General features: G+C 36.0%; 1 protein-coding gene across 1 annotated transcript; it reads right to left on the reverse strand.

The window, feature by feature from the left end:
* Window positions 1-13,936: 13,936 nt before the first annotated feature.
* Window positions 13,937-58,707, reverse strand: DICER1 (dicer 1, ribonuclease type III). The gene is given in 29 exon segments (XM_010003737.1): window positions 13,937-14,758; window positions 15,053-15,128; window positions 15,232-15,394; window positions 17,979-18,247; window positions 20,291-21,173; window positions 26,069-26,194; window positions 26,196-26,225; window positions 27,678-28,461; window positions 28,736-28,911; window positions 29,009-29,114; window positions 29,439-29,621; window positions 31,627-31,780; window positions 32,143-32,356; window positions 33,139-33,318; window positions 35,370-35,509; window positions 36,602-36,677; window positions 37,163-37,295; window positions 38,226-38,380; window positions 38,475-38,717; window positions 39,679-39,811; window positions 43,279-43,751; window positions 44,599-44,767; window positions 46,077-46,237; window positions 47,060-47,194; window positions 47,299-47,429; window positions 47,830-47,992; window positions 48,884-49,073; window positions 58,105-58,205; window positions 58,635-58,707. Coding segments are annotated over 27 exon segments (5,766 nt in total). The 5' UTR covers window positions 49,028-49,073; window positions 58,105-58,205; window positions 58,635-58,707; the 3' UTR covers window positions 13,937-14,592.
* Between the last annotated feature and the right edge of the window lie 9,381 nt (window positions 58,708-68,088).

Below are 68,088 nucleotides of genomic sequence, written 5' to 3' on the forward strand. Positions count from 1 at the left end.
ACACTGACACCCCAGTTAGCTAGCTCGGTCAGCTCCAAAGTGACAGCTCTCATTTTCATGAGGTTTCATTTATAGTTATGTAGTAACTCTTCTGTGACTTGGGCACCTGCATACTCTCCTCATGCAAAGTGAAAACATGCCAGTGAGCTCCTGACAACATTGAAGCCAATAAGACTCTCACCATCAGCATCAGAGGATCAGGATTTCAATCCATGCTCTAGCTCAGTCTGTATCCTTGGCTAGCCAAATCATGTAAGGAATAATTTAACAACTCTTTTTTTTTTTTTTTTTTTTTTTTTAAATTGGGAGAGTTACTTATTTCCTTCTGTCTTTGTTTCGTTCTCTGACAGGGCCATCGCTCAGAGCTTTATAAATCATAATTAGCAAGTTTCAAGGGCACTATGAGATCTTGAGATAACAACACACTACAGGTGCACAGTGTAGTTACTCTTAACACTTCAGGCCAGTGGTCCCTGACCTGGGAGCTGCAAAGCCATGGTTTACAGAGATGGGTCGCAATTCCAGTGGAAGCACAAATGGCAGTTAGTGCTGACAAGTAGAAATCATGACATGAACCCAGCAGTGCTATTGGGAGTGAGGTCATGAACCTGATAGTGAAACCAGAAGACAGGTCCATCAGTTTTGCTAGTTCCAGAATGGCTTAAAAAAGCATGCTTTGTACTGATAAATATGTTTCCACTCAAGACAAAAATGTAAGTCTCACAGACCTACTTTTTCTCTTGAGCTCTCCCTTAAGAACAACAACAGAAAGGTCTGCCTATGCCAGTGATCTACTCAATTAGATTTTACTTCAATATGTGTTAAGAGATTGGAACAAGATTTAAAATAAATATTTACTCCCCAAAAAGCCTTAACAGACTCAAACCTATATTCACCATAGGTATACATAATCTGAATAATAATAATAATAATAATACTAAAAAACCTCTGGGACATACTGTGAATATCAGATTGGCTACAAGCTTTACTGCATGGAAAACTTCCCAGCAGGTGGTTGTAATCCTTCTAGAAAGGATCAGGGCTGAATCAGCAGTGCCTCAGGGAGCTAGGTGCCCATCTCTTATTAGCTTTACACTGCAATAATCTGAGTACAAAACTGATGCTTCTTGGGTTACTTCATTAAAAAGCTGAACATTTTGTTCCTGATGCCATGTCTAATCTAAGCACTTGGCTTGCAGTTAGTTTATCTTCTGTGTTTATCAATGCTAAATTACCATTTTCTTCAACTGTTACAAAACTTGCTGGTTCTTCTTGGGCATCAGACTCTCTCTTCATCCTAAAAAAGCATATTTAATTTTTTAGAAACATTATGTTCTGGAAAATGTTTTTCATGGGGCAGTAAAGAAAAAAAACCTCCCCACCCCCCCAAAGGGTTTTTCATTTGTCAAATATAACTTATGCCCACATAAGATTAATTTCTTAAAATAAACACTGGAACCTCAGTGAGAACCCTTGTGTAGAGCTTGGAGAGAAAAAAGTACAGCGTAAATGGGAGCCGTGGTTCACTGCTGCCTGAGCACTGCTGGTACCCTTGGTGAGCAGAGCAGAGCAGAGCAGCAGACCGGGGTTTTTACTGGCCTCTGTTGTGTCTGTTGAACTGTTGCTCCGTCTTTAGTGAAATCTCAAGCAACAGAAATCCTCTATTAAAACCACCTGCGCGGCTTTGTCAGCCGAGCTCCATGCTGTCAAGTAACTTAGCTTCTTAAGCCAATACAAGTCATTAAGAAGAAGGTGAATTAGAGATTTAGACGTTGCCGATAGTAACTATCTCTGATCAATTGATATCTTCCTCTGATAAAGCGGCGCTCCTCGGCCAGCCCCCTCCCCTGCCTCATCCACACAGACCCTGACCACTGGATCTAATTACGGGTGAGGAACACCAGGCCCTCGTCAGCGCTGAAAGGCCATCAGTAGGCCTATCCATTAATAACTCTCCTGTGCGCTGTACATTGTAATTGTCAGACTGCAATTTACAGTAATCCTCCAATGCAAAAACTTAAATAGCTGCAGCTGATTTGAAATTCATACAACCAGTTGAAAGAGAGAAAAACAAGATGCACGGGTTAAAAGGCCAAATTGTGCAAGTGTGTGCGCTGAGTGACAGACATTTTAGTACTAGCCTGGGACCATATTTTAAAAGGTCACTGAAAACTTTTGGCTTGGGCCCTCTGACAAACAATGAACTTTCCATATATTTATTTGCCATCTCTTTGTTTTTACAGCAAGCAGAATAAATGAGTTAAATGACGTTGTGCGGGTCTGCACATTGTCAGCACAGGTTATAAGTCATTATTAAACTCCATCAAATCAGACCAAACCCAGTCTAGGCAATGAGACTAAAAGTTATTTGCATTCCTTCTGTCATAAAAAATCATATCCCCTTACCCAAGACTTTCGTTTCTTTATTAAATGCAGCCACAAGAGTATTTCAGGTCTGGCAATGTGAGCTCAGGAAAACCTACTCTGTATAACTCAGTGTAACAGCTTAGAACCGATTCCACTAAAATGTCCCAGTTGAGTGTATCTGGGCACTCAATCAAGACACACATATTACTTTTAAATAAGATTAGCCTTTATATTTTGCTGCTTAAGTTAAAACTTTTCATGTCATTCTCTCATTTTATGTAAACTCCAACATAATTCTGTTTTAGAGAATACTTCAAACAAATTAAAACCCTCAACTTGAATGTGTCTAGCAAAACTTGCCTAATGGCATAGCAAGCTGTTTGGTGACACTAAAACACTTTTAAATAAGATGAATTTTCCCTGCGTTGCCCTGGCTTTGTAATTACTGCTGCTGAGCAGCACACGCCTTTGGTCACAATGGCAAAAGCAGCGGCTTGTGCTCTGAAAATTATTTGACAAATAACTTACAAGTGACCTGCAACATCTGTTTAAAAAATCGTCCTTTGGTATCTGCCTCACGTCGAGTTCAGCATTAATTATGAAATGCAAACATATCATCTGGGGCCAAGGGCAGCTTTTACACATAGACAAAGCACGGCATGGGGAGGGGGGGCAGGCTGCAAACGCCTTCCTTACACCAGTCACGTGGAAAGAAAATGTTTAAGTAAACCTTCATCTGAGCTACCAGCTTGTAATGTTGCACTGGTGAGATCCAGCTACGCTCAACCATGGGCCTGATCCTAGCAGTGTTGAGCTCCAGGGTGCTCAGAGAGAACAGGATGGGGCTTGGAGAGGTGGGAGGTGATGCCCAGCATCTTCAGCCACAGCGGACATTGGCTGGAGCAGTGGAAATGCAGCACCTCCAAAACCTGTTCCTGAGCTTCACTTGTCTGGAAGGTGCCACCAACTGCTATGGGAGTGTGTAAGTCACAGCAAACCCCAGGAGCTGCACACACCTACATGAAAAGGAAAGGGCTCTGTGCCCCAAAGAATGCCATTGATATGTAATAATAAAAGTAATGACAGCCAAATTAACACTCACAAAATCCTGTAATGGTGGAGAAGACAGATTCTTCTGTTACTCAGTTTTAAAACCTATACCCAGCCCTGCCAGCCCTGCTTCTAGATAGGTTCCTGCTGTGCTGCTTGGTTTAACATCAGCTCAGGATGAAACTGAGCTTGTAGCATAAAAGCAGATGGAGGAGTGAAATAGAGCACTCCTCTCTTCTTCAGAGAAGGGAAATATTTTTTCAAGGTCTTATAAGTCTTTTTTATGTGGAAGTCAGTAAAAAATAAAAATTAGAAATTCCAACCCTATGTAATCCTGAATTATATTATTTTGGATCTGATTTTAAAACTATCCAGCAAGGTTTGATTCAAATAACATGTGCAGTACAGGTATCCCTTCACATCAATAAATATTAAAAGTATAATGTCGGATATAAACTTTTAGAGAACTATTTCATTGTTGCAGTCAAAACAAACTACTTCTAACATGTATGGAAGCGCATGTAAAATACAGTCAAACACTACCAAAACTATTGATTTCTTTGTCTTTGAAAGATATATGCTTCTAAGAGATCAAAGACAGATCTTAAAGCTTGCTTCTGTAGATCTCTTTTCTCCACACTGCTTTTTTCCTTTGCCTTCTTACATGTGAACTCAATCAGCAACCAAGCTCAGCCATCAGGCAATAGCATTTCTGCAGCTAATTGTGGCATATTGGATTCTAGTAAGGAATATTATTAAACTGTCCTATAATTCACGTTTTGTGTGAAAAACTGGGCCTTGAAAAACACCTGCCCAAACAATTCATAAACACACTGCACAGCAAATATCTATGGTAATTCACTGGATTTACAACCGTCATATTATATTAAACATATAGTATCAGAATTTATCACCCATTACACAGATTCCTGTTTTAATAGTATCTTGTATTTGTACAATAGCACCTTCTCTCCCAAAGGGTCCCGAAGCACTTTAAAATCATACATACAGGAATTGCTTCATTCACTGTAGAAATACAGCTGCCTCTGGGGTGTAGTGAGGGCTAGGGGAGGAAAGAAATTGTGCACAGTGGTTATAAACACTGACAGTCGAGAGAGATGGCTAGGGACAGGGAGAGTCTACCTAAGTCTCAGGAGCATCATATGAAAGGCATAACCTGTTGCAGGTGAGGGAGGTACACAGGCAGCTGTGGCAAAACATGTGATTCAGGGTATTCTTGCAGAGACCATCACTGGTGAGCAGTCCTAACAGTAGGGCCAAGCTGCTGCCTTCAGCTCCACCCCTTAGGCAGTGGGTCAGGGAAAGGGACGAGCCTCCCCATGGTGTTGCTGAGCAAATCAAGCAAAAGGCTTGAAGGCTCCATCTCCAGTATTGCCACACTACATTGCCCAGATTCCCAAAAGATAATCCAAGCTGCACTTCCAGGAAACCATGGGACAATGGGAATCCACTGCCCAGAGACCTCTGCAGGGGGCAACTGGCTAAAATTGTCCAAAAAAACCCCAGTATTAACAAAAAAATCTGGCAGATGCTTTATGGCTAGGGCATTGACCCAGTTAGAACTTGTCTACCAAGGACTGCTGTTACCTAATACCAATGAAAAATGTTTGTGTTCCTCAATTGTCTGCAATCACAGCTTTGTCTGCTTCTTCATACTTGTCGTAATTGCCAAAGTAGTCTTCTGTGGCTTGAAGTTAGCCCGAAATCTCTCCAGCCTGGTCTCACTCAGGACCTTCACTGAACCTCTTTGATTAGGGTGAGGAATCAGCTTCTGGACATTAGGTTAGATTTAACTTTACAAGGAAATTATTTAAAAGCTTGACACTGGCCTCTGATCATCACCACCAATGGGCTTACTCCTGGCCTAACAGACTTCAACCAGACAACCAAAACCTTAAGTTGCAATTGCTTCTCTTTAGTTTGAGACCTGCTACCCTGGTGAAGGCTCAGGGCTGAGGTGCTTTTTCAAAAAAACAGATCTTGTTAATGTGGGGGATGAGCAAAAGTAGCTCTCAGTGTAAGCAATCACAGCAAGGTGACAATCAGCAGGGGATTTTAACCCAAGTGATTCTAGAAGGACACAATTACAGTCTTATGTCTAACCTACCCAAACACAACCCTGCTGTGTCTGTCTTGTGCAGGGTGGCTGGCACAGAAACTGAACCTTTACTGTTGGCATAGTGGACAGACCAGAGATCCTCTCACCGTAAGCCTGCTTTGGATGCAAGGTGGACTTTTCACTATCGCAGTTAAGACATGGAGTGCTCACTGGGGTCACATTCAAAGAGTCAAAAAAACCACAGGACTTGTTTTAGACCTTAGAGGACTATGTTTAAGGATACTTGAGGCTTAAAGTTTGTTGGAAGGGGCAAAAACTGGTGACTTCTGCAGTAACCAGTGGCCAATTTCAACCTTTGTTTACTGCAAGGCTCTATTTCAGTTGGCTTCATCTTCCCATTCCTTCCAGCATGTCCCATTGTCACCCTAAAACTTGATGCTGGAGTAAATGAGCTTTGGCTTTTCCAGTTGCCACCACTGCTCAGACTACCTCCATGATGCTCATCCCTTTCTGGGAAACTGATTTATGAGCTGAGTTGCCCAGACCTGTTCCCTTTACTTTCCATGTTTGAGGTATCTCTGAATCTTGGCATTGATTTTCAAATATTTCCAACCTACCAATTTCTCTATTTGTTGATATGACTCAGGTGTTTATGCAGGTCCCCCATCACTCCTTGTCTCAGTCACTGCTGTTTCTGGGATTTTCTGACACCATATCCTATACACAAAGCAGCTGCTATGCATCTAGCATAGATTATATACTCATGTTTAGTTTATTTGCTACAGCCTATGTTGCAATTTATGTAGCTGTTGCATCAAGTAAGCCTTCAGCTGCCAATAAAGCAGCATTACTTTATAAGAAATCTTCCACAGAGGTTACTGAATGGTTATTTTACAATAATTTAGTCACTTGCAACTAAATGTTATACAAAATAAGGAATACTCTTGCAATGCACATGCACAAGGATTTGAGTCTGATTCAGCTCCACAGGGTGGGTCAGGAAGGTGTGAAGCACCCTTCCTTGCTGTACCTGTTGGGGCCACCAGCACTCTCAGAGAATTCAGCTCCCCACAGCAGGTAGGGCTGGGTTTTGATGCTGATGGATTCCACAAAAAGAGCAACTTTTGAAAGCCCAGCAAAGGCACTAGTACAGCCCTGCACAGCAGTCAGTTGGCCAGACAAGGAGTACAGCTGCCTGTGCCATGTTTGTTTGTGTAATGAGATCTCATTTGCCTGGAGCATATGTACTATGTAAAGCTGGGAGGAAGGTGGTGAGTGTTGCTGGCAGGAGCATAATGCCCTGCTATTCCAGCTAGAATCACCCTGAAAGCAATAATTTCTTAACTTAAAATTGGTGCTGCAAAACACTATTAATTGCTGTAGAAGTGTGAGAATAAGGTAGATCTTGGCTATCAAGACACTGAGGCTCAACTGAATGCAGGGAGGCTTTTGTTCTGACACTAAGGTCTTGCCTAAATTCAAGCAACTGGAGAGTACACATGAAGGCCAAGATGGCTGGTGTAGAGAGCTGTGGTATAAGAACAAGGAAGCTGATGTCTATGCTTAATGACATCTGTGTTCACAGGCACTCGTGCTAATGCTAGTTGTGCAACAGTTTACTTTGTACAACTATAGTGCTGCACCTCTATGTCACTTAAATTCTCATGTAAAAAACAGTTAAAAACCTTACCCTAAAACTGATGGCAAAGTGCCACTCAAGTACCTCTGTGAAAACTACTTTCTTGAAGGAATATATAGTTGAAGACTAGACTGGTGATCCTGCAGTCCTCTCGCATAGCTCCGTGCTTTAGTTGGGTAAGTTAAGTCTGCAAACTTTGCATAACTTTGCTACAAATGATGAAACAGCTGCAACAGTTCATAGTTACTGCCTTGCTCCTGGCCAAGTGGCACTACAGAGGGGATCATCCTCCCCGTGGCAAGAGGTGAGCGAGACTCTGCAGTAATTAGTGTTCCCTGTCTATGCTACAGCTGGATGAAATCTCCTGTTCTCCTTGTCCCAGCACTTTCCCTGAACGAACATTTTCAGCTTCAAGCAGTGTGGGATCCATCTCATCAGCTGAGTGCCAGCCCTGGGCAGGGAGGAAGAGGCCTCTCATTCAGCTCACCTCATGTTGAAAGGATGATCTAAGGGTAGAAAAATCCAACAGTGCTGTCACTGCTGATGCAGCTCCACTAACAGAAGAAATGGGTAGGAATTACAGCCCAGATGCAGCTGCCTGCAGAGCACACACCTGAAGTCAGCTGAAGCTTCCTAGATGTTAATAAAAGCAAAGAAAATTGCCTTGTTTCTTCCCTCTAAATTTCACTCACCTGGCGAAATGAGCAATAAGTTGGATATTCAAAGATAGGTGGGCTATCCCAACAGTAGGTAGCTGGCAAACATGCCAAGCTTAAGAGCCTCAAAAATAGAAGCAGAACAAATAGGCTACCTTTGTACATCATTAAATTTTTCAACTTTTACTTGACATCTGGAATTTACAATTATTGTACTTGAAGGACTTCTGTGTCAAGTTCAAATGCACACAAATTACAGTGCCCAACTGGATGTCTTCTCAGCAACTTCAGTCAGAGCTGGACAGGAATCCAAAACTACAGGAAATTTTCAAGTTAACTGAAGAAAATTACATCAATTTAAGAGTTAGCACAAGCCTATAAAAAAACACACCATATAATGTAAAAAAAACCGCAACACAAAACCAACAAGCCAGGCAAATGGAGGTGCTTAAGCTGCAAAGTTAATGATATGTTTTCATAACATATGTAAGGTCCTTGCTTATTTTACTCATCACCATGAAAGTATTTTTCACATTCTACAATAACGAAGGACCTAATCACAACTGTAAGAAAAATAAAACCCACTTATATGTCAGTACTTCCTGTGTCCACTGATGTGGAGATTTCCTCTAAGGAACAGATCCTGCAGCTCAACTCTAGCAGAAGTGTTAAGGGAAGCCCAGGCAAGCACCGAATCTTCTCCTCTGTTTCTGGACTTTAGAGTTATGATTAACATTGTTACTACCTCTACTCAGGACAAGCATATTTGAAAACCTTACTTCTGTTTTCACACAAATTCCTTGTTCTGTATGGTTTTACTTAATACTAGCAGCTAACCAAATACATATCAGGTCTATTGATGCAAGTATGAAACATTTATTATTCTTATGAGAAACTAGTACCTGTAAACTCTTCACCAGACAGACAGAGGAATTCTCTTTTCAGTTCCTACAGTGGTCACTAAGGTTTGTCAGGATGACAAAAGACAACTATCCTGAAAATTTGTGTCTTGTTGTTACAGCTTCACATTACTACTCAGCAAGAGATGGACAACTTCCTTTGAGACTCAAGTTTAGATAAGTTTTTTTTGTATTCTTATTTTTAGACCCATTTCCTCTAGAAAACTTGGGGAAGTAAGTTTTTCCAATATGACTCACTAGAACTTGGGGGGTGAAAGCTGTGTTATCCCCTGCTACAGCTGACTGGTCTACATGTTGGAGCTTAAATGGCTTTACCTATCAGCATTATCAGTGTCAGGTGGAACACATTCAGGGACAAAAACAGCTAGAAATTCATGGAGGAACCATAACTTTCCCTGGATTCTCAGTTGAAATACTTGCTTCATTACCACAGAGACAAGAAATAAACTGAGACCATTGAAAGTTTTCGGTGATTCAATCTTCCTCAAAGCCCCAGAAGTAGTTACCACCATGCCTACCAGCAGTTCAGCAAGCTTTTCTCTATAACCTAAGACAAAACATGTAGTAGAAGTTGCTCACAGGAGATGCCAATAAATCATCTGCTACATTGGGAAGTTTTCAAAAGGAAAACTCCTGATCTTTGACTAGCAGGTCTGTCTCATCTCTGTAAAACAGAGACATGACACTAGTGTGCCAGACAGAACACTCTACAAACATGCTTTCAATATGCAGGATAAATGAAATACTAACAGAAAACAAAATAATTAAAATCAATGTTACTAACGTTGAGACCATTAGCAAATATTAACTAGTTATACTTAAAACATGGCTGAACTGTGCAAACTTTTGTTACTGAACCTTTGTGCCCTGGGGCCTCCCAGCTCCAACAGAAATTTTGCAGGTATAATGGTCAACACAGAGATCAAATTGTAGCATGTACATCATCATTTTTAACTTGAGTGTCCCTTAAGAGTCTTCACATAGCTATGAAGACAGTTCATTCATCAGAGAAACGAGACAGGCAGACTTGTCTTTAAACGAGGTCAAGAAATAATGTCTTCCCAAAATATTTTTTCTTATTTAGACTGTGTAGTAATTTCTTGCAAACTCCTATAAGATTTATGGACAGATGAAGATGGACTGAAAACAAAAGCAAAAAGACAACGCAAGGTGAACAGACCATAACTTTATTGGAGATATACTTAGCTACAATTATTACAAAAAACTATTAAAGGTAATTGTGATCCATAAGGTGCAGATTGCAAACTTCTGCAGCATGATTACAGTATGAATGAATTACATTTTATGTCCCTTAAAGACAGCTGCAGCATGTGATGGTAAGTATTTTATTGTCCATCAAATTATATGTTATTCATTCTACTAGATTTCAACCATCTTTTCAGTCAAACTATTTACAATAAAAATGCCTGCAACTTCCAATTCTTGTTCACAAACATTTTTCTCTCCAACTTGCTGCTGCAGTAAATTCTGAGTGCATCTACAAAGCAATTAAAGTAGTCTGTGGTTGCCATTCAAATAAAAGAGGGGAAAAAACCCAAGGATTTAACTGGATAAAATTTACTCTTAAGAAATGTAGTTAGCTTTGACAGAAGTTATTTTTAACTGCTAGTGGAGTATACTACAATGACCTCTAGATACTTGCTAGCATAATTCAGATTGAGTTACAAATGATATTTAGATTACATTTCATGATCATGAAGTTTTAAACCTAATACGAAAGTAATGAAATTAAATTATTGAAAAATAGAGTAATTGGAAAAGGATCAATGTCAGTAATTAAGTACCAAAAATCAAACTCTTTGCTTCACTGATGTAATAAATACAGATATTTTCATGGAAACTTTTTTGTAGGGAATCCCACCTAAAATACACATATCCAGAATACTGTCTGTCAGACATAGGCAAGTGCAGTATCACAGCAGACCATGGTACTATTTGTCATTTTTGGATTATGTGTGCTGCTGTGACTGGGATATAAAGATTTCACTTTCTATATAGATAAATGCATGTAACAGCATTATGTCATATGCAGCAAGACAGTTTTCAGTTTATGGTTTTGTACTTGCTTGCGAGGAGGAAAACCTGAACTCTGTAACATACATATAAGCACAAGATCTTCAGGTATGTAAAAGAATGCAGTTCCATTGATTAAAATGATACCACATTAATTTGCACCTGCTGAGGATCTGGCACCTCATCCCTGCACCACCGCTACATTCCTCCCCACCAAGGAAATTGATTCCTGTCCAAGTTCTGTACTCTGCAGTCACAACATAGTATTGTGCAATGACATTTCAGAAGAGTAGGCTTTTTTTCTATATGCACCTTAGCAGCATCAAGCTAAACAAACACTTCGGAAGTCACTTCTGAGCACTCAATACTCACATTGAGCAGAGACTGAGTTTCAGGTGACCAAATTATGAGGGGCTGTCTTCTCGCAAAAACTACAATATATGCATAATATGATGGTTTGTTCAGAGATAATTATTGGAGTGTCAGAGGTCATTCTAATGTGAACTACTTCACATAACAGTAAAACGATGTACAAAAACAATAGCTTTAAAATGCAATCAAGAGTTGTTACACATCTTTGTTGTATTTTTCCACATACAGTAAAAATGCCACAGACATTACAAATGACCTATTTAAGTTGTGCAAGTAAATGACACATTGCAGGCATTATAATTATCTTTTTCAAATTCAGTAAATCAGAACAGCAGCAAGGCCAAACCACATTTTTCTCTCTGTTAAGCATTTTTTCCTTGAAATGAGGTAAAGCATGGTACCAAGTGCAATGCTTATTTGTGCTACATGAACAGAACAGCGCAAAAAAAAAGCCATAAAAATAAAAACGCAGCATAGTTAGGAGGACTGTTTAAAGTACAGTATAACAGGACTTAGATTAAAAAAAACCCCAAAAAACAAAAAAACAAGGTTCATGCCAACTAACCCCCACAAACCCAAAAAACAAAAAACAAAAACAAGGTTCATGCCAACTAACCCCCACACTATTTATGATGAGCCTGTGTGGTTGCTTTTGAAGATGGGTTGCAACAGTCCACTTCCACTTGTGCTTATAGCACGTCAAGTGATTTCTATCCCAACCTTCAAATGATCAGATTTAGGTCTTTAATAGCATACACTGTCCAATATCAAAATCGTATCAGCTGTAGGGTAAAACACACAGATGTAATAACATGGGAACTAACATGAATTTTCTATCTCAAAGGATAAAAAAATATTTTAATGAGGTCACACTGGAAAAAATTACGGTATTTAAAACACATTTAAAAACGCTTCAGCAGCAGAAACTACTTTATAGTCAGCCACTACACATTTCAGATCTCCAATTCATAGGCTTTAACTAGTAACAAAGTGATCATTAAACCATTCTGAAACACAGAGCAAGTTCAGTTCATTTTCTTTGCATCAAAACACTCTGTAGCACTTTACTGCTAACAGTCAGCTGAAACCCCTGAGAATCTATTATCTCATAAAAACAGTATAAAATTTTAGGCATTCTAAGACCAACACATTTTAATTTTTCATAATGCAGTTAAAACTACTTAAGACTTTAAAGATCGTCTGACTTTTATCTGCTGATTGGTGTTTGGCCAGAAACACGGAACTGCCAACATTAGGGACCATGTATTTTCTCTAAGAAACTTCACTCCTACAACAAACAAAAAGCTATAATTTAAATTGGTGACTTTTTTTTTTTCCCAAACAGTTAACTCAAAAAAATTTACCTTTGAAAATCTAGACTGCATGATTTTACTGTTCCATCTCATTTACATTTTATTTTATACACATCAAGACTTGCAGGTCTTCTACCTACTTCCCTGCAACACTTCCGTGTCTGAAGTACCAAACAAATGCTAGAATTTTGTGTAAGCTGGTACTTAAATTCTCTGTCTGACCACTATAACAATGCTGCTTTCAAATGCAAGAATGGTCCTTTTTGCAGAATGAAAAATGGCTGAGATAGAAAATATATGAACTTTTGAAAACTGTATTTCAGAAAAGCTTAATGTCTACCCCTTGTCACTAAGGCATTTCTTTTATTTTTTTGTTAAGAAAGCAAGAGCTGACAGTTTCATTTTGTTTTAGTGTGCATTTATGAGGAAAGAAATAGGGTATAAAAGCAGGAAATACAGTATTTATTTGTAATTTAATTCATAAGACACAGCATCAAGTTTAAACTATTGTGCTGGAAAACGTTAAAACAACTTGCTCTGCTTTCTCAAACTTCAAGCATAATTAACAGGGCAAAATTGCAGCAAACCTCTACTGATATTGGTGGGAATACGAGACCCACAGCTTTTTTTAAAGGTAAATTAAGAGGTATTATAGTTACAGTGCAAAAAAATTAAAATTTCAAGCATAATATATAAACATAGCACCAAAACAGAAAAAACAATGCATGCAAAAAATAAAAAGGAAAAAGAAAAAAAAGAACTGAGGTATTTAAGTGAAGAGTGCCTACAAAAATCTAATTAAAGAAGTATAGGCAAAGCCTAAAAAATAAAAGTATTATTTCCCCCCCCACCCCCAGTAGACCAAAACACCAATGAGCTAGTTTCTCTAAATTAAGGACCTAAATCACAGATGTATCAAAAGTACGGCAGTTATATCTCAAACATCATCTTTCATGTTATTTAACAGCACAGCTTTGGTAGGTGAAATATGCATGCAACTCTGAAAAGTACAGTAAGAAATTCATGTGGAAATATTTCTAAGTGTAAAGGTGCTCTGTTTGTTAAATATGTAACCAATTGACTATAAAATCTGCAGCATATTTTAGGTGTGATATGTCTAAGGTTATTTTGTTAGAGTGACAGTTTGCACTGTGCAATTATTACTGTTTCCAGTATTGGAACTATCTAGCTTGCAGGTTTGTGTAAAATCGGAATTTTAGCCAAGGACCATATTTTGTTTATGGTATAAAAAAAACTGTAGACTAACCACCTTCTCAGAATTGTTAAAAATAACCTAATTACATATATATGAATACAATTTCTATTATAATCATGTAATAAGTCACAGCTATAGTAATGAGTTGTACTGCAAATATAGAGCTGTATCATTGTAAAATGCATAACAAAATGAAGGGAATGTAAAACAGTTTGTTCCAAAAGAGATCAGAAATTAAAAACTATTAATGAGGGTTTATTTATTTTTAAGGCAAGAACCTTTTTTTATGCAAGACTGTGGCATAAAGAAACTGAAGTTTCATTCTACGAGTATGCCAGCCATTTCAATTAAAATCTGTCCCTAACAAATAAGTGCAATAATGATTGGGAATGTCATCTTAATGTAAAAAGATGACATGGAGAAGAAAAAAAAAAAAAAAAAGAAAAAAAAGGAGAATACTGGCACACTTATTCTTTCTTATACCAAATCATCCAGTACAGTTTATCAACTGCTTTATGACTGGCACTAGTGCACAGATTGAAGAATTTCAAGATTACTATATATAAATCTAGCAACTGCATTAGGCATAAGCTCCCTGGCCTTCTAACACTAAGCAAAGCTGTACTGACAATAAAAGTAAACCAAAAAGACCTGACAACAATTATTCTGAACACTTGCTAAACGTCATCATTAAAGCACTCTTGTGATTAAACAAAGCAGAAGTGAGGAAAGAAGACAAGATTGTGTTTGCGCAAAAACCTATAACTACAATTAGTTCCAAAATTTTATACATGTTAAATGTTTTGTTACCTACACTGTTATCAAACAAACTTTAAATTCTGTCTTCCAATTTGTTCCTCTCAACATCAACGTTTTTAAAAATGTACTTTATTTGTATGTGGTTTTGTTTCCCCCCCCCTATTTCATTTATTTTTAAGAGGAGTCTCAGCTGTTTGGGACCTGAGGTTGATTTGCTTTGAGGCTTCGTAGTGCTCTTCTCGCAGCTGCAGATTTGGCAATCCTGTAGCTTCTGCCAACGCCTTTAAACTTTCCCTTTCCTACAACTTCCACTGTTACTCTGACCTTTCCATCGTAAGTTCTTTCTGCAGGACTGCAAAAATACACACAAGAATTACTTACTGCTTAGGCAAGTTAAGGTGAAATAAGATACCTACGTTATTTTTTTCTACAGACATTAAAGCAGTACAGTTAAACAGAAACCATTACTTTTCTCAGAAAGCTGTGCAAAGAAAAAAATTACAAATCAGTGAACACAATGAGAATTTTAAGTGATTAGTGCAAAATAAATTAAAAGTAATCTGTGACATTTAGAAATTCTCAGCAGTTTATGGAGCGCAGCTTTAAACAGTTTATGGCAGTCTGCACCAAAGATGTGCATTCTTACCTAAATTTGGCTGTCTCTGGCTCCATCTCCAATAGCTCTCGCACTGGGGAACGGGGCACATTAGCAGAAAATTTTTCTGTTTGAAAAAAAACCAAAACAACCCAAACAATTAGCTTTTTTCTCTTCAGAGCAGATGGCACTTAATTATTAGGTGTTTTTTTTCTGAAAGCTGATAATACCTATTAATGGCCTCATCATTGGATAGTACACTTGCCAAACCATTTCCAAAGACATTCCACTATCCATATAAATGGCACCAGCAAGGGACTCAAATATATCCCCCATGGCCTTTGGTACTTCAATGTCTTCCTCTTTTTCTTCATCTTCTTCAGATCTTCTGAGCTGTTTGTAATTACAAAAAGCCAAGGGGGGCAGGAGAGGAAGAGAGAAGGGGAGGAGAAGAGAAAAACAATTTATTTTAAAATAAAATAAAAATCTTCAGAAATGTAAGCTCTCTTACATTTTGAGCTGCTTCCTTTAAGTTTTTCATTGACAACTTTCCACAGTGAAATTGTTCTTTTATTTGCCAATGAAACCAAGTTGCTGGATATATCATTTTACAAATGTGAAAAAAAAAAATCCAAAATACCACTGTGTACAGAGACCTGATATGCTTTGAGAATTCCTCTTTCAATAATTCTGTAGGATTTTACCACAGGTCTGTTTTTTCCAATAAGAAACATATTTGGCTCTATCAGTTAATACTAGAAAGCTACTCATAGCAAAGGAAAACTTCACACATTAAACATCTTCTAGAAGGAGACTAAAAAGTCACATCGCTAGATGAAAGTCAGATGTACCTTTCCTTATGTCCTTTAGCCTAGAAGACAAGCATGAAACAAGCACTAGTAAAATAAGCCTCTAATATCTGATAACCAGTAACATTAGACTGAACCAACAAGCATAGTTCGGTATTTTTGGAATGTAGCAGGCAGTGTTTTTATCTATGCTACTAATGTAAAACAATATTCTCATTATTAAAATTAAACTTGCATTATATGTCTTGAAGATCTTGAGTTAAACTAATTCTTTACTAAAAACACTTTAAATATATCTAATATACATTTACCTAAGGCCAAAGTAACCTGAAAACAAGGTTTTGACCATTACCCTAAGGACAAGTAAGTTTCTGCCAGTCTTTTCTCCCAGCAGCTGCCCCTTTACACCATTTGGCTTCTATCTGGGGTTTAAAATCCAATTCTCTCCTTTTAATAATCACTATAATACTTCATAAACTAGCCCCATCCAGTATTTCTACCTACAACAAATCAAAAAAGTCAGAGCTGATGTGTATACACTCCAAATAGGAGTTTTGATGTTAAAACTCAAATTCAACTGTTTTGAATACCATATTTCATACAAGTGTAAACTGAAGCACTTTTGAGTTATACTGAAATATAACAGGAGAGACTAAGGGCTAAAAGGCAAGGGACAACAGATGTTTCAGGAGCGAGATTTGCAAAAAAGAAAAGCAGATGACGTGGAGACACACATGGAAACCAGTCTAGCTGGCATGAACTGCAGAAACAAAGACTCTTGCATTAGCTCTGATGAAATAAGATTTTCAGTAATTCAGTGCCAGACCAAGATAGGGAGCAGGCGTAGGGAGAGTGAAACAAGAATTTTATTTGAAACAGCTATCACACAATTCGGCTGCAACTTCAGTGGAAGATTCTAGACAATCTTTTTGCAGACTAGCAGAACTGAACAAAGCTAAAAGTTACATTCTGAAATTTAGATAATGTAAATTATTTTATATTAGGGGATCAAACTCCGTAATCAGCCTTGTTTTCTTAAAAATGAGTAAAAAGGCAAAAAACTTCTAAGAGCTCATGATCCAAATTTCAGTGACCAATTTCTCTAAGTTTTCTGAACCTTTGCATAAAACATACAGATTTCACTCTGCAGCAGTACAAGGGCTGTAAACATCCATATATGTAACTGAAACATTTTGATTCCCAAGCTTTTAAATTGTTTATCAGAAAGAAGAAACTACTAAAGACAAAGATAACGTTTATTTAGTGTTGAAGTATTCTCAGACAGAATACTTTCTAAGAGATTGGTCAATTTTTTAGAAGACAAACTATTAGGGACATCTATGGGATAACACTTTCAAAAAAAGGACGAGAAAGTCAGTCTCTTCCAGGACTCTGATTAGAATGTGACTCACAAGGCCCTTACTCTCATACATTTCCTGAACAGCTTATCTAAATTGAGTTAGTTTTAGTCTATTCTCCAGCAAATAAAGCTCATTAGCTACAGATTTCCTCCACAGAAAATATATGTGTTTGCAAGTCTTCAATTGAACTACTTGTCAAGCGACTTATTTAAAATGCTTCCGTGGCTAGCAAAGATAAAGCCTTCAGGCGTGTCAGACATCCTTGAGAACAGTGCAATGACACCAGCTCCAAAAGAAAGCATCAGATGAGAGACAGTGGAAATCTGTCAGTGTGCTACATTACATAATCCCAAGGTAGCACTGCTCATGATGTTGCATGGATAGCCTATCTTAAGTCAGCGTTATGTGACTTAGTAACTCTTCATCACAATTTTATAGTATAGTAATATAGTAGTGCTTCCAATCTGTCAGTGTGGAAAGTAAGCTAATTGTTTTACCCCCACACCAGCACATTTTTCTCCCACTAACAACAACACAAAAGCAAAGTGATTAAAATCAAGTATAACAGAAAAATCTAAAGGAGAACAAGTTTCAACTTAATTATTTTCAGAAAGTTCTTACTGACTTTATACTTTCTGAAGAATATATTTTACTTTGCATATTGCATGTTTCTATTACTGGGAGCCTGCTTCTATGGCTGCTGTGTGCTTAAAACTAAAACATTACAAAAAAATCCTCATCACGCTAAGAAGCAGAGCAACATGCTTCAAATTGGATACTGATCATGTTTCTTCTACTTCCACTAACCTCAGAATCCATTCCTTGCATTTCATTCTTTTCCATTTGAAACTGCACAAAGTCATCAATAACATGAAACAGTTCAGGAGAGACGGCTTTGAAGTACTTGTGGTAGTCATACTTTACAGCTAATGATGCAAAAATGGTATTATTGACTAGAGCAGATCGTAGGTCAGTAAGAACTCCTGGAGAGTGTTGCCGTGGGTCTTCATAAAGGTGCTTGGTTATGAGGTAGTCCAAAATTGCATCTCCCAGGAATTCTAAGCGCTGGTAACAATCTTAAAGCATTGGAAACAGAAAAAAAAAAAAACACAATTAAGTTTAACACAAAGATTCCTTCCAGGCCATTCTGGATAGGAGATTTGGTACATTGCCATGTAAATTTCACAAACTAACCAGTGCTCACAGAAGACAATCTGATTTTTAGAACAGGTATTTCTGTGTTTAAAGAGACTATTGTTGAAAAAAAATTAAAATAAAAAAAATAAATTGGGAAAACCAGGAGTTATATCTAATAATAAAGCCACTGTCAAATCCCATGTTAATTTCTCAGGCTAGCAAGACACTTATGTTTATAATCTATTAATGCTTTCACTCAATATCTTCACATTGTAATGAGAAACATCAAAAAAGTAAAATGAAGATATTTCACCAGCAGGCTGATCTGAAAATAGTTAACAACTGAACCTCAAAAAAAACCAACAGAGAAATCAATTTATTTAAAGCAGGGTGAACAAAATCTGAGATTTTTCATCTTATTTGCCACACATTTAGATTTCTCAAAAAGCATTCAGCAAAGATTCCCATTTAAAATGTGTCTTTTAAACTGGAAATTAAAATTGTCAAGCCTTTGCTATTTGGAAAATTGAAAGGGGACTTGGAACTGGAGAGTTAAGGAGATCTATTTTTAAAATATAAACAAAAGCATAAAAACCTCCAGAAAGCCAACAGGGACAGGTGAGTAGACAGGGAAGGAAGACAAAATCATTACTCAAGTAACATGAGAGTGAAATGCCTAGTACTAAGTTGCTTTTATAGCAGCTGAACCTAAGATGATGCCATATCTCAACTGCTTGCTACTCCTTAAAGTTACAGGTAACAGCAATTCACAATTGTCTTACTTGGTAAACAGAAATGGAATTAAAAAACTTCTGTTACCAACCAATATAATTCCATCTAGACACTACGCCTTAAGGTTCCTGTTTGTCAGTATATATATATAAAAAGGATTCATCTACCTTCTGTATGTTTTGTGAAATATTTGCAAAAGTAAACATATATATAATTTACACTATTTATATCATCACCCATAATGAAAAACCAAAGCAGCATTTCAGTGTTTTTTCAGAACTGTATCACAATGTAGTAACATTTCAAAATGACTTCTTCATTAAAGCAGAGCTTTCTTACTCCTTGGAAAAGGAACCAGCACACTAGGGAAAAATTTCCACTGCTGACTGCACAGGAATTTCCATTCACTTCAAATCGGGTTGGAATTTTACCACGGTTTATTTTTAATTGCATATTATCATAGGAAAATACTTAAAGTTCTAGAATGACTGAATACTACATTAATTACTATAACCAAAAGTAATTCAAGAGGATTACAGAAATACAGACATTTATGGCTGTGAAATCTTTTATGATACCATGTACGGAAACATTAAGCAGTTAAGTTGAAATTAATATTTAGTCTGATTTATTCAATCACTTCAATTTTGACTTTAAATATTTATGCAATATAATGCTTAGACTTAAAACAAGCCTTCCAACTCAGAATTTCAAACAGAAGTCTCTGTCTTTTGCTACTCTGTAGACTATTATAAAAATTGTATACTCTACTTTTCATCTCCAGATGTAGAGTCAAAGTGCAATATTATTGGGATTAAATTATGGGACAAATTTTCTACATATATTTGCAAAACGTGATCGCTACTTCTAGAATTACACTGCAGTTTTCAAGAGTTCTAAGATAACTTATTTCAGGTAAAAGAGGATCTAATATCAGTCATATACAACTAGTGATACAGCATCAGAGATGAAAAATCCTTTCCCAAAACTTGGTTAGGCTTCAGTAAATCTTCTATTTGTATCAAGTCAAAATATGAATAATCATTGAGACACAATTTGAACAAGTATATCCCTCTGAATATGGGGCAAGGTAATATTTTCTAAGATTTTGTATTCAGAAGCTATTGACTTCCTAAAGTACCACATGATTTCTAAAAAAGAGACTACGCATGGGAACAAAACATATACTGCTTCTCTTACATTTACAATAGGAAAAAGCCCTACAACCTGGTTTCTTTTAGACAACTTACCAGTAATGGTATTATAATGGTATGAGGCATGAGTAAATGCCTGAAGAAGATAAGCCTTGTTCTTAAAACTGTAGTTTATTTTCTTCTCAAAGTTTTCAAAACCAGAAATCAGATGATTTAGGGTTTTTTCAGCATCTGGGTGATCAAACATACACCTCGGTGGAATCTTCAAACAGCCATACTCCAGGTCTTTATACAAACAAGGCTCTGAATTAGCTACAGAAGCAGAAATAGAGTTTGGTGAAAGATTTTTCTGCTCACTGTTACAATTCTCTCTGGTAGCACACAAAGTACCTTCCCAATCAGTCTTTTTAATTACAGGGAGCACCTTCAGCCCCAGTGAACACAGGAAAAGCTGAGCAGCTCTTTCACCACAGCTGGTCAGATAGCAGCCCAACAGTGCTTCCACACAGTCGGCAATGCTTTTGTCAGCAATACACTGCTCTGTATGCAAGTCGTACGAGATAGATTGTTTTCCTACATCAACACCACAGTTTTCTTCAGATGGATTCCAGAAGCCCACTACAAAATCATCCTCTTCAACAGCCTTGCTAGGATCCAGATAGCACATAGCGTCCCAAGAGCTATAGTCAAAATCATCAAAATCTGATGAAAACTGAACATTACCCATAGATGACTTTTTGGGTGCTTTCCATTCATAGTTTGAATCAGTGGTTGAAAAGTGTGAGAGAGAAATTTTCTTCACAAAAGCCCCTGATCCCATTAACATATTATCAATGAATTTGATATGCTCTTGATCATACTCCAGAAAATCATCTTCAAAGTCTGTTTCTTCCTTGGGTAACCTCCACATTAGGTCTTCATCCTCTTCATCATCATCATAATCATCAAGTTTACCATTAGCCAACAAGTTCTCCTTTGTCTATAAGAGAAAACAAAAAATATGGTACTGAAGAGGGAAACAAATTACAGAACTGCTAGGAGAGTAAGATTTAGGTAGTGTCTGCTAATAATAATGATTTTAAAATTAATGTTCCTAATCACATTATCTGATCAGATGCACAATACAACCTCAGTTAACACGAGCATTCTAAGACTAGAATAATTGACGGAATACAAAATATTATTAACCTTTAACAGTGTAGGCTCTACATATAAACACATTTCATAGAAACACATGATATTACTTGACTGTGATACATACACATTTTTAAAACCACTAAACATTATATACTTGCATGCCAAAGTCAGCAAAAAAATACTAAATTAACAAATTTGGAGAAGTACAAGAAACAGTTTTGGCTGTATCTTTCTATCTGCTAAGTAAGGCTATTTACATGATTAAAAATGTAATTCTGAAAATTATTTCTTCCTCCTTCTATGGCAAACACAAAGGGACTTGCAAGATTTACTGTAGTCAGAATTATGATAATCTCAGTTTTCAGACACACAAACAGAAAACACATTCAATAAAATAACAGAATTTCTTTATCCTAGTCCTTCAATAATCATCACTTGAAGCAGAAAAATATATTTATGTATGCTCTCAAACACAGTTGCAAATTAATTCAGTCTATTTGGCAAACTAGCAATGAATCAGTGCAGGTGACTTATATTACAGATCAAAATGGAGTCTAATATCAGTTAGGTGGCAAGAATCTCATGCTTATGTGGATGACAGCCTTGACTGCATGTGTTGGGGATTCAGTTAATAATCTTGCTGCTTATTAGATATAGGCCAATTTTTGGTCATGTAAGAATTAATTTGCACTGTCGTTCTTCATTTTAACCAATATTAAATGTATTACAAACTGGAGAGATTTAATATTTCAGGATTTCAATATAGCAGGTCTAAAAACGGAAAAGTGGCAAGAACTGCACACTTCTGTAATAAAGGTTTTTGTTGTTTTTAAGCTGAGTATTAACATATATGTTAAATCAGGAAGTAGGATAATGACTGAAGCCAAAGGCAACTAGTATCAATCCTATCCTTTGAACAAGTACATATTTGTTTAAAGTTCCAGGTTTTTTTTCTGGCTATACTTACAGCCTTCAGTAAATAAAAGGTGTTGTCACCAATTTTGTAACACTTGCATGCATACCTACAAGCAGTAAACACTAATGATGTCTCATGTCTTTTCCCTACTCATATTGAGTAAATCGGTATGGATTGATGTAAATTATAAATTGAACACAGATATGCCCAAACTATACAATGCTGTACAATTTGCCCCAGCCCCAGTCCAGGAAACCACTTAAACATACAAGTAGTCTTCCTAACATCAAAAGGAGTATTTACAGGCTTGGCTGAGCATCACTGATGTCAGTGGGAATTCTGGCACTGAATTTGACAGAAGCATGATCAGACTCAAAAGTGCTTTTCTGGATTGGGTCCTGAAAGCCAACAGCATTTTGAATCAAGTGAAACAGCCTATAGCTGCCTCAATCTACCTATATCATATTGTAAACCCCAGTCACTTAATCTTGCAAATCTGTGAACCAGATGATACCACTGGGGACATGTGAAGGACCAGATATCTCCTCACATGAACATAAAATGCCCTTTAGGTCAGCAGACATAACTGGCTTAAAGATGGCTGCTCTGTGTGTCACTCTAAACCCTCTCCTGCCTGCCTCCTCTGTCTGAAAACAACTCAGACGCCATGAGGGGGTAGTTGCTGCTAGAGAGGAGCAGTGGTGGGAAAACGGCAACAAGGTTGCAAACCTCTAGTCTGCCCGGCAACAGCAGTGGCGGGAAAAAAGTCCCCGCCTGATTGGCTGAGAAGCCCTAGAAATATAAGAATGGTCAATTGGGAGCAAAGGAGACCCATAAAAGAGACACTGTGCGCACTGCTTTGGGGGCGCACGTTTGCACAGGCTCTGGAGCTGCTGCTTGCTTTTGGGGAGTGACGTGCGCCCTGGGGGTGCCTGCCGGCCAGAGGTCCCCACTCCTCTTTCAGCTCCTGGCTCGTCCCGCTTCGCCCGTGGCTTTTGCAGTCCTGGCTAGTCCCAGCTAATCCCTGCAGACCCAGCCTGTCCCATCTCTCCCGTGGCTTTTTGCAGTCCCAGCTCGTGGCTGCATTGCCGGCGGTCCCTGGCTGCGGAACCTTCCTCTTGCTGAGCACATGCGGTGAGACTTCTTCCTGCCACCCGTGGTTCTAAGACTGGGTTGCGGGGAAAGTCATCCGCAGCTACTATGTAAGTACCTAGAGCATCTCAGGAACAAAGTAAGGAATTGTATTTTGGGGTACAATTCTCTCCCTAAGGGGTTCCTGTCTCATTTACCTGCACACAAACCGCGACCCTATACGGGACAAGCGTCGGGCATATCCCTCCTTCCTTCTCCCCTCATAGATAATTAATCTGGGTGTGTAAATAAGGTGTACCTATATATAAGTATTAAGGCATATATAAGTTCTTGGTATTTGGTGTTTAAAAGACAGTTCATAGCTCCTATGTGTTTTAATTACCCTTTTTGAACCTCCTGCCCTAAACTGTTTTATTTTTCCCCCCCAATAAACTCTGTATTCGTAAATTCTAATTGGGGATTGGCTGCTGTTATTGGAAACACCAGTGAGCACTGAACAAGTGTCTCACCCGAAAAGGCAGTGCCGAAGTCACTGCTCCTCTGTGAGAGGCGAGCGCCGTGTGCGGACCTCTCGGCAGATCCCGATAAGCTAAATTCACTCCAAAAAGGAGATATAATAGGTCGCGGATCATGACAGGACCTCTCCCTTTGGGCCAAATGCACAATGCTCTGTAGTTCTGGATAGGTGGCAGCTGTAAGAGGATGCACTAGGCAGCACTTGAAACCATCTAAAGATCAAACAGATCACAGCGTTCCTCATCAGGATGAAGCAGGATTAGTCAAATTTAGTAATGAGAGGAGATTCATTTCTAAAGCCACTTTTTCTTCCTAGTTTAGACGCTTTGTTTGAAGAGTTTCTGATGCTGTAATTACCACTCTCACATATAAACAGCAGGTATTTCTGCAACTGTAATCAATCAGAGATAGCAAAATTTGATTTGAAACAGTTATTTTATATACTAGCAGCAGTATAATATTCAAAATAAGACTAAATTACTTAGTCCCAACTAGAGCTAGTGCTGACTTTCTCTTGTTACACACCACCTGTCTCATCTGCTTCTGAAATAAAAATACACTCTCTGAATGAGATGTATTTATATGGACAACTCTGTTTTTTAAAAGATTTGACAAATTATAAACTTCATTTATACTATAATCTCATTCACAGTTTTCTTCGAATAACATTAATTTTCATCAGGACAGCTACATGAACTAGCCTAATATTGTCCACACACCACTTCTTGTACATAAAAAAAACACAATAAAATTCTAAGTGATGAAAATGAACATAAGTAAAAGGGCCAGGAAGCAATTCTGATAGTTTTTTTCCTTATGAGATACCAATTAAAAAAAAATAAATCAACAATTAATCCCAGAAGAAAGAACACATTCTCAAATAATACCTGATTGATTGTTAGTAAGTTACAATCACTTAAAAGCTGAAGATAAATACATCTAAGCATTTTTTTCAGACTTTTTGGAAATCAGCTCTTTGATCAAATAAACAAAGGAAGATTCTTCCCCTTAATAAAGCTTGATAACACAAAAAATACCAACATTTGACTTGGATGTTACAATAATTTGCCAAAATTATATGAGATTTCTAGCTCCAGTTATAGACCATCAGCCCATGCATGGAGAATGAAATATACATTTGAGAAAGCAAAATATCTACTTGGCACAAAAAACCCCCACTTCTCAGTTGCATCACTGTCTGCCTTTTGGTCTGAAAATGTGTTTTATCTACAAATGAACAGTGATTAGGAAAGAGGAAGAGAGCACTGAAAAGTTATGAACAACCGAGAACTTCTTAAACCCAGTAATTAGCTGCTGTCCTAAATATGCTATCTTAATTTCAGAAAGATATAGCAGCAAGTCTCTTTGACATTAAATCTTGGCACAATTCAGAACCACAATAGTCAGGTTGTTTTATGCTGCAATAAAAATTTATTTGCACAGTAGATCTATGTAACAGTCCTCTCTTGTTGCCCTCTGGTGGTTCTACAATCCGAGTGTGGCCTTCAAAATTGGGGAAAAAGAAAAAACCTCTCCACCTCCTTTCCCCCACCTCCAAACCAGTCTCAAACACTTAAAGATTATGTTACTGACATCCAATGAGTTTAGTCAGAAAATAATCTGAATTGTTCCTCATTAATATTTGCTATTCTGAACCTCGTGGTAATAGACAGTGAGGGTGTCTAAGACAGAATCATATTTTGAATGAGAAGTAGCTCTCAGTCACACCAGTGGTGTAGTTAACAGTAACCAACACTGAACAGCCTCTTAAGCCAGTTCTAATCTTAATTCCACCTCAGCACTATGAAAAACAGCAACTCCTTTTCATATATTCTATAAAGGTGAACTCACTATCTATTAAAAAGCAATCTTCTGTCTGTACATATTACAGTAAAACCATTAACTGTTTAAATTTCCAATAAAAATTTCAGAACTCCCAAGACCATGTTAACTACAAACAAAAATGTTTTTCTTCTGTGCTTTTCTATTAATATATACACCCATTATTGGACAACATTCAGTAAATTCCCATATTTCAGCTTCTATTCAGGAAGAGTTACCTCTCATCCAGTTATAGTGAAGCTTTAGTAAGGAAACAAAGATACAAACTTACTCCTTTTTGCATAGCAAAATATCTAGGGGGGTGGGAGGACAACAAAGTGAGGGAATACAGACACACAAATAATTATTCCTCAACATAGTCAAAGTCTTACCCCTTCATCTTTCTCCCACTTATCAGTGTTGCTCTTGTCCTGGTTTACTACATAACCAGGAGGAAGCCAATTGACGGGGGGATCAAAAATCGATACCACCATACGACTGGGCAGTCCTTTTTTTTTTTCCAAGGCGATACAAGTTACAGTTGCTGACCTTCAAGAAAAACATTCTGATAAACCTCTGAACATACATTTACATAAAAATAGGTTAAAATGCAAAAGGAGCAAAACGAAGTCAAGCTAGATCTTGTACCATTACGCATTTTCTGTAGTCCCCAAAGGGGAGTTCAGCTTTCTTAATATATCACAATCAATTCACAGCTAGGTACAAATTTTTACATTATTATTTTTTCAGACCAAACATATTAGGTGTGACAATTTCAGCTAAAGAAATCTGATGTATTAAATTCTCTTTGCAAAATAAAATTATTGCTACTTTAAAAATAATAGTAAATATAAATTGTACAAGTGCCATTAGTTACCAGTACCAGACTAGATTTTGAATGAATAGCAATTACTATCATGGGTAGATTGACCTAAACCTTGGCAGTAGAAAGTGTTGAAACAGTTTAATGTTTTTTAACAAGATAACAAATCTTATTAAGTCATGAACCAGATGTTATTTTAATAGTCTTTAAAATTATTTCATGTATTTTAAAGGGAAGGGGAAAAAAAAAAAAATCACTCTCGATACACAAATGTATTTCCTTTTCCTTTTTAATGATCAACTTCTGATCTTCATTTCTCATTTTAAGTACTCTTTCCATGTTTCTTTTTGAAATACTGAAATTTTAACTTGAATATTCAATCACTTCCTTTATTTGAATTGTGTAATTTATTTAGCTCTCCTTACTTTCCAAGACTAAAGTACTCAATAATTTAATTCATGGTGATGCATTTTATTAGAGGTAGACAATCAAATCTTTACCATTTAATTCAAATTATCACATTATGTGGAGAAAACAAAATGGACTTCCACACAATTGATTATTTCAGAATTTAAAATCAGCAGCAGTAGAACTGAAGAGTGCTCACTGCTGTTTACATTTACTTTAAAATACTTTAAAAAGTTTTGATGTAACAGTTCTGTTAGATTTTTTGTTGTTTCATTTTTAGTGTTCCTGTAAAATCATGTTAATTTTTTTCAAAGAAAGTAGGTTATTGAGAAAAAAATAGGAAAGGTCAAACAAAGCTACAATCCAAGGCTCTGTGCTGCTTACTACCTCCCACACCTTCATTCAAGCACTCCTGCTAAAGTTTCTACTCAGTTTAGCTCTAGTGTTCAGTACCCCCAACATCATCACTACATTTGAACTTTTAGCTCTATTCAGTCCCATCCTTCCTTAGGCTGGTAATCAGCAGGTCTAGATTTCAAAATGAACCATAAAAAACCATTCCAACCAATCCGTTCAATATTCTTATGGCAACATTAATCCAATAGTCCTGTGTTTTCATTCGTCATATATATATGCCACCCAATGCATAATCAGTAAAGCTGCATAATTAAATCAACCTGTCGCCATTCTATTTTCTAGTAAAACTGATATATTTATGGCTTGTACACAGCATGCCTTTTACATAATATCACTGGATTGTTACTACTTACTTTTTTGCTTCTCATATATGACAGCCGTCCCTCATGAGCATCAGGGTAAGTGCAAAACAAATATGTAGTGATGGCATGCTTTAAAAATGAATCACCAAGCATTTCTAGTCGCTCCAGATTAAATCCATCACTAGCATTTGAAAGAGTCAAAGCTTGAAGAATGAGACCAGGATTAGGACCAAGAGTTTTTGAGGAGTACGCACTGGAAGGGTTCTTTTCAGTATCTGCTCTGTCTTTTGAAAGATTAATAGCTTTTGAAGTACTGGTGGTCACTGCCATTTTGGGGCATCCATCTGAGGTAGATCTGTTAGCATTTCCATCAAGGTATTTATTACTCAGTAGAGTACATTCATTGCTGGGCTTGGGCTGGTTCTCACTGCTGTATAAATTCTGAATGGGATATGAGGTAGTTGGTTGCACAGGTATTTCCTGCCTGCAGTAATTCAGCTGATTTCCTTGGCAAAAGTCTCTGTTAACTAAATCACAATTGCCATTGGCAAGATTTTTATTATAAGAAACACCATTAATTGCTGCAAATTCTGCCGAGACATCAATTTGGAGTTTACGGGGTGACTCATTGAGCAATGTTCTGTAACTCACAGACATTTGGTCATGGTTTTCTGCAGAAGAGGTTCTATTAGCACCTTGATGTGCAGCATTTTCAGGGACTACAATTGTGCTGTGCTTACAGTAATTCTCATTCTCTGCTAAAGAAGAGTTAGGAATAGAGATGAAGGATTTGCTGTCAATAGACTTTTTCCATCCGAAGTCCAAGTTAGGATATCTGTAAAGATACATGCTGATTTTATTAACAATAAAATACTGTAAGACAAGACGACTATATGCACATGTATGTTTAAAAAAAAGCCAAGTTCTTCTGAAAAGAACAGACTGCAGCATCAAACTTCACCATTCACAATCAAGTCTTTTTAAACTGTATTTCCTTGAAAACTGACACGAGTTAAACAAAGGATATTAGTTTCAAATTCATGCAGTAATGGTTAAGTTTTCACCTTCTTTTCCAGTGAAGTCAGATACCATATTGAAAAAATACATGCCTGAAATCTGCAGGAAGTGATTTAACCCCTACGCCAGCATCACTGGCTGTTTGAGCTCTGAGTTCCTCTGCTGTCAAAAGGCAGTGCAGGCGATAAAGTATGCTGGGGAGGCAAACTGCTTTTCTCCACAATGATGCCGGAATAGGATGTATAGCACACAGCTCTGGAACCAGGATCTGGGATGAAGAGGGAGGAAGAAAAGAATTTTTTACCAGTAAAGGTAGTTATCAGATGACGTTGACAGTCAACTTGAATTGAATACTTCTATTTTACCTGCTTATTCTGCAAACTTTCCCACTTTGCTTTCCTCTTCTCAGCACTGCTCAGTGGAAGTGCTTTCCCCTTCTGATTCAAATGGCGAGGAGTCAAAAGATTAAGTCTAAAAGCCATGTGAAAATACTTTAATGCAGGTACATAATTAATATATAGAACTTACTAGCCTAAACTTTCTAAAGTGATGACTTATTCTTAGTATTCAACCTTAACACATTGTGATGTGACAGCAAAGGCATCTTTGGAAAAGCTGGACTCCAGTTACAGTTACTGTAATGTAAGTTAAGTACCTCTTAAGGAAAAAAATCAGTAATTATTTTGAAAAACACAAGCCCTCAGCTCTATCCTATAACTTCCCCCCATTCCCCAAGAAAAATGCACTTTACTGTCAAACTACAAACATCAGACACAAAAAAGCGACTGCTGTTACCTTGAAGATGTGTGGTCCACATCCAGCAGTGGCTGGTTGAGATTGGTCAGGTCAAGATTATACTTGGTTTTATAATATTCAGCAAAAGTTTCATATTCAGGGGAAGGGAATTTACTCAGTGGAGTAAGATCAGTGTATACATCAGCTACATAGAATCGATGAGGCTGATCAAAATTTCGATACCTAAAAACAGAAAAAATATTCTGGTATATGTTATAGCCTTACAGTAAAGCCTGTGCTAAGTTCTTGATGTTTTAATGTGGTCAAATGATAAGCAGTTAGATAGCTCACTTGAGTTTTCTGGTTGGTAGTTGTTTTTTTTTGGCTGTAGATGAATTTGTTTAGATAACTCAAATACTAAATGCAAGTGTGCTATAAGATATGGAAGAATAAAGTCAAAATGTAACCTATGTAATTCCCTCTACAGACACATTTAAATTAAATACAGGATTTGTGTCTTCAATATCTAAGACAAAATCAAGCTCTGAACAGCAATCTCTAATACTAAATACTCCGAATTATAATTTATTACTTCTACACATCTAGCAATTAAACTTTATAATTTGTCTCCTACTGTTACACTCAGTAGAAATGGAGTTCTATTGTGCTACCTCACAGCTAAATTTGCATTTTAACTGAGTTATCCTCTAAACAGAGTTAAAATACAAAACCCCCACATACCTAGTGAGGTAAATTCACAAGCCTTCTAAGGACACTGCTGTTCTTGTAATACAGACAGACTTAGAATAATGAAGCAAGGATGCTGCAATGCCTTTATTGTGTCTACTGATGCTCATGGGAGACTATGGTGATAAACATGCACATGAAAATAATAATGACAAATAAGTAATTAAATCAACATTTTGTATTTAGATTTGCATATCAGCTTATTTTTGATCTGCTTCTATTAAGCTTCTATTAAAATATGCAGATGAGACTTCTAAATAAAATTAGCAGATTATAAATTAGTCTTTTTTAGCTTTCTTCCAATGAGAATAATTAAATCATAACTGTACCAATATACAGGCATTGTATTACACTTCCCCTGAGGAGCTCATAACCTACAGAGAAGACCAAGAATGTGTATCTACCACTTTTATGTCGACTTGAGAACAGAAATCCTTGAACTTGTGGGATTTCTTGATGTTTTTACTTCTCCCAAGCCTGAACATTATGAACATTATCAGATGGCAACTTATAATTCACTAAGAGAGATGTACTCAGCCACCTACTCAGCCCCATCTTCAATCACAAAAAAAAAAAAATGAGGGAGGGGGGAAGAAGAATACTGGTTTAGGCACCGTGAGACCAGATCTTCAGACAGGTGAGACACCAGCATTTCACAGAAGTCCAGCTATGCTAATTTGCACAGCCTATGAGCTACTCCTGTGGCGTCTCCTCTGACCACATGAAGTAATGATTGTATACAGTGATGATCCATCACTGCTTTTTTACACTTGCATTTTTACCACAACATTCATCAGCACTGGTAGGAAGAGATTTAAAGAAAACAAAAAAGTCTAACACAGATGAGGCCAAAACAAAGTATTAAATATTAACTTCCATATATATTTTCCAACTACCATTATTTACAATTACTAGGTGCCAGCACTAGCCAGTCAGTCCATTTCTTTTTTCACATCATGTCAAACATAACATAGGGAATAATCAAGTCTCCACAAAATCTATCCATTCTGGTGAACTTTTCCATATCCAGTACATAAGATAATGTAAGTTCCTCCACTAAATACTGTTCAAATAAACATGTTTTTAACTAGTCTTTATTCATCTACCAACAGTATACCTTCCTTTAGCAGGCCTTTGGTGTGAACCAGCAGTAACCAGAGGACTCCCACTCAATCTTCCAAAATTAAAATTGGTTTCAGTAGGCCAATTCTTGACGGGATTGCAATGTTTTAACAGAATACTACATAAGTTTGGGGGATGAACTCTACTATTCCTAATAAAAAGGTAGTCTTGGGAGGCCTAAACACTTAAATTCTACCACTTACGACTAACTGTTGACTAAAAAACATCTTTAAATCATTTGAGACACCACCAGATACCTTCAGATTAATAGCATCCATTTCTTACAAGCATTTCTATAGCAAATAATAACATCCCTTTATTACTGGTGTTTGTATAAATACAATAACTATGTACGTAAAGCACATAACACTGTACTCACCGTGGAATGATAACTGCATCCTGGTAGTCTTCTAACTTGAAAATAAAAGGCATTTCTTTTGTATATTGTGTACTGGGAATGCCTGTACGTGCCTCAGATTTCTCAATGTCTTCCATAAACTTAAAGTCAATGTCCAAAGTGCTGGAGTCATCAACTTAAAAAGGAAAACGCATAACTCAATTATTCATGGGAGAGTTCTTCTGGCTGAACTTTTCTGGGAAGGTGTAAATTACTTTTTTACGTACTTGATTATTTCAAAAAATTTCAAAACAAGACATGCATACAATTTCTGACTCATATGGAGGCAGCTGAAATCTATTATAAATCAACTCAGATCACCAAGTTAAAACTAATTTGGAATTGTGAAGAAATAATAAAAATAAAACTGACAAATGTTCATACTACCTTATATGATACTATTTCTACAGATAACACGTGAAATTTAGGAGAAACATTAACAAACATGTAGCTAAAAGAATCCAAAGGGAATACTTAAAAAACGAGCTCTGTTCTTACCAACATTAAGAGGTAGAACACAATAGGCTGAATCAGCTTCTGTGGGTTTGAACTCTAGTGCAGGTTTTTCAAGACGAAGAATATGTGAAAAAATGTACTGGTGGAGTCGCGTTATCAGCTCAAGCATTTGCAGAGACAGAGTAAAGCCAGATTTCTTAAGCTCAATAGATATTGTAACCTCTCCAGAGCGAGTATACACAGGAAAGTGAGGAATCTAAATATGAAAAAAAAAAACCAGAAGAAATTGAGAAAGAAAATCCAAAGTACCATTCCTCTACAGAGTACTGGTTGTTCAGCTCAGATGCTGAGGTAGCACTTGCCTGATCCCACAGCAAAATAGACCAAGTTTTGACCTTTGATGACTTTCAATTACAAGTGAGATTTTGAATGCTTAAAGAATGACTGTTTTGTTGTTTTTTTTAGTAGTTCTCCCTCATGTTTTACAGTTCTTTATGTAAGATCAACTAAAAACTGAATTTTTTCCATTATGGAGTAAGAAATGTGAAAACCAGTAAAATTCCTGACATGTTTTCTTCTGCAGACAACACAAAATATGCTTTGGAAAAAATCTTCCTCATCTGAGTCTCATCCACAGAAAATACCTTTTTATTACAAAATTTCCTAAGCCAATTTCAATTAACATGGCCTATGTTTTCTCCTGCTGCAGACTAGGAATGCTTAAGAGGACTTGTTGCTGTAACTTCCATATAGTGCTATAGGTCATCTCTGTGGCCAATAAACCACTTTCACCATACCTCACAGAAAAAAGGAGGAACATTTTGAATTTGTCACTGCAAAATAATATTAAATAAAATTGTAAAACAAAAGTTTGACAAAAACAGAACAGATTGTTACATTACTAAGACAGAAAATGCAGTGGTGACTGGATCGGATAGATTTGCAGTTTGGGAGTGGGGAACAAGTGGAAAATAACAGAATAAGAATGTAGATTAAGGAAAGGCACTAGAAAAGGCACTAGGAAAGGCACTTTGTTACCTGAGGTATAGGTTTGGCTGTCAATATACCAAAACATCTTGTTGTGTCCTCCGGAGGATACAGCTTTCGTCTCCTGAAGTTGAGCTCATCAGGTAGAGGAGTCGTTAACACCATTCCTATTACATAGAGGTAACAGGGCTGATCAGGTTTGGGATAACTATCCCTCAAACATTCTGGAATCTAAAAATCAGGAAAAGTAAAAAAACCAAACAACATTAGCATGATATAAATAAGCAGAACTCACCTAAAGGCTATTCTTTGAAGAAGGCTTCATGTGTTTATTTAGAAAGATATTGCTGAAAATAATGAATAAAGAAGAATGAATCTGGGCTTAAGTACTGTTTTCTTTCTTAAGCAAAAATGTCTGGTCAGCAGCCTGGCCTGGCAGCCATGAGAGCTGGCCAAACACTTGTACCAGGGGAGCACAATGCTCACAGATTTTGTTTGCCAAAAGGCAGCTTTCAACTCCAAACTTCCTTTGTATCTACCCCATGTTAGTAATGTAGAACACAGACAGTACTTCACCATAAATACAAATGAACTTTTGATGTCAGTTTCCCTATTTAGCCAGTAACTCTGAAGCACAATTTATTTCCAAGGTCTTTAGACCTTAACCGTAGAAGAAAAAAGTGATAAAGAAAAACATGTGCACGCATGAAAAAACTGCATCCCAGTAATCCAGTTTTTATATAAACCTGGCTGAACTTAGAGCTTCATTAACATGGATTCCTTCCTGTTTAAATGTATCAAGTGTTTTTTATACGCTTGGGACCAACACACAAACAGAATTCAACAGACTGCCCCTTTGCTCAGGCATTACACTCTAGAGGTTTTATAACGACAATTCTAGCTTGCAGATATGAATGCTCTTAACAGGCACAAGCATTTTTAACTCTGCTTCTTATATTTGTCATAGACCTTAAAAACCCGAGCTCAACATTTGATAGGAGTTCATTACTTTGTAGGACTCAAAAATGATCCTCCTGTTCATATAAAGCTAAACTGCAATACACAGTGTCCTGAATTTTAAAGTTACATGGCAACAAAACTGTGGCCTTGGCGTACTGGAAAATTACTGAAAGTTAGTAACTATATTAAGCTCAAGAGGATCTTGTAGACCTTCCATATTTGCCAAAGCTTCTTTACCAGATGTTAGAGCTGGGACAAAAGCAAGGGAAAGTATTCTTGGATTCTGTATTAAAAAACCCAAGAAAGAATAATGCACCACTTGACAAATTCACCCAGCTGAATGAGAGATAACAGAATCATGCATTGTAGGAGTAATCCCTATTTCAGCAATCACTAGTGAGGTAAGAGGACAAAGAAAGACACTTGTTATAAGAAACACTAAAAAAACTGAGATTCAAACAGGTTTTGAAGTCTTGTAAGAAAAAGGCTCTCTCATTGTCTAAGACAAAACCTGTAACAACTGTAGAGGAAGAAGGAAGGTTCCTAAGCAGTTGCAAAATACTCTGACAAACCTTCTTTTCTCCATTTTTCTCTTGCTTTTCAAGTATTTGACATTTCCCCATAAATACTAAGAGGTCCAATTCTACAAACTGATGTGGCTGAAATCTGTTTCAACAGATCTAAGGCAAAGTAACTTAATAATGCGGAGCTACAGTAAGCATTTATGTGACCCCTTTAGTGTATAAAGTATAATATTTATAACTAATTTTAAAAAAGTAAAAAATATTAAAAGTATATTTATTTGATATTCTAGATGTAAATAAAAAGTTATTAAACTGTATGTTCAATCAATAAAATCACTAAATTAAATCAAGCATCTAAAAGAACTTTTAAAAATTGTGTTTAGCACTTGGCAGAGAACTTTGATCCCCTAGGCATCTCCTTTAATTATTTGTTTAGAAAGCCAGTAATTCTTCCTTTGCTCTAGTATATTTACCAGAGAATGTAAAGATTTTACAGATTATTAATGCAGGACAATTTTTCCTCCCAGTTATTTCTACGTTTGGCAAATAGAGAAAACAAGCTTTACAGAAACTGTATGTTCTTTGAACTACAGGCATGCTTCAAAGCATTTGGTGCCATAAACTCATTCAGGTAATAGTGCAAGTCTTCATAGACTTACAACTGCTAAATATTTCCACTACAAATGCTAGACTTATTGTAAAAGGCTCTTATCAGGTAAGATTAAGAGTTGGCAACTGTGTCTTATCAGTACATAAAACATTTGATCAGATATGTGGACAGCACTGAGTGATACTAACAGCTTTAGGATAGCACTGTCTTCGTTTTGTAGAGCCTGGTCTTCCTGGTACACTGGTTTCTTCTTCATCATGTAAATCAAGTTCTTCCTCATATTTAACCGTTTCTTTGCCAACTGGCATCAAATGATCATCCAGTTCACCTGAATATTATGAATGAATAAGAAATAATAGCATTATGAACAATCAAGTCTTGGTTACTTCAGACACTACACAATAAATGTGATTGCTTACGGTAACACATCACTTAAGTTTTTAAAATACACTTATTACTGTAAAGCTTCAAAAGTATTACTTTGGGAAATGAGTTGTAAAGGTTAAATTTCTGTCAAAAATACTAATTTATAGTAAAAACCACTGAAATTTTTATTTAAAAAATTGAATTACATAATGAAAATATCAAAGGAAAATAAACTCTTCTTTGCCCATGAAAAACAAGTGAAATGCTCACTTAAAAATTACTCGCATGGCAATGCCAAGAAAGAGGGAACAGTTGTATTTCTGTATCTTTCCTAAAAGGGAATTACTACTGTTGAATTTGCACTATCAACACTAAGTTGAGCCATCACAGTGTTATTCTTGGAAACATCTACTGGTATGAATTCAGTCATCAAAAGGTTTAACTCAGACAGGAGAAATAATACAAAGCCCAGACCTACAATTTTTTTTTGCTTAAAAGTTACATAAATACTTCTGTACTTCATCAAAGCACGCGTAACACAAAACTCTCTTTAAAACATTTCACAATAAAGAGTATGCTTCACTATATTTACTAGAGACAAGAGAGCTAAAATAATCCTGCAATGTCCTATTTTTGGAACATGACTCACAACATAGTACAGAATATAATGAATTTAGGGCTTTGAAAAAAATTCTTTTCTGGCTGCAGGATGTTGTCCCTGACCTATAATCAACATCTAGAGAACAAGACTCTCTTCACCTTTATTAAGTATATTCAATGTCAAAATCTGCTTATCTTGTATTAACACTGCATTTGTTCTTTAAGACAAAATACATTAAATTACAAGATTTCCCTGGAAAATATAACTTCAGTTTACCAGGTGTAAGCTAAATCAGTAAATACATGATCATATCACAAAACAAGGCAAGGGAAAGGAAGCTACAGAAGATGGCTATAGCAGAAATGCATGCATATGCATAACATCTATACCATGTTCAATTTCTCAATTACAAAACATTATTTGCCAGAGAAGTCTTGTTTTTCCAGTTCTTACCAATTTTGTGCAGCTTTTCACAGCAAATAAGAGCTACAACTCTTTCAGCCAGTCTTGCACAACTCATTGGAGGACCCTATAAACATTTAAATATTTCTTTAAAATTCTGGTTGATTAGCACATTCTTTATTATACATTTAATTTGTTTAACATAAACCCAATAGGTGAGCAAAACTTTAGAAAAAAATTAATTTGTGACAGTTTTGTGGACACATTCAGGCTTCTGCTGGCTTTCCACAGATGTCAAAATTACAAAACTACAAAAAATAAATATACTATTGACCAAAACTAATGAAGGATGTTTTCATACAACTGATACATAAATTGTGAAAAAACTAGGCACTGGGAAAAATATCCAAGTATTTTTGCCTTTGGAATAAACAGCAACTGCTGGAAAGCATTATAGCAGAAAAAAAACAGTGATGTAAATACAGTTATAGAGCACAATACAGGAAAGAAAATGTGACTTTCATTAACAATGAAACTAATTCTGGAAACAGCACAGACATCTATACCAACATATTCACTTGTTTCCATGCTTTTAATTCCCCAAATACCTACAACAATTGAAGCTCGAAGAGGTGAGTTGATTGGCAGGTAGAGAGTGGAGTAAAACGTACGATCAGGTAGTTCTCGGGTTTTACACTTGGGAGCTAGGTGTGTAAATGGATCACTTGGTAATCTAGCACAGTACCTAAGTTGACAAAAAACATTTTACAAATCATCAAAACCTGCAAATTGAAACCCAAACACATTTCAGTGGAATCTTGCCATACTGGTGTAAGCAGTACAGAAGATTCCTTCATCAGGCTATACTACACACTTCAAGGTTACACTGATGATTCATATTCAACTATTGATCAGAAGACATCCAAGTCCTTTATTACAAAGCTGATCTCCAACAAGGTGTTGTACAAGACTATTCCACCTCAGGCCTCAGTCTGGATTTTTCTTAGTTTTATCTCCCGAGCTTACTGTGTCCTACTCCTCCTACTTGTCCATGGTTCCCCATATGAAATATAGCCTTTTCTCCACTGCACTCACTTGCCCTTCTCCCAGCTTGCTGTCAAATGCAAACACATTTGCATTAAACCTTACCAGACCTCCTAATGGCCCATGAGCAATGCCATGTATCACCAGCTGCAAGCCTTTGAACCATCTACCACTATACCCTTCAAAACCTGACTGTTTTGCTAGGTTTTATTTATCACATGGTTCACCAAAATGGCCTGAATCTCAAAACTTTGGCTACTATGGTACTATTTTAGAACTAGAAGATTTTACTACAGTTTTAACAAGCTACTTTTATTTTTAAAGCTAGCTTGCAAAAAGAAAACAAAGAAACAACAAATCTTACTACCCATTTTGAAACTGAATGCTTTCAGGGCAGCTTTTAATTAAACAGGTATCAATATCACTCTGTTAATTATCAGACCTAGAAACTCTGTAGGATAAATACAAAGAGCAAATTATCCCTTCAAATTGCTCTGATCACTTTCTTTAGGAAATATCTTATAAAGAATCCTAAGGGAAATGTGTCCAATGCTCCAGGCTGTGCTTCCATGTTGAGACACACTAAGAAACATTTTATTCAAAGAAGTAAAAAAGTAAGTATGTCTCTTACCTATTTATGTGTCCAATAGCAGTGTTAATAGTAACTCTTGGACTGTTCTCATCTGGCCTCAATACATAGGGTGGAAATACATCATCATCATCAACAATGGATTCAGTTTCGGTTTCATTGGTATCAACAGATTTTGAGCATTTGTTTCTGAGGATCTTAACATTTCAAGAACAGAAGATAAGATATTTTTTTCCTTTAAAAAAATACTGCTACATTTAACAAAACCAGGCACAGTACTTGACCTCATACCTTCTCAATTGCTTTGTATGTCTTCAGATCTTCTTCAAAGCTTTTGATTTTGTCTGTATCTGCTAACATAATGTAATTGGAAATTGGTGCTCTAGCTCTCCCTTTTGACTGCACATAGGAACGGTATTCTGTGGGCAAATCAAAACGCACCACCAAGTTGCATTTTGGTATGTCAACACCCTCTTCTACAATACTAGTAGCAATAAGTAGGTTGGTCTCATGAGCTCGAAATTTTCTAAGAACCTGCAGAAGTAAAGACAGTAAATTTGAGACATTAGTCTGAGATCTGTATCTATATTAGGATTCATCAAAAGCCAATAAAAAACAAGGACAATGAATCAGACATTCAAAAAAATCTGTGTAAATATGCAAATAAAACACTATTACAAAAAGTCTTCTGAGAAACACAGCAAGACTATTTAACAGAACTGGGAGATATTTAGTTATCAAATCTAGTACATGGAATTACATGAATCCAAGAAGCTACTACAGCCATGAGCAATGGAGATGCTCCCACCTAATAATTTACAATTTTTCAGCTGTAGAAAAAATAGAAAGCTGCTTCCAGGATGGCATCTTTTCCAAACACTTCGGAGCCTGAACTATCCTTTAGGGGTGGAGCACATTCTAGAGCAGGTTCTTCTTATATTGACACAATTTACTAAACAATATTAAGGAAAGTTTAGGCAGGGGATGGTGGAGTTTAGAAGGACAAACCAGGCAGGGGTGAGAGAAAAATGCATTTGTTTTCAAAAGACAACTTGCTTTAAAGTGAGGTCAAAATTATAAAGCTTTGTATTTATACCATGCAATGACTTACCAAATTCAATTTTAGGAACAATAAACACTAAAACTAGCTTAACTGTTGAAAATGTCAGGAACCTTAATACTCTTCAACTCAATGCCGAAAAATTAGAGGATTGATGATCAGACTAGATACAACAATGCATGAAATTTTAATTTGTGCAATGTGATACATCAACATCTTCAAAAATGTTTGGTATGAGGTTTTTTATTTTGTTTTGTTTGTAACCAAAGAACATCTGTATATCCAACAGGTATTCCCTGAACATTAAATGAATGTGCCCTGTTGGTTTATTTTTAAAGAGACACGCACAAGAAAAAAAAAGCAAAAAACCAAAAAGGCAAAAAACCACAACCATCTGAAGGTACTGTTAGTTTCAATTATTTTTCTTGAAGTTACCTCTTCCTGTTTTCTGAATTCTACTTCCATCTGCTTGTTACGAGGCTGGTTCTTGCCAATGCCATGTCCAGTTATAAAATTGCTACTGATGTAAGCCAGTTCTGGATCTTGCTTGCCAGCTTCTTTTATCAACCTAAAAATATTGCATGTGATTTTAGAAGTCACACAACCCAGAAAATTGAAGACAATCTTTTGTTTGCAAGATCTACATTCAACGGAAAAATGCAAGCATGACAATTAAGCCATGCTAACACATAAACTGACCTTAGCCTTCTCTAAAACCACTAGTTCCAGTGAAAACCTCTGCAAGGATAATAAAAGACTGCATAGATACACAGCATGACTGTGCATGCATTACATGCATTTCAGACCTATCATGATAAAATCAGATATTTTTAAACATATCTATTACTGTAATGCTCCCTGCTGTTAAGGCACTCTACTCACAACCACTTTAGTTAGTCTTGTTTTTTGTAAATTATGATGGGTTTTAGCAGAAAGACCTGTAGCTGCTCTCTCAGTGACGTATGTTTCTTCAACATAATGTGTTACTTTTTAGGTTTAAACACAGGTTATTCTTCTTCTTAACATTAAAATAAACACACTGTTCAGTGTTTTCTAAAGAGGGATGCTCACTTCTCTAAACTCTAAGGAGTGATAACACTTTTCTACAGAGTGATACTCAGCCTACCCAGTAAAATGCTTATTCCTTTTGAAATTAACCCAATGTATCTACAATTAGAGGAACTACATAAATTCTTCAAAAGGAACACTGAGCAGGATCATCTGTGCTCTCAGGTTCCCCCCCTCATTCTTCTTTAGGTTATAGAAGCAAAAAAGGCTCGTTTCTACAGTGTTCTAATTTCACAAAGTAGAAGATTGCTCATATAAATAATATGTTGGATGAGGAACTAGGCATTTATGGATTTAAAAGCATAATTACATTGTGCAATCAGAGTAAATAAGCAGTAGCAGCCTTAGTTGATCTGTTTTCAGCATGGACAGAACCTGGGATTTCTCAACCATAACACTCTTGAGCAGCAGAGCCAATAAAAATCAAGACAAAATATATAAAAAATTACATCCTTAGCACTTATAGCCATCCCAGTATCACTTTGTTTATAGCACATCCACCATTACCAGGTGCTCATCATATCTAAAGGCCAGCCTGCCTCTGTGTACATCCAACAGTAATTCAAACCTTTCCAGTTACATCTCCAGCAGTTCTCTTTCACCTCTAAGATGGATGCTGTGACAGTCCTCAGCTACACATCTACCTACCACCTGCCCACCAAGCTGCTGCCAAACCAGATGGAAAGGCCCAAGTTCTGTATGCAGTCTAGGCTCCCCAGACATATTTAAAAAGTATCGATTAATAATGGTACAAAACCCCTATTTTTTTACATTTCTTTTTCCACATGGCATTTTTGTCAAGTCATAGATCTTCAGGGTCAGTTCTAAGCATTTCAAACATTCCTACTGTATCTCACTTACTATAGAAATGGACAATTAAAACATCTGAAAAAACATTTCACTGTGCTCATCTTGGCAAGTTCTTCAGAAACACTAAAGACTTCAATATTGTGGTTAAAAAAGTATTATTAGTGGTGGGTAACAGGTGTTGTTTTTCAAAGAGGTACAAAAACTTCTGCTTTCAGAACGCCCTCTAAGGAAACTGAAAGACACCACAACGAAAATGGAAGAAAATTGGCCTTTAGAAAATATTTTCTCTTTTGAAAATGAACTTACAGGCATCAGAACTCAACTGTACACATCAAATAAAACAGTGAGCCACTTTGTCATTTGTGTGCAATAATAATAAAAAGGTAAGTTGAGTTTGGGGTGTTATTTTTTTTCTAATTTGTAAAATTTACAATATATGCAATGCCTGTTACTAAATAAAGAGGATAAACTCTAATTACTACTTCAGAGAAAATTCCTAACCATTTCTCCCAGTACAACACATGCCATGGATTTTGCCCTTCTTCGGACATCACAGCCTTCATAAAATGGGATTCTAAGTCTCTAAATACTACCATAATAAATATATTTTAAGAAAAAAATACTTCTGCTTTAACTTAGCTCTGTATAACGATCTGTACTGGATTTCTGGAAGATTGAGTGGTTTTCATATACTAACTCAAACACTCATGACTTCCCTTATTCAACTCATTCCACCTGTGCATACAGAAATAGAGCTACAATCAGCTGAGGTCCTTGAACTAAATGCACTCAACTGAAGTGAGCCTAGAGTGAAGTTTTCCACTGAAGGCTTCCACTCTGAATTCCAACAGCTCAGGTTTGCTGATCATCCCAGTATTTTGAGACAAGTCTGCTAGCTAGCTAAATGTTAAAGACGGCAGAATTCCGTTACCTATTTGATCTAGACAACATATGCTGTCAGGTTCAACAGTAGTTAGGATGTAGTATAGTGCATAAATCAGTCTACAAGAACACACAGTGGAAAAAGAAATAAATTCATAACTTCAAGACAAAATTCACAATTCTGTTTACTTCCTGTAGGATAATTACTCATTTCAGCTCAGCAAGCACTTATCACTTATTTCTTGAGCAGTTATTAACAGAACATGTTCATTCATTGAGTGGCCTAGTCTTCCTCATATCGAGTATTTATGTGAATATATTAAAAATGAAAAAAAGGCAAAGAAAAAAATATGAAGTTCACAAAAACCACATAGGCAAGTCTGTTATGCACTCAAACTATTGACACACGCAAAAAGGTAAACAGAAGTGTCAGATTAAGAGGTATACAGAATGTAATAAACAAATGGCACAGGACATTTAGCACACTATCAAAAAAACCTACCAAAACCTCAAAATCAAGATACGTGAATAAATCAGGTATCATTCATGGTTTGTGGCAAATAGCATTTAACAATTAAGTGTTACATATAACAAACATGAATCACATTCAGGAATAAGAACTGATAAGGGACTGCAAAGGATATCTTGGCAAGTATTCCAGAATTCGTATTTTTCTTGGTGGAGACTGTAAGAAAGTGCTTAGTGTTTGAATGAATAGGTGTTTTATGAACACCAACTGTTAAAGTAGTACTGATAAATTTTAAGAGATATTTGTGTGCTGGCAAAATTGATTTTCTGTAGACTTGAACCATATAATACTGTGTTTTAGTACGGTAATGGTAGAATTTCCAGAAGTACTGAACTTGGAAGGTTAGACAAGTTTCCAGCATCCATGGCAAATCTAAATTTTTAAAAGACTGATTAAGACAAATCAGTACATGGCTATTTTACAAACTAACCACAGTATTTCACATATCGCCTTCTAAAGGAATCAAATTACAAACTCAGGTCCAAAACAAGCCCTTGAGTACAATTTTGAAGACACATCCTTCTCATCCACCCCATATACACATAGCCTGAGGGTAAATTTTTTGTTGTCATTATTCTTTACACAGATCCAGTATCATCTCCTAAAGAAACTTTAAAATAGAATCCAGAAAATACAAGATAATCCCCTACATATTCACAATATTAATATCCATGTGCTGGAAGCTGAGTCTGCCTTCCTAATTATTTTTAAAGGAATTTTATTTTTTTTAAAATAAAAGGTTTTACCTATTTAGAACAACTGCAGTGTATCTTCTTTCCACAAAAATAATTCCACATAAAATATTAGTAAAGGGAGATGGGAAATTAGTCTCTGGCTTCTCTTTCTCCTCAATTTCTTCATCCTCATCATCATCTTCAGAATCACTCCAAGATACATAATTATCCTGATTCCTATTGTTATACCATTCAACACTTTCAAACTGCTGCCGCTCGTATGGTTTATATTTGCGCAAGATTTCAAGCAGCTTTATTACTTTTGGGGTTACAAATTTCAGGTCAAGTGAGGCAGGCGAGAAGTGCTCTTCACAGAGTGCATGTATTTTCCTTAGGAAAGTGTCTGTAAACAATAAAAATTTCCTGTGCAGCTCTTCTTGTTCATGTTTGATATACTTCTGCAGCTCTCTCACCATCATCCCAGCTACCTTATCTGCACACCAGGGTCCCAGAACAACCAACACAGCTCGACAGTCTGACAGTATCTACAACAAATGAATTCAAATATCAGTTCAAAGAGTACATTACTGAATTATTCATTTAAGATTGGGATCTTGTTTATCATACGGCACAATCTTTGTAAGGATTATGACAATTATTATATTGTAAAAATATTTAGCAGTCTGCTTTTGTTATTTAGACGACCTTGGGAACTTTGGTATTTCTAATAGAGCAACTTCCCCCTTCCCACCTAGATTAGTACAGTAAACTTCGAACCTCCTACATTTCTGAATCTAAAAAATAACCAAAGCAAACAGTTTAAAGAATATTTTACAATTTTGTGGAATTGTAATTTTAAATTTACCTTAACATAATTATGCTAAAGAGGAGAACACTTCTTGAGGCAGCTAGATAAACAAAGCAGAAGTTATTACGCTTTATATTTAACATAGGTCTAATAAAATGAATGCTTTACTGGGCATTATTACTTTGTTACTGATACTTGCCAGGGTTTCAAAAGTACCTAATCAGAAAGTTTTACAGTGGCCTTGCAGTCATCTTAGTGAGTCTAGCCTCTCAAAGACCAAAAATTAGGGGTTTGTACATGTGGGTGGAGTAGGAAAAACAGAGAGAACTATACCCTAGTCAGAGTACAGCATAGGCACTTGGGTACCATCAACATCTTACCTAATAGAAAGTTGTTTCCTTCTGACAAGTCAAGTGGTCAGACAAGACTTGCGCTGTTAGTGAGTACTAAAATGAGGAATCTCTTTGTTCAGACACTCTAGACTGGCTAGCTTAGAAAATTCCAGTAATGTAACATACACTACAAAGAAAAATAATCGTGAGACTTCTATTCACTAGGTTTTTCACACAGCTTCATGCCCTTACCTGCTTTGAAATCAATGTAGAATCTCTTTCTTTTGAATGTATAGGTATGTTGCAGTCATTTAGAAAAGCAAGTGCTTCATCCAATTCCTTTAATAATCTTCCATACAATCCACTTTTGTCAGTATATGGTCCACAGTCTACAACAATCTCACATGGCTGAGAAGTATATCTTAATTGAGGGCAAAGAACAAGTTAAACACAGTTTCTGAAAGCCAAGAGCTATTTCAGTCTGTTAAGGTTATACAGCAAATAACAGCAACATGAATTGTATTCATATATATATAAAATATAAATAAATATAAATAAATATATTTCTTTCTCCACCATGAATGAATAATGAACAGTTACACAGTTGAATATTTTACAGTAAAACTTCATTTTAAAATACTTTTCTCCGTAACACATTCTCTAAAAGGGAGGTTAATAAATATCATCACCTTCCTCTCAAATATTGGAGAACTTGAGGCAAAGTAAATTTAATTTACTTGAGCAACATTTTCACTTTTGCTCTTCCAAAGTGTATTTGATATGCCAAACATGATCAACATAATGTAAATTTAGGTCTATGTATAACGTAAGTAAAGTAACTACTGTTCTTGAATGGCAGAGCTATGAATGGAGATTCTTAAAAGCACATGGTTCACCTAAATTCAGAAAAATGCATTTAAACAACACACCCACAAAATACCTGTGCCGGAAGATGAAATAACCATCTTTGACTTTGTCTGAAACTCAGTTCATACAACACAGTACAACTACAAACATGCTACATTTGAATAATTTCACACTAATTTTCCTCTACAACAAATGATCAAAATAACACCACCTTTGTTTTAAACACAATTCATGGGATTCTACATTCTATAAGAACATGGAGGCAAACACACTCTCTGCTCTGCTATTCCAATAGTTTTTACTACTTTCTCTCATCTCCCTCTGTCTTTCAGCCTTATTAATCCAGGCTACCCATTTGAAAATAAAAATAAATATAATGCAACTTTTCTGACATTAAGTATACCTTGTACTGTGAATTTTTCTAGATTAAACAACAACATTCTGGTATACACTGAATATGATCCAGTTCCTCTCCAAATATTGTGGGATGTGAATTTTATAGGTTGGTGGTGCATAGGGCTTTTTTGTTTGTTTGGGATTTTTGGTTTGTTTAGTTTTTGTGGGTCTTTTTAGTTGTTTTGTTGGGTCTTTTTTGTTTTGCTTTGTTGTTTGTTTATTTAAAAAAACAAACCTATAGAATCTGAATATAAAGGCCAATCAGCCTCTATACGTAACTATAAGGAAAGATGGACTTAGCACTGGTTACTCAAAAAGCAATTTAACATTCCCTCCCCACCCCAAAGAGTAGCAAAGGTATCACAAAAATTAACTACAATTTAGGAGGAAATCTTTCTATTGGTTTATTCCTCTCTCCAAAATGAAAATGCAGGCTTCAATTTAACAGTCATAACTGTACAACATACCTGTCTAAGACCACCAAATCAGTTGCAGTTTCAGCATTGCTCTTTAGAATTTTCTCCAGTTTCTGGATCTTCTCCTCTAACTCAGCAGGATCACATTTCCCATTTAAAATTGAAGCTGTTAATCCCAAGATTCGAGGACACAATGGATAATCCTCACAGATCTATGAAGTAAAACAGAATGAAGTACCTTAGGACAAGTATCCTGCAAAACTACCATCAAGCTAGCAGACAGTAAACTTAAACTACTGGAAACTAGTATTTCAATAGCAGGTGTTGGAAAAGGAACAAAATGCTGAATTAATATTTTCTATTTTATTGACTGGAATTAAATCCAGAAATCAAAAAGCATTTTAGCAAGAAACATATTTCAAGGTAATTATCTACAATGTGGAAAAAGATAAAGAAATAAACAGCATTGCACAGAACATCCTTGCCACATTTACAACACACAATACTTCCATGTAATGTAAAAACTAAAGTATTATATAAAAACAAAACACATGGTCCAGTTAAAATTGAAGAGAGATCTGGAAAGACATCTACTATGCAGGCTTCTCATACTGTATAAACCAAATACCACACAGAGCTAAGAATATTCCAAAAGAGCCATACCAACCTGTTTAGTGTTTTAAAAATGGTAAAAACTGATTAGCACATCTCATTTCCAAACTAAGCTATTTTATCAATTAATTCACAAAATGTCTATAATTCCATAAATTTAGCTTCTCTTCTGTATTAGTGCAAGATTTTTATTTAATCCTCACTGTAAAATACAGTAAATACACTATTTTTCCATCTCATACAATTACTGAAGTCTTTATTCATTTCAGTAATTTTGTAGTCCCGTAACATGCTAAAATCTGGTTCCACCAATATTTTTATTTGGCAGCAAAAACCTGCCTTAAATGGTTCCCACGTCTTCAGCCTTGTCATCTGACTTCTCCTTAACTGAGAATCATAACATTCATGCAATGGAAACCCACCTTCATAATTTCACGGTATGGGTGATCCTGGATTGCAAGATGGCACTCATCAAACACCAGAAGATTAATATTTGACAGGGATAAATACTCATTTCTCAAAACAGTCAAAGCAACATGACATGTCATAACCAGAACCTAGATTGAAAAAAACCACCAGTCAGCATAAGAAAAGTGCAGGTTTCTGAGCAAGTCTAACTGTAGGCTCTGCTTATATTTATAGTTTCTACTTTATACATTACCTGATGCTTAGAGAATTCCTGACTCCACTTCTCTTTTGTCCATGATTCAGTTGTCTCTAAACTTGAATACTCTCCCACTTTAAGATCTGAATGTGTCCTGACAGCTGACACTTGTTGAGCAACTTGATTTGCTTAAGAAAAAAAATGAAAATCTCAATCACATAAAGATCTTTACTTACATTGATTTTCAAGATGCTTGTCATATAACCTAGCATCATGTTTCACAACAAAGCTTACGCTAATGTTACATCAGGTGCACATGGCACCTGCCTTCATGTAAGACCACAGCAAGGAAAGAGATGGGTAACTAAATTGCACTTTAGATTCAACATTTTCATTTTAAACCACGAATGGAAGATACCATGAACAGGTTGTAATATAAGCAAAAGATAAAAGGTATCACATTCTTTAATCAGTTTAGCAAAAGTTTCCTGCAACTTTGCTTTCACACAAAGTAATTCCTTCTTTTAAGGAATATTCTGTGGAAATATTAGCAGCATATTTAGGAAATTAGTATTCTTTTTCCCTTACCTGAGTTGACCAAGAACACAGTTCTTTTTCCATTTTTGTTGAAATCTCCCCTGATCTGATAGGACAGCTCTTTAGTGAGTAGTACTGCAATAAAAGTCTTCCCTGAGCCAGTGTTTAAGCAAACTATTGTATTATGATCCAAAGCTGCTTCAAGCAGTTCAACCTAGGTTAAAAAATAATAACACCCTTACTTGCAGGAATGTATTGAAAATACTGACAGAAAAAAATAACACAAGTGGTAAATAAACTGAAGACAAGTCAATAGTATCTGAAGATATTCCATAGAATTAACATTTCTTTCACAATGTATTTTCAGTCTTTCAAAAAATATTAATACATACTATATATAGTCTAGCTTCTAAATCTAAAATCCTTCAGCATCACAATTTGCTGCTATGTTGTCGCTTTCTGACTATATCTTTTTAATAAATCATTCTGTTGCTAGACACACTGCATGAAGAAAGAAGGTAGAGCTTTTAAATCTACCTATATACAGCACTTCAGCCAAATCAGCAAGTATATTTGCTCATGGTGATCTAAGCTTTTCAGAAATGCCAGCACAATGTTAGCTTTCCTCTGCCATGCAAAGAGAATTGAAATTCTAGAACTCAGGAATAGCTTTTCCTAACAAAATGAAAATCAGAGTGCTTTGATGGGATTTCTGACATGACTGAGCTGCTTTGACCAGTATGTGAACCAAAAATCAAGATTTACCATGTAGAAGACAGAAGCATTTAATTGAGATGCGCAGTGTTATGTTTACTGTATTTGTCCCTAACAGCATTTTGCAGACAGCAGCAATAGAATACTCAACTTAAAAGTTGTTCTGCCTGTTAGAGAAAACTGAGGAGAGGGCACGGGATATTACAAGTATAAGACACAGCCAAGCTAAAGAAAGAGACACAACTCCCAACAGGTGGAGCTCTGAAGGAGACATGCTTAGACTGTGTGCAACATTGTACATTTTCCAGCTGCACTGAGGATTCTTCTATTAAAGTTAATGGATTTCATTGTACCTTTTTTGACATTACTGTATTAAAAAAATGAGTAGTACCTGATATTTTCTTGGCGTGTAAATGTTATCATGAATTGCTTCTTGTTGCCATGGTAATCCAAAAAATGGACCCATTGGGGAGGAAGCAGGGGTCATGAGCTGCAGTCCCGCCATACTGAGGGATTGCAAAGCAGGGCTTTTCATTCATTCATCCAGTGTTTCTTTCATTGCATTTTTGTTCCAGCACAGCCTACTATGAGAAGAAAAAGAAACAGTATTAGATATAGTGATAATACAAAGTAAGAAAATTTATTCTAAAAAAAGGAAATTATTTTACTTTCAGTATATGCTAAATCTCACACCATTTTCAGCAGAAAATCCAAGTTTTAAATTTACAGGCATTTTTCCACTTTAAGATGTGTATTCATCAAAATATCAAAGAAATTCAAAAGGAGCTGTTCTTTAAAGGGGAAAGTTCATTAAAGGCATTTGGATTTACACACATAAATTTCAGAATAAAGTTCCATTTATGTTCTGACAGAATCCCATTCAAATATCTTTAAGAACAATTTTTTAAAAATAAAGCTGTTTTAGTTTTACTTCAAGAAAGAAAAATATTTACTAGAGCACAGGCATAAATTAGTATCATATTTTCCATTTTTCTTTCCAACCAGGAAGTCCCTATGATCAGTCAAGTTTGACATACATACACACAACAGGAACGTCATTCTAATCAGCAAGGAAAGTACAGGAACTACACAAGAACATCAGTTATTTCCATATCAACATATTCTGATAAGCTTATCTGCTTAAGGAACTGAGAGAAGTATTATAAATAAATGCTGATGACTCTGGTACGTGTCCCTTTCTCCATTAGTCCTTATCAGGTTAACCATCAATTTCTAGAAAGATATTCTAATTGATAAACAAACAAACCATTCACAACTTGATGACAGTTATGCACTGGAAAACACTTTTCTACTAAGGCTATGAAGTCCTCATCACTGGGAGTTTTTTTAAATGTTTGCTACCTCTCTGCAACAACCACAGTACACCAATTTTTAAAAAATCAATTCTACCTTGCCCAACGAAACTGATTAAATCCTGATGATACAGAAAAATACTGGTGAACTACAATACTTGCCCTACCTTGAAATCAGTTACATACCCTATTCAACAAAACAACATTTTCAGAAGTTTATCATAGAATGTCAGGTTGGAAAGAACCTCAAGGATCATTTGGTGCAACCTTTCTAGGTAATACTAGTTTATATGAGATGGCTCAGCATGCTGCTCAAGCTGAGACTTAAAACTCTCCAATATGGGGGAATCTACCACTTCCCTTGGAAGACTGTTCCAATGTTTGACTGTCCTCATGGTGAAAAATTTACCTCTGTCCAACCTGAATCTCCCCTGGAGCAACTTGTGCCCAATACCCCCTGTCTTTTCCATGTGACTCCTTGAAAACAGGGACTCTCCATCTTCTTGGTAGCCACCCTTTAAGTACTGGAACATTGTAATAAGGTCTCCCTGAAGCCTTCTCTTATCAAGGCTGAACAAACCCAGTTTTCTCAGCCTTTCCTCATATGGCAGGTTCTCTAGTACTCTGATCATAGTTGTGGCCCTTCCCTGGACCCTATCCAGCCTGTCTTAAAAAGTTATTTTCCTCAGAATTCCTAAAGGCTCTACATGCATTTTAGCATCAATCTCAATGAGAAATGCATAAAATTAACAATGCTTTCAAATGTAATAACTCAGCAGAAATACATAGGGAAAACCTAATTATCATCCTATTTAATAGAAATGTCCATGGTTTTTCTATATCACAGGGAAGTTCATTCATTTTTGCAAATGTGCAGGAGGGAAGAAAAACAAGAAGAATTATATGGCATTGAATAGAATATTAACTATTAATACTTATGAGAAATAACTAATTTGAGAGATTACAATTAAAATAGTAAAAGGGGTTTTTTTAAGTACTCATTTATTTTTGTACTAACATGAGTTCGTGAGGCCACATCTGGAGTATTGTGTCCAGTTCTGGGCCCCTCAGTTCAAGAAGGACAGGGAACTGCTTGAAAGAGTCCAGCGCAGAGCCACAAAGATGATTAAGGGAGTGGAAAGGCTGAGGGAGCTGGGTCTCCTTAGCTTGGAGAAAAGGAGACTGAGGGGTGACCTCATCAATGTTTACCAATACGTAAAGGGTGAGTGTCAGGAAGATGGAGTTAGGCTTTTTTTCAGTGATGACCAGTGATAGGACAAGGGGTAATGGGTTCAAATTGGAGCATAGGAGGTTTAAGGTGAATATCAGAAATATTTTTTTTTACTGTGAGAGTGACAGAGCACTGGAACAGGCTGCCCAGAGAGGTTGTGGAGTCTCCTTCACTGGAGACATTCAAAACCCGCCTGGACATGTTCCTGTGTGATGTGCTCTAGGTGACCCTGCTCTGGCAGGGGGGTTGGACTAGATGAACTTTCGAGGTCCCTTCCAACACCTAGGATTCTATGATTCTATGAAATGTCATTTAACATCATCTTCAACTAATAAAACATAGTGGCTCTTTGTTGCATATTCACATTTTTAAGTTACATATTGTACATGTCAAAACACTTAACTAATATTAACTATGAGAATCTCTGACAAAAGAGATCAGAACAACTCACTCTAGTTTTCCAACTCAGGTATATCTTGTAAAATAAAGAGAAGGCAATATATTGAATTACATGATCACTTCTCTTGCAGATTCATGCAGAAGTAATGGCACCTTATAGGAAGTAGTCAGAGATAAAGGTTTGTCTCAGTTTTTTTCTGAAGGGATAGGGGGATTCCCGAAGGCCACCTGGTTAAATTGAAGTAACATCATTGTGTTTCATTATAAAGAAATCTTTCTCTTCTGAAGACAAACATTCAGGAGTAAATGCTACTTCGTGAAAGATGGTAAACACATCTTCCTGATCTTTGGCTCAGAAATCAAGGTACTTCCCCCTCCATTGAAAACAGTATTTCTTCACTAGGAGAACCATTTTGATATTGCTGGAATCTTCTCTGATATTAAAATTTCAGCTTCACAAAAACTATGAGGGTGAGAAGACTCCAGAAATTCAAATGTTCATTGTTTTGCTTGTTTTCTTAAAAAGAGAAAATGTACATTTTCACAGGACACACTAAAGAATGCTCATTATATTTAATCCATGGGGCTTTTTTTGAGCTGCTTTTCATAACTCTTCAAACTCAGGCAAATATTTTCATTTATTTTTTCACTCCTGTAACCTAAACTACCTAAGCCTGAGCCTTTCAGATTATCTAAATAGATAATATGGATCAAAAATATATTGTTTTATTTAGCTGCAAATAGAAAACATACCCAACACACATCATAAGTAATATGTTGTTATACATTTCAGTTATAATACAAGAAGACACCTGTAGATTTTTAAATTGTCCTTATACATTTCAAACAATGCATACAAGAATATGCAGGTTCTGTTCTAACAATTCAACTGGTAACTTTATAGAGCAATCAAATCTGGCACAACTTAAAGATGTTGTGGTTCAATCCCTCTTTGGAAGTAGTGGTTTCATGACTGTCCTTCCACTGGAACTCCATGGGTTTGGGCACAGCACATAACTAGCAGGAAAGCTTTGTATATGCTACACAGTTGCATGTAGAAAGGACGATCATCCTTGACATTCTGATCTATTGAGCACTTGCACATCAATTGTACTGATGTTAATCAGTATGTGACTAACCAAATTGCTTCAGTCATGTGCATGATACACAATCTTCCCCAACCACTGGCAGAAAACATCTGAAAACGCTGGGCACAGAATCACAGAATATTAGAATAATTCACATAAGGGAAACTTTTATATGAACTGACAGGTTAGGCGTTCGTTCCCACCTCCCCTCCCTCCAAGCTTATAGATGAAACTCCCTTTTAATATAGCTTCTCTTTTTATCTTCCCGTGAGTATAACACTAGTTGATGACAAAAAAAAAATATTTTGACAAACACAACTTTATAATTACTACAGTATTTTGTTGCAATGATCTCAGACATGTTTCTCTACTTAAATATAGCAACCAACAAGGAAACACAATTACTGCTTGCTTTGTTTAAAATAAGACCTGGTCACAGCCATCATAATTGCTCAAGGTTAGAAGGTTAGAACCCATGAAGTTTTTGCATAATAAAAGCTAAAGTCGATTCCTCAATCATTCTTTTATCTCAGCACAGCCACATGAGTTTTACAAATCCCTTCAGATCAGCAGTGTCTCCTCTTTATTTACTATTCAACCTATTTTGTGTTTTCTTTTCAGATCATAAGTAAAACTTTGGGAACACAAAGCTATTATATCACATCACCAGGAGGGAATAAGGAATGAAAATTAACCTTATTTGAGAAGACTGCTAAAAAAACCCAAAACAAACCGAGCATAGGATCTAATATTCAGAAATAAGCATATCTCTTTTGCTACACACTTCATGCCAGTGACACTGTGTTAGCTACCCCACTGCAAGTAGCAAGGGGATTTATACTTACATATTCCAGCTATGAAACAACTCTATATACTCTAAACTACACTAAACTACTGTCCTGAAGTACCATTGTCTCATTGGGATCAAAACGGATTCTCAAAAAAACCTCCGAAGTGCAAAGGAAGAGGTGCATGCACATTTGTAACTAGAAAAGTAAACACAAGCGAAAAACATTGCCTGCCACTGTTAACCATACCTTTACTACCCTGCAATCTCACCAGAAAAAAACAACAACACAAACACAAAAAAGATAATTTGGCTATGATAAGCTGCAAGATCAATTAGCACAGTAACACTGAACCTTGCATGAGGCAGAACACACTTGTAATAGCTTAAATTCTTTCCCACTGTGTGCTAACTCAGGTAAAAAAAAACCCAAACATTTTCTTCCCTAAACCATCAGTGCTACTTCCTGCTGTATTGAAGTTTCCTAGCCCTGGCCTTCGTTTGTTTCATTTGTATTGGAAGTATATAAGATCTGACAAGACCAATGACAATGTTATTACAGGAATAAGCCACAATAATGAAGTAATTGCATAATTCTAAGTCTCTATTTCAATAGCAAGGAAAAATATCAAGTTCTTCAATAAAAGAAAAGCAGTACAGGACCATCTAGAAATAAAAAGGGAAAAAACACATCTAGTTGAACAGATTTTAAATTGAAAACATTTGAGATAGAAGTAAATGTGTTCAGAATTTGTGGGCAGAAGTCAACTGAAGCCAGCTAACACACTAGCTAACAGGGAAGCGAAGAACCACAAGAAACTAGTCCTGCTCAGCCACTATCAGTAACAAAGATGCCTTCTGAGATGCTCCACCTTTATTCTCTGCACTATTTTGCAACTTCATAGAACAAGAAACTCTAAGAAATTGATGAAGCTGAATTTGGAGGGAAAAACACAGGAAACAAGTCCTGGTTCCTATGGCTTTAGACTAAGTTACAGAAATTAGACTAAGCAGTGTTCAAGCTTATCTGTTCTTTTAAAATAATACTGTAAGGTCCAGTTCCATGGCTATCAATCTTGATAGTTTTAAGAGCAAAATTCACAACTTTATGTCCTTACTTTAATACACGTTTATGTTAACAGACAGTGAATTGCAGAGTTAAAACTAACCCCTTGTTCTACAATATAAAAAACTTTCAGAAGGGCACAAGGTCGAGAATGAACAGTTAGCAACATTTCCTAGCAGTTTCTTCCAGTCTACAATAATTCTGGAATTCTAGTGTAGGTTATTCAGTCACAGGATTGTATGCAAGTTGAATCAGTCCATTGCTGCACAAAAAAAAATGTCAAAAAAACCCACTGAAGAATACAAGCCAAACCAAGTACGGCACTCACCTTGAATAAGACATTATAAATCTATCCCTGCCTCAAGGACTGTTTTAAAACATTTACAGAATGACACTCTGAAATAATCAGATACTAGAGCCCTGGTGATGAATCTTTCAAGTTTTTACCACCATTTGCATGCCCAGTATGTGTTATATTCATGCCAAGGTAATGCAAAAATACAATTATCTTCTATTAACAACAAAAAATTACTAGTGCTATATGCAGTGTACTTCATCTGCTTTTTTCACCAACACTAAATTCGTAAACAACATAATCCAGAACACAAAATTATTTCTAATGCTGTAGGTTTTTACCTTTTACCAGGAATGTCCAATTTATTCTCTAAAAACATGCTCAGGATTAGCAAAAAAAAGTTAGCCTCTAAGGGTGGGGAAAAAAACTCCACTTACTCTAAAGTAAATACACCACAATCTATAAATAAAAATATTAATAGAATCTTGCTGTTTGAATATTCTGTGACATGAACACCTAAAGTCTGAATATCACTTTCTTTACAGTAAGTTTTATGTCCAAATGCTACATGAAGCATTAAGTTGCTGAAAGATCTAGCACAGAAAATTCATACTTAGGTAATGGAAGAATAAATAAAAAGAAAACCGTAAAATAGCACCAATGTAAAATACAAAGTAGAAAATGAATGTAAATGCTAACCTACAAAATGTAAAATATTCACTGAGGACATTCTACACCAGTAACTGCAGAAGTCTACAGTAAAGTGATGACTTCTTACACTACAGTCATTCACTGGCAAGAATTGATTTTGCTTAAGTGAAAGTCAACACACAAGATTCCTACATCATCTGATTTCTCAATTTGATTTTAAAAGTATACCTTTTAAAAGGATTTTACTTTTCCTCTGATAATTCAGAAGCATTACAAAAGCCTATTTTGTGAATATTATTCCTGTAACTTCAGTTCTTTTAGTGAACTTAAAATCCAAAACAAATACACCCAGTTTTAATTTGCAAGAAAAAAGCCCAAAACTCAGACATCTCAGAAACAAGTGAAAAAGTTCCATTTTCATGGGAAAACCCTTCATTTTGCAGTTGATTAATGTTCAAAGTATCCTCAATATCATTGAGATTTCTACACCCAACTCAAAATGCAAACTTTTTAAATTACATTATTCGGTGCAGAAGGAAGGTTTAAAGAAAGAAAATACTGTCAAACACTATCATTCAGAAATCTTATATTATGCTATCTTTGACATAGTAAACAGCTGCATGAGTCACTCTTTGACTGCTATCCTTCAAATACCTTTATATGCAAAGCCTAACAGCAGCTTTTATATTTGATCATATAATATTCTTAAAAGGGGAAAAAAACCCGAAAAAACATATTTAAGATTGGTTTCCTTTCAAGGAGGGTAAACAGAATGCATAAACGCTTACAAAGCTCAATTGCAAGCATTCCTATAAAAACCAGCTTCCCTGGTTTCCCTAGTACAATCATCAATATTCACTGTGAATGTTCATTTTGAACTAGAAGAATTTAATTAGTTGTATTTTTCTGGAAAAGAACAAGTCTAACAGCAAAAGCAGAACATTGGTCTTCTCTACTAGCTCACCAAAACACACCAAAGCAGCAAAATTAGCCTTTGGTAACGGGCTGTTCAGAAGTGTCACAGAATCACAGAACTGCTCTGACTGGACAAGACCTTTAAAATCCTGGAGACCAACCATTAACCTAACTCTACCAAGTTCAGTGCTAAACCACATTCCTAAGCACCACATCTAAGTCTTCTAAACACCTCCAGGGAGGCTGAATCAAATACCTTTCTGGGCAGACCATTCCAGTGTTTAATAACCCTTTTGGTGAAGAAGTTTCTTGTAATATCCAATCTAAACCTCCCCTGGTGCAACTTCAGACCATTTCCTCTTGTTCTCCTGCTTGCGACAAAGGTGAAGAGACCAAATCTCACCTTGCAACGACCCCCTTTCAGGTAGTTATAGAGAGCAATAAGATCCCACTGCAGCCTACTTTTCTCCAGGCTAAACACCATCAGTTCCTTCAGATGCTCCTCATTACACTTGTTCTCCAGACCCTTCATCAGCTTCACTGCACTTCTTTGGACTCTCTCCAGCACCTCATTAAAGGCTTATTAAATGAAGATTACATTGAGGCTCTACATTTTATTCTACAGCACTCCTACAAGAAATGCAGTATAGTTAACAGCTGGAATTCCTGGCAGACTCCTCCTAAACTACCATATATAGGAAGAGACATGACACTTAGCAGAGTCAAACAAACACACAACCCTTAAGCCCTTCACCTAGTGTTCAGTCACCAGTTTGACCAAACCTGGATTTTAGGCAAAAGCCTAATAAAAACACCCTTTGTTGCTATCAATCTAGCTCTATCAACAGAGCCAGCAAGATACAGTTCACACCAAAGTAACAATGCCATACATTTTAAGGGTTTCTAAAGCAAAAGAATTAGACCACAATGTCTCAGCATAACATACAAGGGCTGTAGGACACTTACCAGTACAGAAATAAAAAGTGAAAACAAACCTCAGTTTTCTAGCCTATCTATAGTGAACCAGTACATACGGTTAGAAGGGGGATGATTTTCCTTTAACAAATACATACATGCAGACAGATTCTGGAACAAACTAAATGATGTCTATAATGACCTGTGGAACAGTCCTGACTATATAGCTTGCTTAATCAGTCGTGCAAAACTGGTGCTATACAGTCCTTTTACCTCCTTAAACCATAGGACAAAAGACAAAATGTGTAGTGTGTGGCACCTAAGATGCAATGCAAGGTGAGGACCAGTGTATTGAAATATTCTGCCTTCCCTATGTTATCAAACTACATAACAATTTTTCTTCTACACAAATTTAGTCTGATAGCTTCTTCTGTTTTTGCTGAACTCATGATTCCAACTGAAGCACATTACTGAAACTAAGGCCTTAATTTACCTGTAATTTACTTTCCTCACCATTTACTTTGTATCTCTTATCTGGAACAACATATAAATTAAATTCTAATTCTAATCCTTCATATCTCCTCTTTCCCCCTTTTTAAAAAAAAATTGATTGTATTTCACCAATACAACAACATTTAAATATAAAACCCACAAGACATTTAAACACACACATCATTCCTTTTTAAAAAAATAAATTTCTAAACATATTCAGCTTCATAAGAAATATCAAAGCATGCAATTCATGACAAACACCTTTATCTATGTATCTAACCCCTGTATCTAACTGTAGCCACTTTCATTACTCTTTCCAAAGAAATTCACAGTAATTTCTATAGCCTCACACATGGAAGTTAGCTTAAGGTCCATAAGAAGTTTTAAATGCAAAACAGGAGAATACAGTGAAGTGATACATAAAAACCTTCTTCTCTCATGCTACAAAGCATAGTCTTACCGTTTTAATTTCTGCAGTCTCTGTTTTTATGCTTCCCAAACTGCATTTTGACATCATTATACCAGCTTGTAGATTAATCACATAATTTTCAAGCTTCGGCTCTTAAAAACAAAAACAACAAAACCTATGAACTACAAAATGCAATTAATAGAGTAAACTCATGAAAAAGCAATAAGCATCTCTTCCTAAATACATGTATTTTTAAATAAAAGTTAAATTATTGTGCAATTAAGATGGTGATTTGTAGAAAAATACATTTAGCTATATAAGTAAAATTAGGAAAGACACAACAAAGAACTTTGTAGATATCTTAGCTATACTATAAAACAAAACAAAAATCTAAATAGATCTACATCTTCACCTATAGTATGAGTTCTTCCAGACCTAAAAAGACAGATTCTGAAGTCAATTTTTAAAAGATAAATACTGACAACTTAAATGCAAAATGGATCTTGATGAAAATTTCTACTCAAATCAGTTGCACAAAGTTAACGACTCTCCCAAGATTACTTCAGTATGTTCGTTTTTACCTCAAATGCTGATGCTGAGCTTTTCCAGAGTCTCCAAGCCTTTAATTTTGTTTCACCCTAGGTAACCTAAAAGGCAATATAAAAAGAGAGCATTTTAACATGAACTGCCATAAAAATCAATTGTGCCATGTGGTAGTCTGCTTTCTTGCATTTTAATATTTAGCTCTGTAGCAACAGCACATGGTCCTTCAAAATCTAATTATCATATGTCCTTTTTTGGCTAGGGATACAGACAGTCGTGCCTGAAAGACCAGCCTTAAGAGTGCTCAGGAGATATTTGCATATTTTATCCGCTAAAGTAATTGCTAGCTGAGTCCAACTAGATTTACAGTTTTCCTCCCCTGTGCTCCCTCCACATTTCACCTAATACAGTAACAAAATCTTGAAGAAACTTATCATTCAATACATTTAAAAAAAAAAAATCTAAAAGAATGGATGTGTATGAAGAGAACAAAATAAACAGTGTTTTATTATTCAACAGTAATATGTATGGAGTGCAGCATAAAAATCTGATTAGTACCGTGTTCACATACAAAACAGACCTACAAAAATTTTATTCCCAGGGCTACTTTTACACTTGTGTTTGCACGATACACACAGCCTTTTTTTTCTGCAGAAAATACAGCAAATTGAAGCTAAGACATGGAAACTAGAACTTAAATTTATTATAAGTCCCTTTTATGCCAAGGTTAATAATTTATTCACCACCTCTAAAACACAAACCAGAATTCATATTCCATTGAACCAGAAAATGGCCTAACAATAGAAACCTGTCACACTTCTAGTAATAATATAGAAATATATTCCACATTTGAAAAAAAAAGCAGAAAGGCACAATATAGCATTTAGTTACCCCACCATACAACAAACATGAACAGGAAAAAAAAGGTTCAATACAGTCAGTAAAGATAACGTCATATATGGCTTTACATAGCAAATTTCACAGAATCACAGAATCATTAAGGTTACATTTACTTTATTCCCTAATTGTAGATGGCAAACAAAAAGCATACAGATCAGCAGGTAAGATCTGGGAGAACCAAAAAAAGCATGTTATTCTCCACCAAACCCAACAATTTCCTTTGGCACATCAAAGCTGTTAATCGATTGGCAGACATGAATTACAGTAGGCCCTTTTAATGCCTAAGCCAACATAAAACCAGACAGGCCACATTCCTGAGATGCAGTCAAGTTCTAGTACAAAACAGCGAGCTTCTATCACATTAGCATCTAAATGGTGCTGGTTCGCCCACTTAGACAAAAGCCTGTTGCGGTAGACGGCCAATCCTTCCCCTCTGCAGGCCAAAGGCATCCGCAGCTTGCCAAGGATCCCAGCCAAATCACAGAGAGGGGCCACCACAGCACTCACCACACCCAACCACTCCAGCATTTATTAACTGTAACACTGGAGCCCAATCTGAGGATTTTTTACCACATTAAAGAAAACATTTTCTCTCCCTCGTTTTGCTCTACAGTGACTAAAGATCTTCTTAAAAGAAAGCAGAAGGGACAAAAAGGAAAAAATTACACTGACATCCCCAATAATTACATTTCTAGAATGCTTCCTATGAAACAGTAACATTGCCATCTATTATTTTGTTTTCTCAAAAAGGCTTCTATTAAAAGCTCAATGTTCACGTTTTACCTAAAGGTACAATGTGAGGGTTCCAAGGTAACTAGCCATTTGGAGTGTCTAACACAACACAAGCACATCAAATAAGCAAAGAATAAAGCAACAAAACAAATTTAAAAAAAAAAAAAAAAACCAGAAAGAAAAGAAAAATCAGTTCCTACAAAGACACCAAGAGAAGCATCCAAGAAGTGACACACCAGTCACTTCTGCAAATCTCCAGTGCTCCAGTAATCTGCAAGTGACCACCAGTTACTTCTACAAATCTCAGCCCAGACCTTCAAGCATCTTGGCTATTTGCTACTTAAACATTTGACAATACAAAACCCAAGTATCCACATGTATCAAAGAAGAACGTAGCAACAGGTTTATTTTTGTTTCCTGGTTTTGTAACTTAGTATTTGGAAAGAATCATATTAATGTGATACCTAGTTGTTGCTATTAAAAGAGATTGCCAGAAAAAGGACAGAAATCAGACATAAAAGACCTACATGCAATAGGCTGAATCTGAGACACAGCTTATCAGCATTCTTGCTCGTGAACATCTTAGCCAGTTTGAAATTAAACAACTAGCCCCTCCATCCCAATAGTGATGGCAATTTTTAATTAAACCCATTATTCAAGCTTAACAACTTGCAAATGAAGTTTTTATCTTGCAAGAAGATCTATGCAATTGGACTCAAACTCAAAATAGAGTTATGACAAAATGAATTATCTTCATGCAAATACAAATGAATATTCCAGCATGAATAGATGTCCTGCAGAATCAGAGCCTTCAGGTGAAACACCTTTATCACTGGGAAGAAAAAGTCCATTTGGGCTCACAACCTATCTCTGTGATTAGAGCTGGCCACAGATGCAGGGTGGGGAGGTGACTATAAAACAGGACTCATCCTTCTCTTCTATGTGTTATTCCAACAACCTTATATTTAAAATGCTTTTCTTTGGTTTATTAAGGTACAAATTATAAAGTTAGTCAGAAACTGCAGTACATACTCCCTACAGCCTCAGATTAACTCAGAAACAAAGTACACTTAGCATCAAAGGAACTAAGCCTTCTCCATGGAAGTCAGGAAAAAATTCCACTCAGGACACATCTCTAGCTAAAAATTCTGAGCTATATGAACACTCTGAAACAGTTTTCATAGGCTCAACAGCAACTAGAATTAGATCATTCCATGTAATATTTAATTCAAATTTTTTTCCAAGCTACTATTTGAAAACTAATCCACAGAAAAATCATGGCTAAATGTATAGATTCTAATTTATGTACTATTATTCTATCAATATCACCAGAAGGGATAACTGACCATATCTGTGAATTTATTTACCATTTTGTCCTCTACTTGGTTAACAAATTATTTACTTGTTATTATTTAGTTTATTTAAAGGTTATGTTCAAGCCTTTCAGGCACCTATATCTTTCGACAGCAAGGCAATTAAGCATACGTTGAAGCAGGGATTTCTCTCTTCCCAAATCCGGGGAGCACGCTGTGAGGCAAGTACAGTTCCAAAGCACCAATTATTCTTGCTTATGGTAAGTAAAAGCAGCAGCTGCCCCCTGAATATGACCCCATGTGGAGATTTCAATCCCATAATTTGCATAATCATAAATCATTTCTCTCCATGTGGCAAAAAGTCAAGCTCTCCAAAACATCGGGTGTTGGACAGAACATCCAAAATCACTACACCTACATTACAAAAGGCTTTCTCTGAAGTCATTAATTGTATGATGCAAAAGGTGCAGGTAACTAGCTTTTAAGTCACTCTTCTGTATTTCCAACAAGTCTAAAATGAGATGAAATATCTTCTAGCTTGTTATATCAATTTATGTATCACCCCAAATCAGTTAACAAAACCTGGCTTATTTTCAGAAAAGGATGCATTTATTACTAATGGTGCATCACACTAACTCATCCTACTGCAACCTTAAAATACAGAAGTATTACTTACTGATTAGTACATTATTTAATACAATCACATTTTGAACTCTGTAGCTTTTAATCTGTCTTCCTTAAAAAAAGAAATGCTTCTCATCAGTTACACTGCATGTCTGCACATGTTCTCTCTCTGCAAAGAATTTGCAGGCACACTACTGGAATTTTCATTTATGTGAAGCTGGGATGAAGTAAATATTAAGTTCATAAACACACATAATAAAAAGAGATTATTTTTGCTCCCAAATTCAGAAGGTATTCAAAGCTGTTCAGATGCCACAGAATCCAATCTCCAGACAGATAACAGGAGCAAAATACCAAAACAAACTGTAATTCATTTATTCTTTCATTTTATTGAAAAACAGAATCTTTGGTAAGACATTTCAATAGGTCCACCTATTTATTCTGGGAATATGAGAGAATGTCTGAAAGAGTAGATGAAAATGCTCTCTGGAATACAGTGTTGCAAGGACTCTCATGCAAGATGTGAAGAACAGCATTCCCCATGCTTTGATTACAAGAAAAGATGTGCCTGATTGTAAAATGATCTGAATTAACATAAAAATGGAAAAGGTAATTAGAAAAGGAAATTTTTAGCATCTTAACCTACATATCTGGCTAATAAACTTACTTAGCAGAGCAGCCAGAGAAGGCATTTATTTTGAGCCATGCCTTGTTTTAAGAGCTGAGAATCAACCAGGCCATTGTTAATTATCTGTGTGACGATAATCTCAAATCAACAAGTGCAGTGCATTCTGCAGATATAATGGACTAATGCTAAAACTCTGCCCACTGTGAAGCACTTTACATAGATTCCCGGTATTTTGCATGTTCTGTTTATAGAAATTAAAATAATTTTTGCATTAACATTTGTAATTAATGCTTCCTATTTGAGTCAAACTAAAAAGAAATTCAATCATTAAGGCAGAGGCTTTTATAACCTACTGAAGTGTTAGGTCTCAGTACGTAAGCAGGTACTTAGATCATACATCCCTAGTTGAATACAATGAACATCCCATTTAAAAGCTACAGGCACTTTACAGAGTGTTATTTCCCTCCATGTAAATATGTGCATTTACAATAGAACATAAACATTCCTTTAGATTCTTTACAGTTTAAAAATAAAAGATGTTGGCAGGTGACATAATTAACGATATTTATTTAAATGCATCAATCTTAACTTTTCAATATTGTCCAATATTTTCTGTTTAAAACTGGTAAGAAAATACAAATATTGCATTTCAATAGTATGAAGCTAGAAGCTTCGTGTAGTTTTTGTATCACAGATTATCTGTAGCACTGCTGATCTTCAAGTACAACCAACACAATACTGAAACTGATTCAGATATGTTTAAGAACTTACACAGGTAAAATGTGATGGATGACCTAAAGTCATTATCTGAGGTAGAGTGGCAAAAAGTAACAGTGTGTGATGAGACATGTTTATTTTGTGCATTCTCAGTCTGGAACTATAGATAAGGAAAACTAAAAATGGTTTGCAAGGATCTGAGGACTTAATCTTGTGCTATATAACTAAGTTTTAATTGAAGAAAAACACCTTTGTTTGAAAAAAAAAAAAGACTGACAAAAAAAAATTCAAGATGTACAAAACACAAATGGAACTGCTTCCTTTCCCCAATATATGGAATTGTATGTGTCTAATCACGGACTGAGAAGTTTTACATTTTAAAGGTTTTTTTTCCTCCTTTGTAAGCTTTTAATATTCAGATCAACTATGAAAGACAGCACAAGGTCAAACAGATAACAGCCTTCCATGTTAGAGTTGTCAAGTAACCTGTTCATTAGGGTCCCTTAGCTCTAGTATCAATGCAACGAAGCACCAGAAACATTTGCAGTGCACAGACACATTCAGATTTGTTAAGAACTTACACAGGTAAAATGTGATGGATGACCTAAAGTCATTATCTGAGGTAGAGTGGCAAAAAGTAACAGTGTGTGATGAGACATGTTTATTTTGTGCATTCTCAGTCTGGAACTATAGATAAGGAAAACTAAAAATGGTTTGCAAGGATCTGAGGACTTAATCTTGTGCTATATAACTAAGTTTTAATTGAAGAAAAACACCTTTGTTTGAAAAAAAAAAAAGACTGACAAAAAAAAATTCAAGATGTACAAAACACAAATGGAACTGCTTCCTTTCCCCAATATATGGAATTGTATGTGTCTAATCACGGACTGAGAAGTTTTACATTTTAAAGGTTTTTTTTCCTCCTTTGTAAGCTTTTAATATTCAGATCAACTATGAAAGACAGCACAAGGTCAAACAGATAACAGCCTTCCATGTTAGAGTTGTCAAGTAACCTGTTCATTAGGGTCCCTTAGCTCTAGTATCAATGCAACGAAGCACCAGAAACATTTGCAGTGCACAGACACAAATGTGAAAACAGACCCATCCCTGTGTCAACCACCTGTCCATCTTCCACAGCCACAGAATGAATGCAAGATGAAAAAGAGTAATTTGGGATAAAATATGTATCCTTGAGAGATTTCTCTGAATGTATGTGAACAGGTATCTTTGCCTAATGCCAAGTTTACATTACAGTTAAGAATCTTCGTAGTCCAGTGCAGCATTAGTCCAATTTTTCACATTAACTCTGCACATTACATATATAACAATGGATACTAAGATTATGTGACACAGGAAAAAAAGGGAGGGAGATAAACTAATTTTTAATCCCTCATTTCTGAAGATAGAATGAAAGCTATTTCTGCATACGAGCAAAAAAGCATTCTCAGTTATGAAAATTAAAGGTTGGTTCTAGACACGAAAGCAGTACTGGTGTATTGAATACTGTAATACTCGTTTAACAATTACAGAGGCAGATTTAGAAGGAAAAATAATGGAATACTGCTAAACAATTATTTATTTTTTTTCTGTATTATGATCTAAAATCACTCAGGACTGAGAAATGTTTTAAAGGAGTTAAATCCTTGTAAATGGTACAGTTGAGGGTTTCTGACAGTAGTTTGGATTCTTGAAGCAATATAATTAAGTTAATGCAGTACTGCACCTGCCAATTAACTCTTCTGATGAGCAGAACTCAGAATTAATATATTCCTATATAATTCCTCTGGTTCTTTCAATCCCAGACTGCATCTGAATAAATGGCACAATATTGCAGTGGAAAGACAGTATAATAGGTAACATTTTACAGGTTGCTCAATTGCAGCAACATTAAGCAGATATCATCAAGCAACCATCGGCAAGAATTCTGAGGTGTCTTACTACACCTTTACTTCTGAGTTCTCAGAAAAAATGCAGCTAAATTCTCTGAGGTCCACCTGACAGCTTTATCAGCAGAGCCTGAACTACTTCCCCTTTCTGCTGGCATCCTAAGCTTCTACTCTGGGTACATTAGGACCTACCAAAAAAAGTGTCAGCCTAGCAAGTACATTCACTGCAAAGATCTTGGTGATTGAGAAGAATGGGACATGACAGGAGAATCAGATAAGCAGTAAAACACATCTCCACCATTTTGAACTTGGGAAAATAAAATATTCACACATTATTAACATGCAAGTAATTACATCATTTAGCTTATTAACTGGTATATTCAATTATGCAGAATAATTTTTCCTCTTGCCTATTCTGTATATTTCAGTGTATTTGAAAAGAATTTGCCACTCCATTAACACAAACATATCTTAAAGTTACAATAAAAAACCTTTATATTATGCCAAATAAATATTTTAATACAACTGGCTTTCAATTTCATTGACGATCATTTGCTTTCACCTGCTACAGTTAATGAGCTGACTTATTTGAGTAGACAAAAACAGATGCACTAAGATGCCTAAGGAGGCAGATAATTGACTGGTGTGACTTTAAGCATGATTTAAGCAGATTACATGCCTAACTTTCAACTGAGATTTAAAAGATTTCCTACTACTTCCTCAGCATTGCTTTCTCAGTCCTGAACAAGAGTAAATCTCTAGCTTCTCTTTAATTAACAAATTACAACATCTTTTTTGCACAACAATTATCAAAATTTCTATTATTTAGTTAACTTTCACCATTTTGAAGACTGAATAGATACTGAAAGCAGGATACAGTTCCAACACTCAAAAACTTTTCTTCATAACTACATATCATTCACTAAGGAATGTCCATTTTAATAATTTACAACCAAGTTACTTCAGCATCTTCCACACCCTAAAATTAACTGGTGAAACAAAAATATCAAACAAAAAAAAATAAATTCCAGGCTATAAGCCTAGGCTTTGAAATGAAATTTTAAAGGTCTTTTTTTTTTTTTTTTTAGTCTCACCTTACTGCACAGACAAGAGCTTAGACAAACTGAGACTGATTAACTCAGACAATGAAGTTCACTCAAAAAGTAAAAGTGCGTTAAGCCCTTATGAGCAAGCTGTAACTGAGAAGAGTGACCTTAGTATTCCTCTTCCAGTAGGATCAAACAGAGCACATGCAGAGGTTTAACAGCCTACAATTTCATCAGATTGGCATTTCATTCAATGAAATCTCTCAAACATTCTCATGAATTTTTGTTGTACAGTCAAGTTTTTTATGAAGTAATCACAGAATAAATATTATATCTCTGTTGTACATAAAAAATACAGGAAAATCACTTTGCATTTAATTACTTTTTTTTTGTTTTCAGGCAGCAACAACACAACATGCTGAATGATAAAGGCTCCCAGATAACAGCCTCACATGGGTTTAATATGACACTGCTACACATACAGGAGCATAACTCTTACTCACTCTTCAACCTGCATGCTGCCTCCAACTCTCTCTTATGCTGGCACCACTGTTTCCAAGTAATTTGTTACCACATCTAGAGATGGAGCATAACAAAGAAATAACACAGAAAAAAAATGTTTTAGATTATTTAGTCTCCTTAATACATTTTACCATTCAACTTCAAAAATGCTCGTACCAATAAAAGCCAACAAATACCACTAGCTGAAGACACGGGTATTTTCTTTCTAGGCAGAAGTGCCACCTAAAATGTGTGTCAAACTACAGCCTAAGATACCACCTATGCACCTTCGATGCCCAACAGGAAAAAAGATCTACTGGGGTTTGAGTAGTACCTCCATAACCATATATCCCCTAATAAGAATACAAACTTAAAAAAAAAAAAAAGAATATTTTATATTAAGCTTTTCTGCTTTTGTCTTTTTAATTAACCCTCCAGATAGCCTAACATCAATTCCAATTATTTGCCTTCAGTATTTGCTACTATGTCATGTGAAAACTATACAGAGCGTTAACTAATATTCTTAGAAGTATGCCTGTAAATTGAAACTTGCACATTTTGTTTATACCATAGATCCAACAGGATACAAAATTACAGCCCACACTAAGTGCTGAACTCTTAACATTTAAAGGCACACTTAACACTTTGGATATTCTTACTTTAATATATCTTAACTGTACTATCACCATTCAAGCACAAAAACTGCAGTCACTCTTTCACCACAAAATCAAGTTTAGCCTACTGGAAAAAAACCAACAGTCTGGAAAATTTGTATAGCCTAACCCCACTCCCAGTTCCTCTCTGAAAGCAAATTTATGGGTTGAAGAGAAACACAGACTTTGCTAAGTTGAGGAAAAAAAGAAAAATCAGAAAGTTTAAGATTTGCAAAGGTGACTTGCCTCCCTCAACTATTTCAAATTGATACTTTTGAACTTCTCACATAGTTATTTGAAGAATTCTGTTGTGGTTAGGATGAGGATCTAAAGCTTTGATTTTAAACTAAGGATTACAAATCTCTGCCCCGTTGGTGGTAAACAAACTAGGGAGTTGTTTGCTTGATTCTGTTTTGGGTTTTGTTTCTATGTGGCTCTTTTCTTATTGATTTTGGGGGCTGGGTGGCAGTGTTTTTCCCTTTAAAACTAGGA

Source organism: Chaetura pelagica, unplaced genomic scaffold, assembly GCF_000747805.2.
Source record: "Chaetura pelagica isolate M959 unplaced genomic scaffold, ChaPel_1.0 scaffold48, whole genome shotgun sequence".
In the NCBI taxonomy this organism is placed as follows: Eukaryota; Metazoa; Chordata; class Aves; order Apodiformes; family Apodidae; genus Chaetura; species Chaetura pelagica.